The sequence below is a fragment of the Cinclus cinclus genome, chromosome 3, assembly GCF_963662255.1.
Source record: "Cinclus cinclus chromosome 3, bCinCin1.1, whole genome shotgun sequence".
In the NCBI taxonomy this organism is placed as follows: domain Eukaryota; kingdom Metazoa; phylum Chordata; class Aves; order Passeriformes; family Cinclidae; genus Cinclus; species Cinclus cinclus.
Genome location: NC_085048.1, coordinates 83,822,921 through 83,895,009, shown reverse-complemented (window position 1 = coordinate 83,895,009; position 72,089 = coordinate 83,822,921). Strand labels below are relative to the sequence as shown.

Genomic DNA, 72,089 nt, shown 5'->3' with positions numbered 1-72,089 from the left:
CCCAGCTCCAAAGTATAGAGCACTGGGGTCTGGGTGTTGAGCCCCTATGGAGAGAGACACATGTCAGCAAGGGGGCTCAAAATTATTATTCCTGCATACACAGTATCTGCACAGCCTGGGGATCCAGTTCTGGCTGAAAAGAGCTATAAATGTGAGGTATTATTAGCACATGGCTTTGTAGTAAGCCACCCTCAGGCCATATTAAGGTTTTTGATGTTTCTTGGTTGCACTCTAATGGGATTTTAACATGATTTCAGAAAAGGAAAGAAGAAAAATAAAGAACTTCCAACCTCTTTTTGAATTTTAAATAAAAATGAAATAAACCACTTGTATTTTGATTTTCATTTCTGTATGGAGCTGAAGATTTGTTTAGATGCAGGCTGAGCATCTTGATTATTCTCTTTTAAAAGTGATCTTGATATTTAAAAAATGTAAATGAAAATAAAAGATCTGGTGACCTTTTTTTTGAGGTCTTCAGAGAGCTGAGAGGAGCCTTCCCTGTCTTCCCATGTTGCAGGAATGCCTTCTACTAGGGAACATAATATCAGGCTGAGCTAAAAATGCCCCAAGGGCCATATTGATGAGGGGAAGCTCACTCTCCACGGCCTTTTTAACATTCAGCTATGGAATAACTTGTTTGTTTCCTCTGTGTTGGAAATGTCAACAAATGTCACCCAAGTTCTTTGCTTTCCTTTCTTATCTTTTGACATATTATTTGATATGTCTGTGAGTGTAGAGTATATTAATAAAGGAGCTTTACTCTCCAGTGTACTAAAACAGTGAATGCAAGGCTGCACTGAAGAAAGGTTTCTTCTATTAATTTTGCCATTAGGAAAAAAATAATGTTCTTCAAAAGACTTACTGGAGAGTGAGATCAAAAAAATACCTGTTAGCTTAAAGTGGTCTATACTTCTTCTAGCACGTGGTCTGTATTCATTACTCAAGGATTTTTTCTGAGACAAATTTTGAGTGCTTTGTCCAGATCATTTAAATATTCTTTTTAGCAATGTGACTCCCATTGATTTCCTGGGAGACTTTTCACAAACAAGAATTCTGAGTTCAAAATTTCAGAAGTCCTTAGCAGTCCTTCATAACTTTATAAAAAGTTTGGATTATTTAGTTACCCAAAAGTAAGATTCCCAAAGGGTCTCAATGATACCCAAAGTCTGCAGGTGCTATTTTCCTTTTTTTTTTGAAATATGCCAGAAGCTCCTAAACCACTAAGATTCTTTGAAATTGTAGCCTTTGCCTTTAATGAGACTCCTGATATTTGGGTTGAATTAGCCTTTGAAAACAGTAATTTATTATACATTATAGGACTAGGTACATAATATAATTAGACTAGGTAAAATATGACATTTAACATTTATAAGGCACTTTGTGTGCAAGTATAATTATTTAATTAGGGCAGTGCTGAGAGGTCCCCAAAGCAATTTGGTATATAATTTGCTTATATTATGTGAATGCAATGAAAGAAACAATTTAGGCCCAAACTTCTTTCAAATATGTTGACAGGAACATAAAACAATGAGGACTGAAAGTCTTTGATTTCATTGTAAGGAAAGAGAACTCACATGGAAAATATTAAGAGAGTTTCCAGAGGACAAATACCAGTTTTCTGTGACAAAGCTGTGAATTTAATTGCCTGTGCACAACAAGATCATCTTCCCTTTTCATCTTCAGCTGTTTCATGCACACTAAATTCTGATGATTTATATACTTCTGCAACGTGTTAAACAATTCCTTTTCATCTTTAACAGTCAGATGTTTCAACTATTTGTAGACAGTTAGTCATTGCTATATATATTTCATTTTTTGTATTGTTTTTTTTTCTCCAATCTGTCCTCCTTAAAAAAAATAAAATAGTTCTATTAAAGCATCCATGGATCCATCTGTGAAATTAAGACCCTGTAAAGCATTTAAAGACTATATAACAATGATATGCTGCCTCCTTAGGGAAATGTGTTCTGACTGCAGTTTACAGCAGCCAGGGAGGAACAAGATGGCAAGGTTGGAGCTCTAGGCATGCAGTTGTGCCACTGTCAGTAATATCCAGTCTCCTGCCTTTCATCCCATTTCCAGCCATGGAAATTTCCGTGAAAACTTTACAAAAAGCAAGGCTATGAAAGGCCAAATACATACCTCATCACTCCAGGACTCCTAATATCAGTTATCAGGAATATCCTGAAATAGAAATTCTTAAAGTTATATAATCTTAAACAATTACTATTACAAGAAGGTGAAAACCTCAAAAGAAAAATAACAAGTCTTATATAATTCTTCCATGTTTTATTAATTTGCAACCAATTTAACCAATCTATTCAAGCCCCATATTTAAATTTCTCCTTCCTTTTGCACTACAGGAATGAAATTTTTTTAAAATTATATATAATCAGGGGCTTCAGACAGAGGGGCTGGTCTTACCTTAATTCTGATGACCAAATTTTTCAAAACTAATGGAACCAATTTTTTACTAATTATTTCAAATGTGGAGTGATAAACATGGGTTAAATGCTGAAGGCTTCAACTGACTCCAGCACATCTGCAATTGAGGTATTACCAGGTTTAAGAAGTCCTAAGTTCTTGGCATTTCCAACCCCCCATGTTTACTTCATCCAACCTCTTAGATAATTTCTGTACAAAGAGGTTGAACAGCAGCCTGTAAAATTAGCCCTGTCATTAAAGAATATTCTCCTCATGCTGGCAATTTCTTGAAGAAATTATAACTTCCTACAAGGACCCAGTTCAAACATAGTGGTTTGGAAAAGCTGGGAAATAGTGAATTAGGTGCCTGAAAGGATAAGGGACCTGCTGCATTTTCTCCCAAGCTCTCTGTGCTTTGATTAATCATTTGCTTGCATTTTGATAAGCAGCTGCACTGTGTGAGTATATTCCAACCTTGAGATGTTCATATTATTTCAGGACATTGCATCATATGCAAAGCAGTTTCCCAGCTGCTTCCTGACTCATGCTGGTAAAGGAGTAACTCACACTTTTACTGGATTTTGAGGGTGGCAAAATCCTAGAAACTGAAGGCTTTTCATCAATAGACACTTTATCAGGAGAAATTAGGTTTCTTTCATGCTTCAACAATACCACAGTGGTTGTCAGGTTATGAACAGTTTGACAGAAGGATTATTTTGGCTCTATTTGGCACAGAGATACAAACATTCTGTGTTTGAGATGAAACATGCTGGAAATATTTTGGGCTTGTATGTCATTGCAGCGATGATGTACCAGTTTGACAGGTAACAATAAAACTTGCTTTGTTATCTGGCCCTCATATACTGGGGAGCAGTAAAGCAACTCAAAGGTATTCCTACAAGCTCCATCAAGGTATTCCTACAAGCTCCATCACTGATTTAGGGTGTGCCTTTCTGTTTGCAGGCTCTCCCTGTAGCTATACTCTTATCATCTTTCATTGCAGCGTCTCACCATATTCTTCAGCATGAGCTGTGGTCAAATGGAAGATATGATACTCGAGGGAAATATTTCCGTATTATGTTAGCTTTGATCTGTTTTCTGACCTTGTTTCTGCCATTTCTGTGTTCCGAGGTTCTTTACTTGATGGCAAACATGCATCTATATCTCTGGGGATGGAGCTTTACTTTAAAGGTTTGAATCCCTTAGATTGTATTCATAGCCATATTATATAAAACACTTTTCCTGGAAAGACATTAAAATACACAATTCCAGTTATCTCTAATCTTCACCTTGCACCAGAGAAAATTTGCATGTTCAAGTTCATTGCTGTAATGAAACACATGCACTGAACCATCGAGCCAGGAAATACAGAAAGTCAGGATGAGCCAGAAAGATGGAACTGGGACCCTTCCTTTGTTTAAGTGTCATAATTAATCTTATTTTATCTGTGTTCTCAATTTTTTTCCATAGAGTGATGAGCACAAATCTGCTTCCCTTCACCTACCCCATCCACCCCCTCTTTGCACCCCACTCCTCTGACAGTCATAGGAAAAAATGATGACTTCAGCTGCATTCACTATTTACATTAAGTGGGGGAAAAAAGAAACCAAAAGTAAAAAAATGTGATTTCAGTTGATTTAAGTGGGCAGTAGTGAAAGGGGGAGTCTAGGACCTTTGCTTCCCTAAGCAACATTCAGTTGCAATCATTCTCAGACATTTTAAAAAATAATTGATTTCTAGAAATGAGTTTACCATAATTTATCAACCAGTGCAATCTAACCCTGCTTGTGTATGGAATATTGATCCATGAATGTTGGTGGTTCTCAGCAATGCCTGGTACCTAAGCCAGGACTACAAAGTGTGATGAATGAGGGAAATCATTAGCTTGTGTTCTAGAGTGAGGTATTTGCTATAATAAGAGCTGGTTTGACAGAATCATATTTACTAGAAATTAATTTCCTTATGAAAAGAGTTCATTATTGTTGAATTCCCTAGTTACTTGTCTTGCATTATGTTCAAAGTTGCAAGAGATATGATGTACAGTACAAAGGCAGAAGCTGTTTTACCTCTGCATTGAGATCAAGAATGCCCTTTAGATAAGTAACATAAAAGTACACTATTTACACCTAGAATAGTTGAAAGACCTTGGGAGATCATTTGGTCCACCTGCCTGCTCAAAGCAGGGTCAGATAGGACAGGCTGGCCAGGACTGTGTTCAGGCAGGATTTACACATATCCTAGGATGGGAACTCCTTGACTTCTCTGGAAAACCCATTCTGGTATTTAACTGTCTTCATGGTATGGAATGTATTTTCTTGTGTTGCAGTGGAAATGACTGTATTTCAATTTTGTCTATTTTGTCTTGTCCTGAATACAACTGAGAAGATTCTGGCTCCATCTTCTTTATTCCCCCTCAGCAAGTATTTGTACATACTGGTAAGGTTCCCCCTGAGTCTTCTCAAAGCTGAACAGTCTATCTCAGTCTTCATTATAGGGTGGCTCCAGCCCCTTAACCATCTTTGTGGCACTTCTCTGAGCTCACTCCAGTATGGCCTTGTGTCTTTAGCCCTGGGAAGGTCATGGTTGGACCGACCCATCAGTCCAGAATTGTTTCACCAGTGCTGAATACAGAAGAAAAGCCTCCCTCAACTGCAGGCAACGCTTTGCCTGAAGGTTGTTCTTTGGCACAAAGGTGTGTTTCAGATGCAGGTTCAACGAGATATCCACCAGGATTCCCAGATAATTTTCACAAAGCTGTTTTCCACATGGCTGGCCCTTCATCAGCCCCACCAGAAGCTGGGGTTTTTGTTTGCACCTGCAGAGTCCTGGAGAAGATCCCGTTGATCTCTTTCTCCTAGTTTCTGGAGCTGTGCAGTGTGCTGACCTTGTCACAGCCACATCGTGTGGTGACACAGACCCTTTGTCAGCCTGCGGGCAAAGCCCCAGTCCCACCAAAATGTCCCAAATGTGCAGGGATGCAATCTCCCTCAGGAGCTTGGTCTGAAACGAGGTCTCTGATATATTAAGAATAGCTCCTCCAGGGGTGCCGGAGTCTCCCCAGGGGCTTCTGGAAACCGTTCCTTGCTATATGTCAGCATCACTGGAGAGCCCTCTGGGCACCTATTGCTGTGTCTGCTGCCTTCTGCTGCTATGTGCTTGTGGTGCACACCCGCACAAACATGGCTTGCAGCTGAATCAACTATGTGGATGTTGACAGGTACTTAACATTTCCTATTGTGATGTCTTTTTTCTAGTTCCCAATGTGTTATTATATCCTTAAATATAACATTATGTTTTGACTCTCAGTACTGTCTAATGGGCAACATAATTTTCCTCTTCAGTCACTGATGAAAATAAAGCACAGAGTGGGATAACATCTTCACAGAGATTACAGACTAAATACCAGGAGAGGACATCAAGCATCCTAACCCTTATCTCAGCGACTGCATTGCATTTCACTTTTATTTTCTCTGGATTAGTAACCCTTTGCTGTTACCAAGGAAATTAGAGACTCCTGGGCATCTGGCACACCCACAGTGCACCCTTACCACTGATGAATAGGAAAGGAAGCATGAGTATACTCCAGTGTATGTCAGAGATCCAAGGAAAAACAAGCTATTGAAAAGAGATGAAGTAAACAAGATTATCTGAATGAAATCAAGAAGTACTTTCAGAGGAGGTTAAACTGTTGTGTTTGTTTAGAGCTTTACAGCAAAATCAAAGATTTGATGGTTTTTTGGGCAAAGAAGTGTCAAACACTCACTGCTATCCTGGTAACGGGACCTGCAGAGGGACTGCCACAGATGTTGTATTCATCATCCTTATTTTTATTGCCAGGAGATACCACTGAGTACCTTTGTATAAGAAGAGCTGAGATACCCTTGTAATACAGCTTCCAATACATTGGACAGGGATATTTTGCCATTTTTTGGTGGTTTTATCAAGGAGTTTGTGACTCAGATGTTCATGTATTGAAATCCTTACTCACAATTCACTTGGGCAAACCTCCCACAGGTTATAAAAATGGAGACTTTGGACTCTAGTTCAGAAAAAGGAGGAATCAGATCAGTCTCCAGAATTCAGACACACAAAATGCCTTCCATGAGTCAATAAGCAGAAAACAGCATGAGTGGGAAAATGCCAAGCAGAAAGCTATTCCTGCAGGATGGACACTTCCCATTCTGAGCAGCTGTTACAAGGATGTATGTGTTTGCAGACCTTGGTGTGAGCAAACTCAGAAGCAGAAAAATGAGTTGAGTGTGTGTTGGGCAGATAAATTTAACCTGGGAAAGCAGTTTGGGTGTTCTAAAATATTTCTGAGACTGAAAGGTGCTGCTCTGTGAGTTGCTTGGTTGAGTTAAGAGATATGCTCCTTAGGTTATTTAAACATATGTTGGAAAATCACTGTGAATTGTGATAATCCAAGGCTTAATTTTTATTTGATCCTGAATTATTATTATTATCTGATTAATTTAATCTCTTCTTTTATTTCAACATCCATCTTCTGAAAAGAATTTCTGTGTTTTCTCACACCTCTTGATCATATGTATACAAGTAGCATAATGGAGAAGATGGAGATTTTCTCCTATATTTAAACTGAAAAACTCATTCAAAACAAAACTTTTCCACCTACATGAAAAGCAGCATCTCATGATGATCATGGTGAGGAACTAGGGACTGTCAAGATGACTCTGAATTTCAGCACCTCTCACTGTATAGGCCAGGACCTCACTCCAGGAGATCATCACCTTTTCTCTCACAGCAGCAGACATGTCATCAAAATGTCTGAGCTTCCTGCTTTGGAGAAGGAGCACTGTGGGCCTGAAGCAGCTCTGATTTTATCCAGAGGCTCAGTTTCCTTGGCAATTCTGTCAGGTTAAGTGTAACCTTTGTGCTGATCTTATTCAGGCTGGTAGCTTTTGGCAGCAAGCAAGGGTAAGGTGTTTGTGCTGGTCTGCTTAGATGCAATATCATCCTTGGGTACAACTGGACAAAGTAGATTGAGACACTTGTAGATCCTGTCAAGCACAGAGCTGTATTTAATTAGCTCAGTCTAATGCAGAGAGACCTTTGCCACTCCTCATGCCTGCTGGACACGGAGCTCAGTGGCTCAGTGCCATTACTGTGCTCTGCACCCTTCACAAGTAGAGTCAGAGGAAACTGCAGACCCTGTGGAAGCAATGAACAGCAGCAATCATCACTTTTTCCCACTTCTCCTTGCTAAAATATTGCAGTTATCCCTCCCTGGAAGGGAAATTTTATTTCAGTTTTCCATATTTTTTTGCTACTCTGCTGAGGAAAGCACATGTAGGGAGATATTCATGTATGTCAGACAGGTATTTTATAGACAAAGCTAGATTCCAGCCAGTCTGGGTACCATCAAGACAATGTGTTTTACTTTGTAATTGTTCTACAGGACTCTTGTTCTTTCTGGAAAACACTGATTTCACTTTCCACCTCAAAGCTTGAACCATCTTTCTGATTATTTCCTGAAGAGTAGATGGTAGGTGGAGAATTCAAGAAGGGAAAGTTCAATAATGCTGGACACTGTTTTCGTAACAGCCCAACAGAAAATAAATATGTAGACCTTTGGGATGTGTTGCAATTTACTGGAAAAGCCATCTATTCTTTGACTATTCTTATGAACAGTGAAGAAAGTGCATCTGCTCTAGTATGAGAATGCCTCTAATTATTTCCCCTTGATTTTGTGTTAATGCATCTAGACCTCAGGGCAGGGAAGAGTGTGTTGTATCTACTACAAATAAATCAGTGCAATTAACTGCTGATATATGCAAACTGACCTTAAGTGCTAATACATGGCTGCTTCTAATATCAGGAATCTAGCTTAGAACAGGCAGTAAAGGGATCTGGCCTTGGATCAATGAAGGAAATGTCTTGAACAAATTGGGACCACAGAGGTCAGTCTTCTAAAAAACATAATTAAATTGGGACTGAACTGGAAGCCTCACACATCAAAGAACTGCAGTGATCAAATGATTAAGGCATGAAGGGTTGTGGGATGCAGCAGAAAGCAAGAATGAAACAGCAAAAAGAGTGTAAGACAGCAGCTTTAAAGATGGCATTTGAGAAGCAGAAAGAGTTTAGAGGCACAAAAAAGGAAAACTAGTCAAAGACAGGCTAAGCAAAAAAAACCCAAAATATGTGAAACAAATACCAGGATATGTTAGTACACACTAGAAAGTAAAGAATATGTAAGGAAATGAGAAACAATAAAGCATACAGAAAGACAGTATTAGGAATGCAACAAGAAAATCCTTGGGTAATGGAGCCTGTTGTTGGCAATATAAATTTAAATGCAGCGTATAGCAGCTGGCTGCTCTTATCTGATAAGACTGTCATTCTGAGCATAGTTGGTGAGCAGAAACTGCAAAGTGAAGCAGAATATATATTTGAAATATTGGGGTCTTATATATTTTATTTTATCACGTTTTCCCTTCATTTTAATTTTAAGAGACTTGTTCTTTTTCTGCTGACTTAGTGCCAATGAAAGGTGTTGCACAGAGAGCCCTGGGGTTTGAAGACTTTTGTTTCCTCATAAATAAACATAGCAAGTGTAGCAGAAAATCAGCTTTCCTCATCTTGCTTTCCACTCACATTCCTGCAGACTAACCTGAAAGACTTTCCATCTTTCCTGGAACAAGGTCTCTGCAGACCAGATGGAGTTTGATGAGCAGCTCAACATGAGCTGGCACTGTGGACTTGCAGCACAGAAAGCCAACAATATCCTGGGCTGCATCCAAAGCAGCGTGGTCAGCAAGGCAGGAAAGTGGTTTTACCCCTTTCCTCTATTCTTGTGAGACAACAGCTAGAGTACTGCATACAGTTCTGTGCCCCCAGCTTAGGAAGGATGGAGAACTATTGGAGCAAGTGTAGAGAAGGGCCATGAAGTTGTTAAAAGCACTGGAGCACCTGACCGATGAAGAGAGGCTGAGAGAGTTGGGTCTATTCAGCCTGGAGAGGAAAGGGATGTGCTGAGATCTCACAGGAACCCACCAGTATCCGGAGGGAGCCTAAAGGGAAACCAGAGAGGGACTCTTCCTCAGGAGCTGTAGTAACAGGACAACATGGAATCGCTTCAAGCTGAAAGACAGTAGATTTAGATTGGATGCTAGGAAAAAGTTCTTTGTTGTGCAGGTGGTGAGATACTGGAAGAGGTTGCCCAGTAAACTTGTGGATGCCCCATACTAGGAGCTGTTCAACACCAGGTTTGTTGGTGGTTTGAGCAACCTGGTCTAGTGAAAGGTGTCCCTGAAGGGGGGCTCGAACTAGATGATGTTTATGATCCCTTCCAGCCAAAACCATTCTATGATTCAATCAAACAGCACACTTATGGAATCATAAAATTGTTTAGATTGGAAAAGGCCTTTAAGATCACTGAGTCCAACCAGTAAAACGTGTCTCTAAGTGACACATCTTTTAAACACCTTCAGGGATGGTGTCTTAACTACTTTCTGGGACAACATGTTCCAGCGCTTGATAAACCTTTTGGTGAAGAGATTTTTCTTATATTAAATCTAAACCTGTTCTAGTACAACTTGAGGCTATTTCCTTTTGTTCTACTGCTTGATACCTGAGAGATGAGATCAACTCTTACCCACCCACAACCTCCTTTTAGGTAGTTGTAGAGAACAATAAGGTCCCCCCGATCATCCTTTTTTCCAGGTGAAATAACCCCATTTCTCTCAGCCACTCCTGATAAGACTTGTGCTCCAGACCCTTCACCAGCTCTGTTGCCTTTTGGAAAGGGCAAAAGCATTCAGTCTCTTTAACATGACTGAAATATCATGATGTACTCTTGTTATTTAAAAAGGAACAGATTAGGAATTCTTTTTATTTCCTTTACATTTGCTTTCCTGGTGCTGTTTCCTGGTGTACTTATTTGTACTGGTCAAGGTTTCTTCACAGTCAGGAAATTTTGAAACCTACTCCACTTTATATGAACTTCCTCCTGGTGACAGGTGAGCCTGTGGCTAAGCCATTGGAGAAGAAGAACCTGAGATGTCAGAAAAGGACTTAAAGTGTGTTTCACGGGCTTCTGTTCTGCAGGCACTTGGGGCAGCAAATGGGGCACTGGGGACAAAGTCACTTCAGCCATACACAGACACACACTACCTCTGCCTTCTGCTGAATGTCAGTCTTGGGGTGGTGAAGAGCTAATGGCTGAGCAAGAGAAAAGGCTGTACAAGATGTCTCTTATCTGCCATCTCTCTTCCTGTGCTATAAGTCTTCTCCATAAACTGTTCTTACATGCACACACCTTTCCAGATACCTCATAAACAACTGATTAGCAGAAGTCAGTACTTATAATTATCTTACAGAGGAGAAAGAGAAGTTAATTTAAACTCATCTAAGGTTACATACATAGCAAGACATGATGAAGTTATCCAGGAGTTAATGTTAATGTTAAAGCCAGATTTCTTCCCCAGAGACACAATCACGACATCTCTCCTTTCAATGCAATTATGTAAACACCATCCATGACACTAGATCTGTGTTAAAAAATTTTACAGTGATAGGCCGTACAAGTGGAAACACCAATGTGCAAAGAGAAGGCATGAGAGTTGGGTTTTCCATGAGGAATCTGGTGAATTATCTTGGGTAAAACATTTGAAGCAGACTGTGCCTCTTCTTACTCGTCTCTTTAAACCTCATAGAAGTTGTCTCTTTTTTAAAGTGCATTAGGCTTCTGGTGTGAAAGAACTGGTATTTCCAAAAGTCCTCCTTTCTCTTTCCCATCAATTTACATCTGTTTGGAAATAGGTAACTGTCACCAGATGCAACAAAGTCTACAAATTTGAAAATCTTCTCTTCTCATGGTAGAAGTAATAGGAATGGTAAGTCCTCCAGAGAAACAGTAAATTATCCTCCTGCATGTCAATTAAAAAGGGAGAAGTGCTAGAAAGAGAAATTTAATGGACAGATCTAGTTCCATCCAAAGTGAAAAGCAAGAAAATATGGCAGAAGGTTTACCAAGCTGCTGAAAGAGTCCAGGGACTGTAGAGGCCATGTGTTGGCATAGCAGGGTTCTCATGTTTCCTTCTCAGAACTCTGCTAATTTCTCACTGAACCATGTGCGAACAAGGGACAAGCCACTGGGGTTGTATTCCTGTAACAGGGGACCTCTGCCACCAAATGCCCATGTTAACATCCTTAGGAAACTTGGGGCATTTCGCAAAAGTGATTGTTTTGTTTTTTAAATGTGGACTTAAATTTGCCTTGCTTATGTTTCAAAGGATTTCCAGATCTTTGCATATCACTTTGTGTGTCCAATTACGTTTATGAGAAGAAAATCAGAAAAATATCTTTAGTTTTGTATGCTTTGGATTTGCTACTAGGGCCTCTTTGCAAATAGATTATACATGAAAGAAAAACTGCAGTCTGAACTCCAAGAACACTTCCTATGGAATATTGCAGACTTTGTCTCTAAGGCTGAATGAAGGGTCAATAAAAGAAAAATTGAAAAAAAAATTAAAAAGGAACAATCCCAGATAAAGAAGAGAATCCCAGTTCTAATTATTCTGCTCTTCCTTTGATGTGGAAGGAAATAAGAATGCATAAGGACTTGTATGAGAATTAAAGTAAGCTAAAGAGTTACCTGAGGATTTTCTGTAATGGCTCAGAGGCAAGGGGAACTTGGATTCAGACCATGAGAAGAGGCCTTCAGTTGTGTTTGCAGAAAGCAGTAGGGTCTGTTGATGGACATTTATGTTTCATGCCACAGGCAATATCTCTGAAAGACTTGCTCCTTAGCACCTTTGCAGCTTCTGTGTGTGTCCAAAAGGAGTAAGAAACAGAATAACTGGTAACTTCTCTACTGTGCTGATAAAGCAAACTGTAGGATTGCTGTAAAGAACAAGATAAATAAATGAACTGTATGGCTAAAAATAGCAGAGGGGCCAACTTAGCTGACTCATGAGCTTGTAAATCAAATCTGATAGAGACTGACACACAGCATTAAAATAAGATAAATGTTGACAGGCGTTAAATGAACAACCAGAAATGAATGGACCTTCAAATGGTCTGTGGGAGAGAAAAAACAGACCAGCCCAAGCCATTTATAATTAGTGCTCAAGCCATTTACAATTAGTGGCGTTGAAAATGCTGCTCCTTGTGTCCTGTGTACCTGTCAGGGGAAATCACCATCCTGCACAGATGTGACTGCACTGGAAAGCTCTAGGAAACTGCCCAGGTAGACCTGCAGCTGCTGCAACACACCTCAGTGTGTCTGTGTACCAAGCATACACACTTGGATTTTCTAAATGGCCTCTTTGTCTTCAATTTGTTTTTGCATGCTTACAAGTAACTGCTTGCACATTTAAATTTTGTGCATTACTGAAAACCATCCAGGTGCTAAACACTGTTTTGTGCCAACAAATCAGGGAGCTAAAGCCTGTGTTTTCCAGTCAGTGAAGGTAGAATGGTACAACTGTTTTCACAGATAAAATCACACTAGTCAACAAAATCTGGCTATGATTATTAAGGTTATAATGTACCATTCACAAGTTCTGGATAGAGCTGTATATTTTTTCTTCTATTTTGTCAGAAGTTTTACCCACTGGCAAGTATCAGCCCATGTGACAAAACTTGTTTTTAAGACTGTTCATGAGTCAACTTTAAGAAAGTTGATGAAGCATTAAAGAAGTAAGAAGTAGATGAAGCATTAAAAATATCTGTTTCTAGTGTTTCTGAGACGTAATAGTTTCATTTGGAAATAATGTGTTTTGTGTACGTATTTTTCCAGAGTACAATATTTAATGACTGAGTAGATCAAGGATGCCTATTGGATGTATGCTACAGGACTGGATGAATCTAGTTACTACAGTCAGCACTCAGCAATTAAAAATTGAACAGTAAGCTTCATGACAGATACAAGTGAGACTGATCTTTGCATTGCAGGTAGGCATCATTCTAGAGTAAAAATTTCCATCTTCTGCAGCACAAGAAATTTAGGCTAATTTCCAAGAGGAATTTTAGGGCCATGTTTCTTTTGCTCTGTTCTCTGTGTGTGTTTGAAGGCTTTTCAGCCCCAGCTTCAAGTGGCATGATGTCAGATCAGACAAGTTCCAGAGATAAGGAAGTTGTGGCACCTGTACCCTTTGGATGGAAACTAGAAGGAAGTCCATCTTCCAAAGGATGTGTGTCCCCAGTTGACCCAGTCCTGGTATTATAGCATGACCGTGTAAGAACATCTTAACAGCAGAGTGGATTGATTGTTGTCTAAAAAGGCTGAATGCGGGTTAAAGCCTTTTCAGTAGCCAAGATGTTGATAATGTCTGTCTTCCATGTGGATACTTTGATTCCAGACATGAGGTGGACACAACAGTGCATAATTTCCTTCACAGAAGTCTAACAAATCTAACCAAGTGTCTCTCGTCTGCTTTCATGAAACTTACTATATTCTGCATTCTTGAAAAGTGTGAGTAGTAAATAGTTCTGAGGCTTCTGCACTTCAGATTTTATCTGAAGTGATGAAAATGTCCCAAATGTATTGTAGGGAAGTGCCAGACAGGCAGATGCTCGGAAGTACACAAAATGTGTTCACTAAGTTTTATTTTCTTACAAAATGAGTCTCAAAATCTTGACTAATTTTGCACATTTCTTAAAACCAAATGGCTTATAACAGTAACTTCATTTCAGCAAAGTGCTAGTAATAGTGAATAGTGATCTAACAGACTTACACCTGGTTTTCTCTGTACTTAAGAGCTCTTGCTACATTTCTTAGGAACTAGGATGTTAGTGCATTGTAGATCTAAGTGCTCCAGGGTCACTAAGGCTACTAGACACACACACTGCCCAGCCAGCAGGGACATCTTTGGCAGAGAAACTAAAAAACATAAAATGTTTCTCCTGGATCAATACCACTGTGAAAAATGAAAATCCTTATTTACATACATATTTATCACAATCCTTATGTACATATCATATTTATTCTGAGAAGAAAGTAACTCTATCCCAACTGAAACCAGGACAGTAAGCACACACACATTAGTGCTCAAAATGTCCTTTCCATATACACTGCAAGAAAGTGACCCTAGGAAGGAATGTGTACTATGCTTTTCAAGAGCTCACCTAAGAAGCATTTGCTAGTAGTTTAAATATATCAAGCAGAAACAAATTTTTTTACTTACTCTGAAATTTTGCTGATAAGGTTTGGGGTTACTATTGTCTTTTAAGTGTGATATGTTAAAACTTCATCAAAGAGTTCCAGGGGGTTTTTTGGCCTAAGTAACCTGAAATGTGAAGAGGTGACTAATTGCAGAGATTAAGTGTGTCGGAACACTAGCATATGGATTTGATCTTTTAAGATGTATGGGAAGTACTGTTTTAATGAAATAAATTAGATACTTTAGTAAACTAGGAGAGATGAAAACTACTTTGATAATTTAGGCTTTCAATAGATGCATTACTTCCATCTTGGGAGTAATAAGAAATTGGGTAATGTTAGTATTTAAAAACAGAAATAACATGACTGGTGTCAGGAAAGTATCAGGAAAGCATTATGAAAAGTGAAGAAAAGCTTTCCAAGAGTGCCTACATAGAGAGACAGGTTTTGCCCATGAAAGACAATGAGACTGGTATCTTCCTGTGTGGGAAAGCCCTGCCTAAGAAAATATTTGGGTATTTCCTTGGGATACGTTGAATACATTAAATCAGCATTCACAGAGTGAGCCCTCTTGGAAACCAGCTTTTATGCATTATCCTTATGTCTGTTCTGGGTCTGGTTACAACCAGCTTTTTAAAGACTGCAACCTTAACAAAAAATATTCTTACATTTAGGACCATCCTATGAGGCAGTTTTACTTGGACACATCCACCCCTTTAGCTTGGCTCTTCCTAAATACTGGGAAGCTAAAACTGCTTCCAGGGCTAGGGAGGACAGAGCAAATAGGAGGGACTCCCAGCTGCTTGGAAATGTGAAAACTTGAGAACAGCACTCAAAAGAATCAAACCACATAAATAAACCTCATGGTGGTAAGGGGGTGAAAAATATTTTTAGTTGCAACCTTGCTATGGATGCAATAGTCAAGAAAATAAATTTATACAAAGTGCAGTGAATTTCTTACACTTTACCCAGAGTTCCCTTTTTTCTGTTACTGTGGAAACAATATCAGTCACATTAATATGAGTGGGGTTTAGTATAGACAGCTACAAACACCTGGAGAAATGTGTGCTTGTAAATGTCCCCGCTTTATGATGTGTAAAACGTAAGGTGGCTGGAGAAAACAAGCACTTCACATGCTAGAGGTATTAATTTTTTTCAATGAAACCAGCTCCTTAAAAGGCCTAGCCAAAACCTCCATTGCATTGTCTATGTGCACCTTATGAAGATCTGCTTTACCCCCTAAGAATGCTGGAGCCTAGGCAAGCAAAACAAAGACAAAAGCTCAACTAAAGCAGTGTTGGTTATCCTAAATTTGAGCCTGTAATTTTCTAGATGCAAATTGACTTCAGACACCCTGGAGAGTTTCACAGGTGCTCGCAGAGCCAGCAGTGACCTAACACCCAGCCTGTGTTTCCATGGATGTGCTACTTTGCATCCAGATGCAAAGATATTTAATTTCCTTGTGGGCATTGCAATTGCTTGGTGAGTGAAGCATAAATTACTTGCATGGATCAGGGAGAACACAAATCCTACCTTTCCACAGGTTTTTGGCAATGCAAGGGATTAAGGACTGTGTCCTGACACAGTCCCATCCTCATTTATGCCTTGTTGATTAAACTGCTTATGAAAATACATTTGAAGCTTCACCCATCACTGCAATCCTTCAAGCTCTGCATTGAGGGTGGATTTCCTGGTCACATAAGTTCACTTAAAACAGAAATAAGAGAAGATAAAGAACAAGGAAAAAGGCAGCTCTCAGGAAAGAAAACACAGTTCCTCCACAGCACCTATAATACTGAAGGGAGCTATCTTAGCCCACCTGTACAATCCCTGGAGCCTGGGTCCCAGGGCACTTGGAAACTGTAGAATCAGAGCCACTATCCATTCACCTCTCATTTTTAAAATTTTCTCTCTCTCTCTCTTTTTCCTAGCCTTTATGCTGCATATTAATTGTCTGACAGTTACCTTCTGCTTGGCACGGTGGTAGGCAAAGGTTATTGGAATTTAAATGCAAAGTTCAATGAATATAGAATTAAAAAATGCCTTGGAGACATTGCTGAAATGAGATGCCAAATCCCAGAATTTGTATCTTTATGAGGAAAATTTGAATACAAAACACCAAGGTTTATGGCTCTTGCACATATTAATTCATACCAATCCATGTTCTAAGAGGACTAAAGGGGCTATTTTTCATCTTGGGCTGAGACAGGAACCCTTCCAGATTTACTGACTTGCTGTGAGAAACATGCTTTATCAGGCTGATAGATATTTTTAAAATGTAAATCAGAATGGTGAGCTTATCACAAGACTGCCATTAGCAGCTTATAAAATTCTTGGTGTTGCAGTTAACAAGAGATTTTGTGAGCAAGGTGAGCATACCGGTCAGCAAAAACAGTACCTGAAGTTGACAGTTTATTTTCTGTCTTACAAGAAAATTACCAGAAGTGAAATCAAAACAGTTTTTATTATGCATCCATCTCCTTGGCAACTAGCAATTATGATAACTTTGTGGGATAGTCTAGATTTTAAAGGATATTATTATAATTGTGCAGGCTCAAGAATTGCAGTGTTACCTGTAATCATCCCTGGAAGTGCTCAAGTGCAGGTTGTATGGGGCTCTGAGCAGCCTGGTCTAGTGAAAGGTGTCCCTTGGCAGAAGGTTTGGAACTAGATGATCTATGAGGTCCCTTCCAACCCAAACCATTCTATGATTCTATTAGTCTATGAATTCTTACCTCATCTTTGGCCCAAGTGCTTGGTCTGTTTGGAGAGAGAAAGGGAAATAATTTACCCTATGGAAGTCCTAGATTTTATCCTTAAGGAGTCCTGCAATTTCTGTAGTCTTCAACGCCCTATAGGAAGTCCTTTGGGTTTATACCCTCTTTGTTGCATTGTGAACTGCTCACTTCAGTATTACATTGTAGAGAAACCCAGGGCTCAGAAGCACGAAATAAAAATGCTAGCAAATTATCACAAAGGCAAGAAATTCCCTCTGTAATCAAACAATATTTACATCAGTACTTCCGAGTGCATGCAGTAGCTGGAATGACAGTGGCTGTTGCCAATTTGCCCTCTTGCTGGCAAAAGCACATGCTGCACTCTCTGTGACTTTCATGCACACGTGCAAGCGCACACAGGCAGATGATGCGCTTACGAGCCATCCACAGATGGTTTCCCCATCAGGGTTTGCTTTGCCATTTAGGCCTCCTGCTTCACATCCTGCTATTGGTGCTTCAGTCCCTATTTTATGTAATTAACTTCTGTTCCTCCCCCCATTTTTACTTTTTTTTCCCATGAATGCTCTTTACTCTGACGCTCAGAGTCAACCATCTCCCCGAAGCACTGTGATATTTACCAGCATCCGGAAAAAATGTGGTTAGAGAATTGAGACACTTAAAGGAGACACGGCTGTTGTAAGTGTGCATTCACATTTTTGAATAGATATTCAGAGGGTGGGAATGTAGATGAGGAAGAAGCTATGAAAGGGCTTATTACTAATTAACTGTATCTATTTCTCCCCCTTTTAAACTGCTTTTTGTTTATCATTTCAGCTGGTAGGGTAACACACTAAATTAAAGCTGCATAATATATTTATAATTAAGATTGAAAAAGCCAATTGCCTCTTACTAAACTACCAATTGATAACATTGTAAGGGATATTTATAGCTTTTTGGTATGTACGCCACAGATTTGCATCAATAACACTTGCTTATCTCCAAACATTTTATTCAGTAGCCCTTTATTTACTATTGAAGGTAAGATTATGCTTCTCAAGCCATCCTTTCTAAAAGTGTCTCGCTTTCATCTTGTTTGTGAAGCTCAGCAAACACAGATGCTTCAGTCGTTTCCTCTGCTATGAAATAGTAATAACAGTATATAATTACCATCATCACGCCATGGAGAAAACCTTGCCGTAAAGAACACACTCTACATAGTTCAACACTCATAGAATCTTACATTTCTACAGTTCCTGCTTTCTGACTCATCTTGCATATCCTAGAGAGGAGATGCCAAGCCACCTTACCCAAGGCATGAATTGGAAACTTTTGGGCAGAGCCCCAAACATGGCCCCTTAGTTTTCATTCCTTTCGCAAGAAGGTAGAACAAGACCTGTATAAAGCATTCTTTAAAAATTGCTGAAGAGATAGTTTTTGTTTTGTGTTTGGTGTGTTGTACTGGGGGGGTAATAACTCAAAACACCTGACAAAAAAACTGCCGTGTATGAGAACCTGCATAATTGAGAAGGGATATGGCATATGCCAAACACTGCTGCAAGTTTATATGGTGATTGAAGGTTAAAGAGAGGCAAAATGGCCACGTCCAAAATGAGAACCTGAATTGTGTCTGTAGCTAGTGCAACAGGAGAGGGTCTTGGAGACTGGAGCACACCATCCTAGCAAAAAAGCCTGGGAGAGCCCTTACAAAAATATAGTTGTCTACCTGCCTCTTTCCTCAGAAGGAGAATGAGGGCTAAAAATGAATCTTCAGCCCTGCTGGATAGCAGGGTCTGGGAAAGGGAGAAACAGAAAGAAAGCAAGTTTTCCTACGTCCTGTATGTGTGGGAAGAATGTCAGCAAGCCTGTGTAAGTAAATATTCCCAAACCTGAAGCAGGGCTTCAACTTCTCCCAGCTACAATTGTCTCTCCAAGCCAGCCCAGTCATGAGTTCTGTTTATTCTTCAGACACATCCTTGCAGTTTAAGCTGGAAAAGTGTGTGAGAGATTAGAAAAAAGAGAAATGATGGTGCAAAGAGGAATTGACAGGGTGCAATAGAAGGCCATGAAGACAGGCAAGAGCTTCACTGTCACTACAACAATAGGGGTTGCAGTGAGAGAGCATGTAGTTGTCAAAAATCTTGCCAGGGGCCTAAGGCAGCACAGTCTGTTCCTGGTTCCCTCCTCTTTGGAGCTAGATGCTGTCACCCTTTCCATGGTTTGGTTAAGCACAGGGTGAAACCAGGTGGCAATTACACAAGTCATTTCTGCTTCTAATGCTGCCTATCATTAATTTTATTATGAGTGGGCAAGTGACTTGCCCCGGAACTGGCCAGATAATTACATGGTCATTATTAACCACATTACTGAAGGGTAAAAATGTAGTTATTTTTATCCATAAAGTCAGCTGCTTCAACCCTAAAACTAATTGCACGTTATTATGCAGCAGAAAGTAATTATTATAGATAGTGATTCTAACTTCTACTCCCAAAGAAGCAGACACTATTTCAAATGAATCCTTTCAGGATTTTAAATAACCCTTGCAATCTGTAGTGAAAGGGAAAGAAAGAAAGAAAGAAAGAAAGAAAGAAAGAAAGAAAGAAAGAAAGAAAGAAAGAAAGAGAAAGAAAGAAAGAAAGAAAGAAAGAAAGAAAGAAAGAAAGAAAGAGAAAGAAAGAAAGAAAGAAAGAAAGAAAGAAAGAAAGAAAGAAAGAAAGAAAGAAAGAAAGAAAGAAAGAAAGAAAGAAAGAAAGAAAGAAAGAAAGAAAGAAAGAAAGAAAGAAAGATATTTTATCATGTTTTTATGACATATAACTGTCCCATCCTGGAGGGTTGATGCCTTTAGGTATGACTCCTGTGAGGAGGCATCACATAATCTCTCTGGAGGTAGATGTTAGGCAAAACATAAGAAGAAAGTTATCATAATTATTATATCATAATTGCTGATGTTCCTTTTCACTCTTCATACCTTTCAGGTACTGTCGCGTGATTTACAATGGAAAAATTGCTCTGCAGCATCCTGGTGTTTGGAATGGCTGTCACAGTCAACGCTTGTCCCAAATATTGTGTCTGTCAGAACCTGTCTGAGTCACTGGGGACTTTGTGTCCCTCCAAGGGTCTCCTTTTTGTACCACTGGACATAGATCGAAGGACTGTTGAACTCCGTCTTGGGGGCAACTTTATTATCAATATCAGCCGACAAGATTTTGCCAATATGTCTGGACTTGTTGATCTTACTTTGTCCAGAAACACCATTAGTTACATACAGCCCTACTCTTTCACCGACTTGGAGAGCCTTCGGTCTTTGCATCTGGACAGCAACAGGTTGCCTGAGATTGAAGAGGATACTTTAAGAGGTTTAATTAACCTTCAGCATTTGATTTTAAACAACAACCAGCTAAGCAGCATTTCTGATGAAGCCTTTGAGGATTTTTTACTGACCTTGGAAGACTTAGACCTTTCCTACAATAACCTCCGAAGCATCCCCTGGGAATCTATAAGAAAGATGATAAACTTGCACCAGCTCAGTTTAGATCACAACCTAATAGATTATATAACAGAGGGGACATTTGCAGATCTTCAGAAATTGGCCAGATTGGATCTAACATCCAACAGGCTTCAGAAGCTCCCCCCTGACCCTATATTTGCCAGATCACAAGTAATTCCATTGGTTGTTACCCCGTTTTCGCCACCTCTGTCCCTCAGCTTTGGGGGAAATCCACTGCATTGCAACTGTGAGCTACTGTGGTTAAGGCGGCTTGACAGAGATGATGATATGGAAACTTGTGCTTCTCCTCCAAGTCTAAAGGGAAGGTACTTCTGGTACGTACGGGAAGAGGAATTTGTTTGTGAGCCTCCTCTTATTACACAACATACTCACAAGCTGCTGGTTTTAGAAGGGCAAACTGCCACGCTGAAGTGCAAAGCCATTGGGGATCCCACTCCCATCATTCACTGGGTGGCCCCTGATGACCGCCTCATCGGAAACTCCTCGAGGACAGCCGTCTACGACAACGGCACCTTAGATATACACATCACCACCTCCAAAGACTATGGAACTTTCACATGCATAGCAGCCAATGCTGCAGGAGAGTCCACCGCAACAATTGAACTCTCAATTGTTCAGCTTCCCCATCTCAGCAATGGCACAGGCAAAGCAGCTCCACCGAAATCCAGGCTCTCGGACATCACCAGCTCCACCAAGTCCAATCGCGGTGAAACAAAAGGCCCACCAGAAAGGGCTGTCCTGGTGTCAGACGTGACCACTACCTCAGCTTTGGTCAAGTGGACAGTCAGCAAGTCAGCCCCTCGGGTAAAAATGTATCAGCTGCAGTATAACTGCTCAGATGATGAAGTCCTGATCTACAGGTAATTGCATTTTTGTTTGGTCTTCTGATGATGGCAGGGGGTGGAAATGAACATAAGAAGTCTTTTACGTTGACTTTTCAATTTGACTTTGAATTGAGGTAGCACTCTGACCAGTAGCATTAACAGTATCTGATAAATATGCATTCTATTTGTCAGTTTGCCTGTTGGTCTGTTCATTGCTTTTCTGTCCAAGTCACACTTTGCAAATCTCTGTAGTACTCATTTTCCAACAGCTGTTTTCAGTAAAATTTTCAGTTTGGGAAAAAATAGTACTGCAGTTGGTAGCCTCCTTAGTAGGCTTAACAAAGAAAGGAAAACTTGAAGACTAGAAGTCAGAAATTTCCCTTTCCACCTCCTGTAGGTGGGATTGAAACAGACTACTTAGAGAGGAAGCAACGTGGGAGGAAATTTGTGCTGTCTACCCATAACACAGGCTCTAATTATTCTGTGATTCAAGATTTGGGGTTGCTAACAAGACATTTTTCACCTATATGAAAAAGCTTGTTTCTTATTTCATTAACATCTGTTTTACACAACTGTAATGGCTGACAACTTTGGAGCATTTAATTTTTTATACCATATTAAATGAAAGAAAAGGTAGATATAATTTCAAAAGACAGCCCAGTTCATTATGATCCTCCTGTTATACAACTCCTCCAATTTTAAATGATGTAAAGCAGGAATCACTCTTGCAGTAAAGTAACAATAAATTTTTAGGGACTAAAAATGTGTAGGAACGGTACAGAAAAGCAGTACTACTGTTTTTTTCTTGTGTATTGAAAGAATGATTGACATATTCATAGTAGTGATGAATCCCAAGAAGCCACCTTGTCCTTCCTTTTTATTGCAACGATTTTTCTGAACTGAACTGTGTCTGTGGTTGTATTTGATCTACCAGCAGAAGTCGGAATCTCATGGAAAAGTAGAACCAAACATATAAGCTTTTATAGCTTTATGAGCATCCTGAAGCAGTGGAGAAAAATTGAATCTGGTAGAGCTATAATGGGATTTGGGGTTTGAAACTAATTTGAGAATAAACTGTGGCCAAAACATAGTCAAAGCCATTGATTTTCATGGTAGGTCTGGTGTTATTACCTGGTGGCTACTCTGTTCTACTGCCTGCAGGGAGAGCTGAGGCACTCATCAAGTCATGGTACTCAGCCTCTGGATCCCACAAAAAGCCTTGTTATTTGCTTATTTACCACAGGGTGGTTTTCTTTAGGAGAGGTAGTAAACATTCATGTGATATTTTCCCCTCACCCTTCTCTTGCAATGAAATCAATGAAATTTTAAATCTTCTCCAGAACAGAATGTTTAGTTGAGATGGACAAAATTTTGTGCCAACAATACCTTTATCTGAGTCAGCAGTAGAACAGAAAGAATAAAGTGATCAATTTTGCTACTCCAAATTCAGTCACTGTCAAAAAGCAGGAATATTGTCCAGCAAGTCCAAAAAGCATTTTTTAAAGCCCATTTATTCAAATACTGAATTAATCAGAGGAAATTCAGTTATGTCCATCTCCATTCCTCAATTGTAAAAATATATTGTAATAAATCAATTAGAAAGTGAAAATTGTTTATTTTGCTCTGGCTACTGTACAGTGGAACCAGTGTATTTAGGAATTGCAACTATGTGGAGTTAAGCAGAATGAAAGGATGAGATAAATTTAAGTAATGCTATAGTATTAGGAATAGAATGAAAGAAAACATACCAGTGCCATCTTTTCCTCCCAAGGCAATACTTTTGACAAAAACTCTGCAGTAATTAAGATCTTAAGCACAGTGTAAGGTTGAAAAACACTTTGAAAGATGTATAAGTCATATGTTCATTGTAAAATGAATTTGGCCCAGTGAACAGGAATATCCCTGCAACCAGAAAGAGAAGTTTTCAGGGGTTGTCAGACATGGAGGTGTCAATTTTCTAGGGAGGAGGATGGTCAGGGTGAAAAAAAAAATAAACCATGCAGAAGGACTGACATGCAGCCTAGGAGCTGGATGGGTGAGAATTGAGTGCCAGGGGCAGAAATGAAGAGACATGCCATCTTGCCAGCCTGGTCTGGAAGAAAATGTTGATGTCAAGATTTTAGACAACTCCTAAATTTTTATCATGTCCCCACTTCCACCTCCCAGTGAGGCTTTCTTTGCTGCTTTATTTGGTTGTGGCTCAGTTTTTCAGAAGCTCAGTGAGGACAGTGCTATTTTGAAAAATCTCCCATCAGGCCTTTTCTGAAGATTCACTGATGATGCATAACTCTTCATTCACAGCTCTAAAAAGTACTTCACCAAAGAAAACATTTTTTTTCCTCTACATTTTTCACCAGGGGAAAATGAAGCATGGAAAGATGAAGTGATTGTCCAGCATCTGAATGTTAATCAATGGTACTCATAATATCAAAACCAGTTCTTACAACTTCTAGTCAGGGAACCACTCAGTCCCTTAGAGTTAATTAACTAAAGCTGTTTTGCTTTAATTGGTCAGATGCATATCACTGCAATGAGTGTGTGGAAAAACCTAAGGGAAAAGGATTTCTACAGTGCTCTGCTCTATAAAATGCTGTGTATGTGCTAAATGGGACGTGATACTGCTTAGCTGCTAAAATGATGGGCACTTAATATACACTAAGACAGTCAGTATTCCAGGACTGAGACACATCAGCTGTGCTCAGCTTTTAGGAATCCTTCACTAGCAAGAAATGTATGCACAAAAGAACAGAAATCTGCTTCTCTCTCTGCTAAGAATTTTTCATGAGAATCGTCCTCATTGTGAAAGAGTGAAAGCAGAAGTTCTCCTCTCCCCATTGATGTCAACATCTCTCCTGATCATTACCCAAGACACCAGTCCCATTTCCCCTTCAACGCCAGCTTTGATTTTCCACTGGCAGGATGGTGCAAAAGGAGACTACAGTAGGATGCAATGGCTCCATAAAAATTCAAGTTTTGGGAGATTCTGGCAAATGCTGTCTGCTGAACCTTCCATTTGCACTGAGCTGAAATGGTACCAGAATCTGAAGTTTGGATATACCAATGGCATTATAATGAAGATTAGCAGGACAAGCACTGTTTGTCTGGTTTCCTATCTGACCTCCCCTTGTATTTACTATCTCAGGGCCTTTGCTAAAGCTCATAGCAGGTTTTTATCTCTTTCAATGCACTCAGAGAGCATGTTTGTGATTCTGATCTAATGAGTAGGTCCTGGATCTGCACTCTGTGGGTTTTAATGCAGCAGTCTTTCCAGTCTTTCATCTTTTCTGTGATATCAACACCAGTGCCAGTAAATGTGTATTGTACTCATTGCTTTTAGCCGAGACCAGAAGCTCGTTACAAAATGCAGAACAGAAAAACACTCCTTATTTGAAGGAAAAACATGCAGAAGGAGTAACCAATGTCCAACAGAGAAAGGGATGGAAGAAGACCAAGGTCTACAAAGAAATGTCTGTCCTTGGACTCAGGGTTAAAGGAGTGAACACTGGGAAACCTCCTCTGTCATAAAATTCTTGCCTACTCCTCTCAGTCTGGACTTCAAAGTGTTTTAGATGTGTAAAAGCATCAGACTTAAGATCAGTGCAACTTATGCTCTGGTAGATTTAATTAATTTTGAATAAGGAATTGAAATGAAATATAAATATCTAGAAATCTTTGAGCCTCAGTTTCCCATTGGTAACTGGGTGACAGCACCACCTTACTTCACAGGGATAAACATACTAGAAAATATTCTGGAACCAGTAGCCCACATAAATAAATGGGGAGACTTGTTTTGAAGTCATTGTGTGGTCTGCAGCAACAGGGGTAATCATGAATAAGATGCAGGATTACATAACTGCAACACTTGACTTCAAGTAAGGCATCTGGGGAGAGACACTGGTTTTTTCATGCATACAGCACCCTACATGATGGGGGACCAAGTCTCAGTTTTGGCCGGCAGGCATTGATGCAATATATACATTCACTACTTTTTTAAAAATGAATAAATCTGCAAGTTTTTTGTAGAACTTCCCAGGTCATACTGAGCCTTCTGGCTGTATTTTGAATTAAAGCAAAGGGGCAGCCATTGAAAATAGTGCATCTGAAGTGTGACACTGCCATTAGATTTATGCGAGATTTAGGTCTGTTTTATTTTGTGGTATTTCATACTGAAAGTAATGAAAACCGCTGTACTAATTAAGAATTACTGTACTGCAATAGTGTTCCTAACTTATGAATTCAGTGCTGGGGGGGGGGGGGGGGGAGGGGGAAAGAAGTATTTTATATGTTTCTGAAAGCTTATTTTTAAAATATATATTTTATGTAGCAGGCAGTCTAAGCATTCAAATATGAATAAATGACTCCACATCTCCAGTTTATTTAAACAGTGGTGCCATGGATTTGATTACTTAAACATTATAATAATGATTTACGTTTACACACCTCCTTTTACTGCAAGTGCTTTACAGGGTGGCTGAACAGACATCCCCACTATCCTGTCACCTCTCAGTTAAATATTGGCTGCAGTTTAGCAATCAGATGATTGTTCAGTTCCTTTTCATGAGCAAAAAATAGCTTCAGCATTTACACTTGTGGATACTTTAACCTAGGGAGGAAGTAATTAAGTGAGCTTGAATTTCCCACAGCATGGTGGTATAAATATACCCATGCACTCTTCTAGTCAAGTGTGTGTCAATAAGAAAGTGCTTCATGACTGAGGTGCTGCAAACTTCAGGAATATCGAATTCACCTAAGGATGTTCTCTCAAGCAACAGTGCCACACCGAGCATCAGAGAGGATGCCATTGTCTAAAGCTTCTTGCAAGGAAAGTCTATTGTGCTTTCCCTTCCAGCTAAAGACTGAAAACAGGGGAAGCCCTGTCCTGTTGGTGGTAGGGCAAATTGTCCCAACAGCCTGATGCTGTAGCAAAGTGTATTTTTGTAATTCTGTCTCTGAGGAAAGTTAGAAATACAGCGTACTGGTTAGCCGTGGAAAAGACAGAGGATTCATTTATTCTGAAAGACACAAACATCTGTCCTTGTGATTTGGTCACTGGGTTCAGACAAATAAAGACTCACAGATAAATGCCTGACTCACTTCTACCCAGTTTTCAGTTCCACCCATCTCCAGCCTCTGTAGGCACTGACCTGCCTCCATGGCTCACCCCTGGAGCAAAATTCCTGACTCAGCCTCAGCACATGAGCTGAGTTGTGCCAGTTGCATACACACATTTCTTGATTTGGCCACAACAGCACATTAAGACATTAATCAGCATGTATTAATCTTTTATAACTGACAGGTAGAGAGCTCCACTTTATAAAAATAAAAACACGAAGTCATAGTCCAAGGGAAAGTAAAATTTATATAAGCAGTGCAGAGGGAAGTATGGCTTGGACATTTGGTATTTCAGATAATTTGAAAGTAGTTTGCAGCAGGAGTATATTGGCTTCAGGAGTAACCTCAGCAAATGCAAGTTTGCTGCAAAACATCACTCATAATGAAGAAGCTGTTTTACAGACACTTGTATTCTGGGACTGTGGGGTTTTATTGTGTCTGCTGAAAACATTTTCATCAAGTTTTTACTTTTATTTTCTTTCTTTTGCTGGGGTAAGTACAGGGACAGTGTTTTTTGGGGAGTTGTTTATTGCTCAGTTTTTTGTTTGTGCTTGTTTTTTTTTCCCCCACCACCCTCCCTTGCAATATGAGAAATCTTTAAAGAACAAAAAAGAAAATATTGTGAAAATGAGAAAAAATACATGTATTACCAGAAAATGAAGTGAAAAATAGAAATATAAAAATATTAAATATATATATTAAAATTAATACATGCAAAAAAAAGTAGGTGTTCATCTCAGAAATGTCTCTAAAGTCATCCTAGATTGTTGTGACAAACTATAATCCACTTGGTGCTTGTACAGAAACTGATGCGGAATCCATTGGTCGGAGTAGCTCAGGAGAGTTCAGGATGAGCAGAACCCAACATATGCATGCTGCCCAGACCATTTTTTTGTTTGAAAGGCAAAATATTAAATGGCCCCTTATCCCTAGGTGTCATATGCCCCTGACACGGGCATGTGAGATGTATGTGAGGGCTCATGAGAAAGTGCTTGCACTGCTGCTGACTGTGCTGCAGTGCCCCAGCAGAACAGGGCAGGGTGGGACAGTACCTGTTGGAGGCATTCCCGTTTCCTTCAAAGCTTAGCTCCTGCTAAATAACATTTATTGAGGCCTGTGGAGAAGTCCTGTGCAACATCTCTACCCAAGCTCAGCCTCAGGAGTTGAATATGAAGGCAAATCACCTGATTCTCATCTCACTCCACATGTAGGGATGTTGACAAGGTGGAAAGGAAATCAGAATCACTTTAGACAGCACTCTCAAGCATATGATGTGATCCTTAGGGTAGTGCTGTGCATGGCCAGGACTTGGACTTTAATGATCTTTGTGGGACCCTTCCAACTCAGAATATTCTGTAATTCTGTGATTCAGCATAAGACATCAGTACCCTGTTCTATTTCTGCCACCAGTTATTGATTCAGCTCAATTAGGCTGAGCATTTTCACTCGAGGGGAATGCAAGATGAGCTAGTTCTTGCCCATAATATCTGCACATCCCCTCTCTCAGATGCTCTGAACCTAAGTGCCAATAACTGTCCCCCTTTTATTGTAACAAAAAGTTATACATCTGATGCCAAAATGAACTATTGAAATAAGATTTTTATTTAGCTTCAGGTGATTCAACAATTTGATCTCTAAATGAAAATCTTTAACGTATCCATAATTTGTATATGTAATGCACATCTAACCACCCAAGAGGCTCTACTTGATCTCTGCATTTTCACTTCAGCGCCTGCAGCAAGTACCCAGTACTCCTTTTCTCTCTACTGCTCATCCATTGAACTCTAGCTGGTGTCAGAGATCCACTCTTCCTCATTTTGGGTCACATCTGCTGATATCTGGTCCTTTTAGGAGGAATGGAAAAGGTATCAGCAGCCACAGAGTGTGACAACTGCTCCTAGTATTTCAAAATCTGTAGCCAAGAATTTCCTCCCTCCCCTCACTTAACCCTCCATTTCAACTGGAGCACCACCAATTCTAAGAAATCTCCTTCAAGTGTGTTGAACCAACAGTAAAAGTAATGGCTGAAAAATAACTTCTTGAAGGAGAGGATGATTTATTTTTATCTACAGGTGTTTTGCAATAGAGATACAAATTAAAAAATGCTTAAAATATATTGTGCTCTAAAACACTATATTACTAAAAATTGCCTTGCCAATTTAAGATCATTCTGCTTAACTGAGCTCCCACTTACTCACGTGCAGGTTCCAGGCTGTAGGCAGGTGAAAGAGGGTGCCTTGACAGCTCCTACCTCCCCAGCTTTCTGGCACCCCACCCCATACAGTTTCCATCTGAAGTCATTAGAAAGCCTTTTTGCCTGTTTCAAAGCTGATGTGTTTTTAGACTCTTGGTGTAAGAGGGTCTTGGAAGAGGGAACCTGCTCCTCCTGCAGTAGGTTCCTACTTTTCCTTGTCTTTGCTGTGCTGAACAGTTGAGCTCTGACTGTGAATATTGTTTTGAGGGCTGTGCAAACAATTATATTTGTTTGGTTATGTAGGACTATTTTATCTATCAAATACATGAGACATGACAAAGAGGATGGCAGGGAAAGAATAAGTCAAAATTGCAAACACAGCCAGAACATAGTGCTTTATTTCACTGGCATAACTGCAGACTTACCTATCTAATTGCTTGCTCTGAATTTCCTATTATACCCTTTCTCTTTCACACCAGGCTTTCTGGTTGTAGGCTCAGGCTATTTTCTGAAGAAAATACACATTTTGTTCAATGACAGAACTGATTAACCCTGACACATAATAGCAATGATACAGCTTGTTTTCCTAGAGAAATGACTTAAAAATATAGAACTGGAAATGACAAAGCACGGGAAGAATAATAAAAAAGAAAATAAAGAGAATAATACACTGGACTAAATAAATTACATTGTAAAGTCTTGATTAGCTTTAGCCCTTACAAGTCTGGTTATTTTTTGAGTTGCTTATAAAAGGCAGGTTTTCTGAGCAAAGCATTTGCACCCAGTGAGAAGTCTCTTTTCAGATGATACAGTGCAAGCCAAATGCAACACTTGCTTCTTATTTAAACCTATTTGGGGGCTTCAGTTGTGATGTTGATAGTGAGTAGTCTTTGTGTTAATGCTTTGGTTAGGGAAAGATGAAAGAAGAGGATTCAGAAAAGCTGAGAAACTTAAAATTTGAGGCAGAAATCAAGTTCATGCTCTGTGTAATTTTTTGAGTGCTGTACTTGTAGATTTTCAATGAAGGCTTGTACTACAAGGAAGTCACTTATCTTTTCTTTGCTCCTAAAAGGGCACAGGAGAAATGTAGCTCAAATTTTCAGTAGTAAAGAAATAAAATATGAGATAATGGATGCCTTTGAAAACAAGACATGGGTTATTTCATTGTATACTACCCTTTCCTCCAAATGTGTCTTGTTTTGCAATCTAATATGAGAACAGTACAGACATTTACCCTGTAATCCATAATAATCTGTAATAGGGCCAAGCAAAATGGTAATCCAGCCCTAGCTGAGGACAGCAAGCTAGTACTTCTATCTAAAGAAACCTCAAAACTATAACGCTGCTGGAACCCAGAAGCCTGGGAGTTTTGAACTTTCTGTGCTTTCTGACACTGACCCCCAAAACAATGCTTTTGACTTGAAGCCTGAAGAAGGAGCATCTTTGCAGGACCCAAACCCACAGAATACAGACAATTGATAAAAGACGAGCAGAGAATTAGTCCCATGCCATTGAGAATTTTATCTGTTTGATATGAAAAGTTCTGATTTTCATAGCAGAGAAAAGCAGCCTGGCCAACAGGCTGATCTGCCCTATTGTCACAGCCCTACTGACCTCTCAGAGTCACAGCATGATCATATTAGGTCCTAGAACATTTGTAAAGAATCCAATAAAGTGGCTCTGTCCAGAAAGGAAACAGGATTTGGCCTTTGGCAGAGGGCACTGTAGAGTTGAAAAGAAACACCTGTGCGCCACAACAGCAGAGATGGATGCACTTGTGCTGGACAAGAAAGAGAGGTTTTGGTCTGGCATCCTTGGGTGAGAAAGAGTCCATCCACTCCATAGCTACAGCCATGCTTTAGAGTGGATGAAAATTCCCTGGAGACAGCCAGGTAAGGCTATGCCCTAAGCCTCTTTTGTTCAGCTGCTCCTGGTTTACAGATTAGTTTATTTGCAGAGATGAACAGTTTGAGACAGCCAGCACTAGGTGTGAATTCATGCTGTATTTGCCCATCTGTCGTCCCTCCCCTTCCTCTTCCATCACTTTGAATTTGTCTAAGCATTGTAATATATTTATTGTCTCATAATTTACTTCATTTTGACTAGAAAACAAATAAAAGTGCTATTTGCTCGACCCAATACTTTTTTTTATCAGTTTATTTAATCATCTTCGATTGTAGAATTGGATCTTATGCAGATATCCCAAACCGCGCTCTGAATTTTTCTCAGAGTGGAGATTGCACAGGCAATAGCTGCCCAACAGACATATGGGCAGCTGACAGCATCAAGACACCCCACCAGCAGCTCAGTCGTCTGGCAGATTGCCTCGGCGAGTCAGGCTTGATGAATCAGTCGCTCTGCTGGCGCTGGGAGGGTGGGGGACGCCTCTGCTCCAGAAGGCTGGTGCAGAATGAGGAAGATGCACAGCCCCCACGCTCCCTGAACTACAGGCTTGCGATGGCCGGCAGTGTCCAAATGAACTTGAATCTGGCTAATTTGGGTGCGTAGGGGCTGGGTTACTCTGGGGTGAGGATGTGTCACAAGTTTGATGCCTGCTCTTCTCTCTGCTGCAGTGTGGAGTTTCACAGCCTGGAAGTGCCACAGGGAGGAATTTAACAGCGCTGCCAAGGTTGGGCAGTGAGAGAGGTGAAAAGGAAAAAAAAAATGCATTGGAACTGTCCTGTCTCTGTGCCTCTTCCCTTCTAGCTGTGCAAGGGGTCCAAATGTTCTTATAAGCTGAACAGGCAATGAAGCCAAGAGGACCCCTGCATCTTTCCTCCACCCCTGGGTCCTTGTAGCCTCTCCTGGTTGCTGTCTCAGCCAGTGCTGGGGCAGCCCCTGAGCAGGCAGAAGAAGGAATAGCCACCTTCAGAGCCTGGCTCCTCCAGCCCAGGGCTCATAGAGCCCAGGTTGGTTGCTGTCACAGGCTGCTGGCTGAAGAGAGGGGCAGAGACAGTTCTGTCTTCTCTGTGTGGTGTCAGACAAATCTCCTGCATTCTCAGTGGCACTAGAAATGCTGCAATCTCTTTGCTAGAAAAAAAAGCAGTGCAGAAGTACATCTGTCTCATGAATCATTTACTTAGGGGTATGACCCCCATTGAGCACCCAAGGCTGTATGTATGTCTAGTAGTTTAAATTGTTTGAGTTTCTTTTTTGCTCTGGGGACACTAGCAACTTCCATGCGGGGAAGAGCTCTTTGCGAGGGGAAAGATGAAATGAACACTGGGAACAGGATTCCCACTTGTGAAGAGTATTAACAAAAGCCTGAGGGACTGCAGCAATCCCATTCCAGACCACAGTATTCCACCTTTACAACAACAAAAGTACAACAACTCCACCTAGTACAACAACAGGCCGGTGTGGGGTGAAGACCTTGTGCTGTACAAACTCTGCCAAGTGAAAGCATGTGAAGCTTTTTGCTGTTTGTTTTTTCAGGAGGCAAGGTTTTTTCTCATTAAAACATAATGGTTTTTTTGGTTCACCTTTCCTCTTTTATCCATATTTGGGTTCTTTCATGGTAGAGAATTTTATTGGCTGTGGTTTAATTAACTAATTACGCCAGAGCTGGAGAACTTTTCAGACTAAATCCTTTATTTCGTTGTTCTTAAACAGCTTCCATTCTGATGAAGCTCCTGACAGTTTGCTGGTCCTGGTACCTCCCCAATTAAGGGCTGGGTTAAAGTGCTTGCTGAGATTCACACCCATTAGAAGGTGAAACCATGTATGTTTGCACTAGGTTAAAACCTGTTTTCTACCCTCTTTATGTGATTTCAGTCCAGAAACTTTGTGGTTTTAAGGCAGCAAAGGGAGCCCAAGAAAAGCAATAGAAACTTACAGGAGTCCTTCCTACTTAAAGTCCCTGAGGACTCAATCCGTGTTTTCCTGGCTCCTGTCATTTTCCTCTCCTCTGCTTAACCCCAGTTAAGCTTGCTGATGACAGGGAAGCATGTAAAGGTGTTGTAGGCTGTTTTTCAAATCAGGTCACATTTACTAGTTCCCAAGCAAAAGATGTTATCTTGGGGAGGTTCTGAAGATAGTACTTCAGTTTAGCCAAAGCAAAACTTAATCTGGCACATAATGGGACAGAACCACAATGTAATTCACTGTTCTTGACTTCGAACAAGGGGCAGATTTAAAAACCGATTTTAAAAACCCAGATCAATGGTAATTGGTATTACAGTCATTGCAGCAATGTGCAACATCTGCCTAGCACATCCTCTAAACACCTGCCTCAGCAATGGCTATGAAGAAACAAACCACGTATCAACTCAGTTTTATTTTCTAGCCCTGTTTAAAATGGAACAAACACTGGAATATCTCTCCCATGGGAAATTCCAATATTGCAACATCTGTTTTGGTAGACTGAAAATTCTCCATAACAGTTGTTTTGTTTGCTTATTTAAATAAAACCAAAAACAACCAAACCAAAACAAAACAAAAAAAAATCATATGGAAATGTGGGAGTGTTGCTATCAATCTGTTTGTGGATGTTACAGCTTTGGGAATGACAGTCCCATTTCCACCATACATCATGCCTCTTGAGGAGTCATTCTTCTCCTGGGGAGTAAAACTCCCTAAATTCATCACATTCACTTTGCCCTCTGACAGTAGCAATAGATACTGCACTTGTCCCACCCCAGCTTCACCCTCCCTGCTACAGGTGAAACAAAAAGCACTTAGACGAAACACAAAGGCTCTCTTATGTATTCTCAGAAGTTTTGCCCAATTGTGAGTGTGTGATGTTTTGCATTTTTGCTGGCAGTGACAGCACAGCTCAGCAGGTGACATGCATTGCTGTTTATCTGCAGTGCTGTCTCTTACACCTTGTTTTAATGACAGTTCAAAAAGGCAGAGAGATTCACAACATTTAGCTAAAGGCAGAGGAATGAAGATGGAAGAGAAAATCTAAAAAAGGGTGGCATGAGCACATGGAAAGGTACATGAAGGCAGAGGGATCAACTAGGGGAAAAAAAATCTTTATCTTTATTCCCCCTTTTCATTCCCAAATAAGAATTACTTGTAATTTTGCTTAATGTATTCCTTCTTTTCCTTTTGTTTCCCTCTGGATTTTTCTACAAATCAAGAGCTTAGTAGTGTTAAGTCACAACAGACCTCTTATCAGGACTGGATACTCTTTTCCCAATTGTGATTTAATTTAGGGCCAGACTGAAATTTCTTTGCTTTCATCTTCTATTCAGAATTATCAAGCTTGTAGGTCTGTGAGACTTTTTACTAACTAGTGAACTATGAGATCTATGACTGTTGATTTTTCTGTCATAGATTTTCTTTTTAAATATTTCTGCTAGATAAATCATTTGAGCCTATGTTTTATGATTTGACTGCCTGTTGATCTTTCTGCTGTTTCTTCTCACCCCACTATTTTTAGATGCCTCTTTTGATAATCAATATTTTACTGAGCACAGATAGATGAATATATACTTAGGACACAGTTTCATGAGCCAATATAGGATGCTTCTTATACATATGTCTATCACAAACACAATGGTAATTACAGTTGAGATATTCAGAAGGGGAACAACCTTCTATGAGGACTTGGAGATTAGAAATTTAATGCTGTTTCCAGTGATGGGTTAACACATTTCCCCAAAAATCCACTATATTCTATACTCCACCACAGAGGTAAAATGAGGTGCTTTCTTCTGCCATACAGCAAGCCAGGATTGGAAGCAGAACAGACTTTTCTGTGGGTTTCAGTCCTATTTTTCATCCTCAGAAACTATGGAAATTTAACTGCTGTTCAATCAGATCTGGATGAGCACCAAAACTTTGCAGAGACTTACTACTCAATGAAATATTCAAGGTTTTCTTAATTGTACCTATCTATAGGTAGAACAACTCAGAAATTTGTAGATCTAATTCCCCCAAAATGAAAAGTAAAATTATGGAAGTGTATGAAAAATATGTAGGAAATAATATTCTATTCCATTAATACTTTAAAGATTTTCACTGAAAAACAAGCTTCTTAAATTCTGTTTTTGAAAATGGATATCTGAACAGGCTAACTGTTTTTCTTGGACCTATGAATACTCTTATTAAAAAAAAAATGCAAACAAAGCAACTTAATTCTTTTTTTAATAAATTGCAGCTTCTGAGAACTACAAGATACTTTTCTGTTATGAATCCAGAAAAACTCTGTTAAACTTCACAGTAGAAAATTGCAGTGTGTAGCAGAGAGATAGCATTTTGGCAATCTCACATGCCTTCTGTTTTGTTTACAAAAAGGTTGACTGTAGTTGTCAGCCTACACAGACTGCCTGGCTCCCCTGGAGAGCTCTCTGTAACCCCAAGTTCCAGTACTTAGTTCAGACAATGGCTGCAGAGGCAGCTCAAGGAGGATTGCCTTTTCTCCTCCTGACAGCTCCCATGCCCAGCTGGAATGGGAGGAGAGCCACTCTCACTTTTCTGGGGGCCACATCTCAGTTGGATTCACCAGGGCAGGCTCCTCACCTTGCCAGAATAGGGGCAAGACTCTCTCTACATAGGGATTTGGAGCTCTGAGCAGCCAGGAAGGCTGAGCTTTTGTGGCTGAACCATTTCTAGGCAATCCACTAGCCTAAACATAGTCCAGCTCTCTTTGATGCATGATTTTTTTTTCTACAGAGCTACCAGAAATAAAAATTTTTGTGGCTAAAATCAGCAACTATATCTCCAAGTGACTGATACACTACTCCCACAGGCAGCCCTTTTGGAAGCTGGTTCGTGATGTTATTATACTGCTGGTTTTGGGATAAGTTGTGTGCTTTAGAATGCACTTCTCAGCACAACTTCAAATGAAACATCTGCCACAGACACAGATAGAGTGGACAATAAGTGATTGCCTTTCTGACATTTTCTTTCTGCAAAGTGAGCAACAGCGAGCAGAGTTTAGAAGTGACAATAATCAGTCTTAAACTACTTCTCTTGTACCTCCTATCAGTGATTTGGTTTCCCCACTCTTGTGATACATGCACATGTTAATCCAAAAATGATACTCTGACTTGTGAAGAACCTCCTAGAGAGCTGATGATTTTTGTTGGCTTGGAAGGACTCTCGAGTTTATCTGTACCCAGGATGCTCCATCATCCTCAAATTCTCAGGCGTTGAGTAGCTATGAACCTGAGGGGAGTGCAATCCAACTGTTAATCATTGGTAACAATGGGATATTCTCCATGGGCATCATATCCCATTGTCAGTAGATCAGAGAACTGCTGCTGACCTTAAATGGAGAAAATAAAGGATAAAGGTCACCTTTGTTTCATCTATACAACAAAAGTTTTGAAAATGGCTTGTCCTGAAAGCATTAAAGATGTGCAGCACAAAACCCCTTGGGAAGGACGGTTCTGGCTTCCCTGACAAGTGTGGTAGTAGAATAATCACTTTAGAACTGAGTAGTAATGCAGAAACTAATGTGCTAAGCTGAAAAGGTGCTGGTTTTACATTCTTCTGTGTTCATGTGGTCCTGTGACCTCCAGAAAGAGCTGCTAAATTTTAGGGGACTTTTTCACTTTTAATAATGATGATAACACACAGAAGTACCTCACAGTCACAGACATGTTTTAAGTGGAAGAGACTGGATACAAAGAAAACCTATCTTTGGACAATCTAGAACTGGCTTTAAGTACCTTTTATACATGAAATATCATGGTCTTCCTCTTTCCATGTTGTCTTTATATCCCCTTCAATTTCAACCAGTTATCCTAGGTATTTTCCCATAATTGAAGTCTTTATAGTTGTCTTCGTGTTTATCATGGTCTTGGACGTGTTGTCTGTGACCGCCTGGGCTTTCTCAAGTCTATCCTTCAACCATTTTATAGAAATGATTTTATAAAAAGCCAATGACTGTTTAGCCAATCATCTTGGACAGTAACAGATCATTCATCACCCATGTGATTATTTTTTATATTCTGAATCTCCACAACACCTCGCCTCCTCTCTGCAAGTATAGAAGTTCATACCATCCTCTGATTCTTCCAAAAGTAAATTTCAGAACTTTAATAATTCTCAACAGCTTTAAATAGACTATGTCTCCATTCTGCCTCCAAGTCTGTTCACTGCTTGTTTTTTTCTTTGTATGCAGATGCGTAAACCGCTCTTTATCCTTCTCATGCTGAGGTGAGGACCTATACATTCAAAGTGGAAATGAGTTGTAATATTTTGATGTTGTGGCATGAACCAGAAGACAGAAGTAGAGTCAACAACTTTTCATCCCCTGAGAAATCCTTAAGTCCCTGTGTCCATTGCTGTGGATCAGTGGAAGAATCCCTGGATAAAGTCCCCAGCCTGTGCTGGGTTCTGCTGAACAGAAGGTCAGACTAGAGGACCATGGCCACCCATACTGCTCTTACCATTTGGGTGCCACCCCTTACAAAGCCAAGAATTTAAAGGCAGTCAAGCTGTCAATCAAAGTCTTCTGGTGAAGTCAGCAGGTTCAATAAAACTGAACATCTCTGTGTAAGCTGGTGCTGTAATTGTATGCATCAAGGTTTCAATTGCCTTACCTTTTGTGATTGAACACTCATTACTTTAACTGGCAGTCACATCACAGCTGTCATATGAATCTTCTTAGGCTGTATCAAACAAAGGCCTCATCTTCCTTGAGAGCTAAGCAGAGCCTTTATAACTGACATGGCAGCAGCTGTCAAGCTTTCAGTCAGTACTTGTCTCCTTCCTGAATGTTACTGAGAGTAAGGCTGAGGGAAACAACAGGTACTGACCATTTCAGGGACTGCTGGCTGTCTAGAAGTCTGTTAGGAAAGACCCTACCAAACCTTAAGCAGTGTCCACAAGTGCAGAAAGCAAATGGAAGGATCAGTGTCTTTCTCTATCCTTGTTTATTCTCTTGGTAAGTTATTAAGCTATGATCCACGAAGTGTCTCCTATCCTGTTCCACTGCAATCTTGTGAATTGATTTTATCTCAGCAAGATACAGCTTGAAAAAAGCACTTGTACTTGAGTAAACTAAGAGGATATTATGACACTTCACATTGGGCTGCATCTGAGATGGAAAAATATGAAAATGCATACTTCTTTCTTGCTCCACTGTAGGCATGTTTTTTCACTAGCCAGTCCCTTGGATTGTTGCATCCAAGGATATTTTGAGCACTGCACTGCACCTGTCTGGCTTTCAGGCTGCCTTGTGTTCTGTGATTTGTTGTGGAAGAGGTTTGGTCTAGATGTGTCTTTTGGGGTGTATATGTGTCTGGGCTGGTCAGTGGTCCCTACAGTCATTCAGCAGTGTTGCCCTCTTTGCTGCTTCTCCTGCTGGTTTTGATATGTCTGTGTGAAGGCTTCAAACATTGCAAAGCAGACAGGACTGCAGGTGAGAAATTGCAAGAGCGGTTTTCTTTTAAGAAATAATCACAGGCTCAGTGCAGTGGTACAGATTAGGTCCAGTTTAGTGAGCTCAAGCTCAGCCTTAAAATGATTGCTGGTCATCACTGAAGGAGTTATTAAGACACAGTGTGCTTGTGGCTGGGTCAGCAGTCTCAGTACCAGAGAGGTCACTAGGGCCCCTAGGACACCTATATAGACCTATACGGCTATACTCTGATTTAAACCAAGATGAAAATGCTGACGCCTTTGCATTTCTCTGCATTTTATTTTATGGTCATATTGACCCATATACTTAAAATTCATCTTTATCTGAACCATCCTGCATCCATGGCAAAATTTTCTTCCTCTCATCTTTAGATGACATCAAACTTGCAATTTCTGCTTAGGAAAGGGGGTTGTGTTTCATCCAGGTTTCCTGGCTAGGTCTGCTTTTTTAATGACTTTGCAGACATCTGTATGGGCAATCACAACAGCCAAGCTTTAAATTTATTTTAACCAGAACAATTGGAGGAGCCGTCTCCACCTGTATAGGATTTTCTCATAGACAAAAATGGAGCCAGGTGTTCCTTCAACTCACGGTAGCTGTCTCTTGAGTTATAGAATGCATTTACATTAGAGAGTATTCTAGTTGAATACTTCTGTATATTGGTTAAAACTTTCTGAAATCCTCAAAGTGTTTGACTGACACTAGTGGATGTTCACAGAAAAATGACCCTTTGCTGTCATCACATGGATCACTCTGAAGATGTCCACAGCTTCTTGAGGGAGACAGGCTTTGTAATCTCACAGAGAAGATTGCTTGGATAAAATATTATGCTAAAAATTTTTCTCAAACTGAGAGCAGTGTAGAAATTTGTAACTTTGAAAATCTGTCTCTTCATATGATTGCAGGTTGCTGTCTTCAGACACAAACAATTCTACAATGTCACAAAGAAATTATAAACTCAGAAAGGAGGAAAACTTCTGTATGTTTGCTTTTGAATCTTTTAAAACTTGTCCCTGAAAGTAGAGCAGATCCAAGTTTGCTGAGCAATATGTAAAAGGCCAGTTGTACTGGGAGTGGGCTTTCCTCTCTCGAGGAATCATGAAAGTGTTGGAAAGCAGTAGACAGAGAAATGCTGAACATGAGCAGTTTGAGAAAGAAAAAGAGAAGCTATCATCTCTTAAATTCTCCGTTGGGGACGGTGTGATAAGTGATGCATACAGATACACTCCTACAAGATAACCCTTTTTTTAGGCTCTTACCATATGTTCAGGAGCAGCAGTTGCATTAGTCTTCGTGCTGGAGGGAGGGTGGAATGATTCATTCCACAGCAAGGTAAAAAAAAAAAAAGAAATCCACGTACCAATGGCATCAGAAATATGACTATGAAAGTTCTGGTACTCTTTAGAGAATAAGGAGACCAGTATTTGCCAACAAACCCAGAGAGTACATGAGGAAGAAAGATCTGTGGCAGGCTACCATATATTTACACTATGGAGTGAGAAATTATGCAATTTATAGAAACTTTTCTGTTCATTCACCTTTTCTGTGGCACTGCAAAATGTTGCCAGCATGGTCATTAAAGACCTACTCATTTTCTGAAACAGGGTCATGAATTTTAGTCATGACACAATAAATTAATTTCTACTGCTGAAGTATTGAAACTAATTAAGCATTCTTCAATATTTCATTGACATTTAATCACTATGAGTCAGAGTTTTATCTTCATTAGGTGCATAGCCACATGAATTTCGGTTATTTAGACTAATTTTTGACTTGTAACTTATAGTCAAGTCATTGTGGAAGAGAAAAACACATGCATTGTAAGGAGCCATTTGGCTCTGTCTGGAGTTTCTCTTGTCTGAGGTAAGTTAATTTTAGTCTGCCTATGAGGCATATTCGATAGTAAATTCTAAGAGTATATTTCTAAGAGTAAAAGCCAATAGCTCATAGTTTTCTGCAGTGACACAGTTATCTCCACTTCATCTCTGAATGCAGCCCTTTCCAACCACCAAGTAATGATTTTTGGCACTGTCACAATGTTTTTTGGCACAGTCACAGTAGGGTAAATATCAGTAACATCAATATCAAATATGAATAAAAGGTTCACACTGGAACGTGTGAGGATGGTACAAATACACACCTGCAAAGACAGAGTGAATGTGGCAGGGAAATGGCTGCACTCTAAATATCGGGTTTGAAAGCAATCTTAGTGACTGAAAAGCCCTTGAGGCACTTGGACACAGAATTTTTTACATCTCTACTATCTCTTGAGAGAGGCGCAGGGATGAAACAAGGGTGTGTTCTGCTTGAGGTGTCTCCAGTCACTGGAAACAAAGGCAGTTCTCAAGCAGATTTTCAGGACCAAAGACAGCTCTTATGGGACCGTTCCCATTTTGTTTCTTTTGCTACATATATGAGGGAAATGTGGGGATTCCTTTGACAGGCAATTGAGTACAGGTTACATCCTCCCATATTGTGCAGTCAGAGCTGCTGTTCAGCAGGTTTGAAGCTTCATTTCTTCTGTGGGTGGCCATCCTTCATCATTTTGGTGAGACAGAGAAATAAGAAAGGAAATTGAACTTCTAAAAGAAAAGTTAAAATTCTACAAAGCTGGCTGACTTCCCCAGCAAGAAAGTAGGAAAAGCCATCTCATCAGTCAAGATGCTCATCTGGCCCTTATTCTATCTTCATGTCAAAGACAGACATTGTGCCTTGCTGCAGTCCTGCCACAGACTTGATTCCTCCTATCCTAATTCTATGCCATGGGATTGGCACTGTCTGGGTGTGCCCTAGGAAGGGACCTGAAACAACATTTAGAGGGGTGAACTCAGAGCCCAGCAGCTGTGTATCAAGTGGTTCAGAGGCAAGTTTAGGACACCGTCTAACCCAGCCTACTGCAGACAATCCAAAATCAGCAGTTCTCTTAATGAAGCACAACTTTACTGTACTTTGTAAGGGAGTAAAATTTCCTTATTCCCTTGTTCATACACTCCGAGCTGCACTCTGGTACTTCTAAGGCAGCCATTTATTGATAAAAGAAGGGAAAATGCTTTCCTGAGTGTAACATAATTTGTTCTTTAGTCACTGCACATCTAAAAAATCTCCCAGCCCATACAGTGGTTATAGAGGATTATGTTTAAGTTTCCTCTTTAGGTTTCCATTGCATATTAGAGAAGTTTAGTCAAATGCTGATTACTATATTGATAATACTCATAACAAATATATGTATGGGAAAATAGAGTCCTATAACTAATATACCCTAGAATGCAGTGCTGGCTGTGGTCTCCAAAGAAGCCTGAAATCTTATATTTCTATGTAGTGATTTTAAAAATATTTATTGTGCTTCTTTTCTAGGAATGAGTCTGATTTTTTTGACTTCTCAGTCTTTTTGAAGGGATCACACTGAGGCTTTGATGCTGCTTGGTGTAATGAATCAATGTTCAGTTCAATCTTTTTGTTCCTAAATATCAACAAACATTTGGCAAATTTCTACTGCTGCTTATTTTGACAGGATGAGGACAACATTCCCTTTTCTGATAGCAGAGGTGACTAATGATTCTGTATTCTTCAAGTAGGCAAAAGTTGTGCACTTAGTACCAATGTGCATTTGATTTACATTTTATTCAACACTGCTTTTTAGCTCTCAGGGTAATTTTTGCCTGTTCTACTTATTTAAGCTATCTGGAGTTACAGCAGGAAAGCTCAGAGAAGATTTTACAGAGTGAAAATTTTGAGTTTTTTCAGTCTTTACCCTTGAAGCTCTCCAAAGCAGAGCAATCTGTCAGTCTCTTCCTTCATTACTCTTTGAAAGTTTTTAAAGCAAAGATAAAGAAAAATCCATTCTTTCATTTTCCTTTCAACACTATAGAGTGATTCCACAGAATTTATAGTTTATCAGTAAAATTATTCATAAGCTGCTTTTCATTGTCTGTATTGACCTCATATGGATGCCTATAACAAGTCAAAACTTTTGTTCTCCTGGTAAACAATGAAATATCCATGCCTGCAAAAACCTCCAGGAATGATAACTAGCAATTAGTCATGGTAAAGGAATAATAAACCTAGCAGATCTGGATGTAGCTGCATCAACGACTCGATGCCATACCTACCATTTGTTGTACTGGGGATTTTGGGCAAACAAATTAACTTCCTGTTCACCTGCTCACTGTCTGAGTCTGTTTGATCTTAAAACTATTTTCAGTAATTTAAACCATAGGTGGGTAAATTTCAGGAGCCAGGCAAAACTTTAATCAATTGGTGAAGTTGAAACTTTATAAGAAATTCTGCTCTCTTCTTAATGTTACAGCATCAAGCCTAAAGAGAACAACTGAGATTCTCTTACATAAAAGGCAGATACCAAATTTGAGCAGTCCTATATTTATAAACTCATTTAATATACAACTTTGTTAAAGAGTAGGATTTCTTTCCTTTTCTGCTGCTTAAAAATCTTCTGCATACTTTCTGTGACTGAGAACTAATTTGAGGATGGTCAAATATATATTTGTAAAACATATAATTGATACCTGGAAGAGAGAAAAATCCAATAAACACTGCTCAAGCTTTCCTCTTTCTAATGAGTTCACTAATGGAATGCATAGCCTGGATTCTGGATGGCTGATATTTGCTAGGCTGCTAGTAATATGCTTCCAGGCTCCTAATTGTGGAGAGTTTGTACAATGTAAATAAATAGTAGACTATTTTTATTAATTTTGTTCATGTACCAGAAATCTGTGGCGCTTATCTAAGATCTATATTGGAGAAATATATTGCTAAACCATAAAACATATTTCTAGACAATAAAATCATGTTACTGTTTGAAGCTATAAGTGACTTCTCATTTTCTTTCTCCCAGGGTCATTGTAAACTAAAATTTGCTTTCTTGCTTGGTGGGTTTTACTTTCCTCTTCAGTAATGGACTTGTCACTCTTCACACAATACACTTTCAGTCCAGGCTTTGAAAGAAGCAGGGTGTCTCTGGTTGGTGAGCAAAGCTTTCGTCTAATCTTGGTATCACAAACTCAAAGGATGTAACTGTGTTCTATCTTTTCATAGAGCATTCCAGAATTCAACATCCTCACATCTTTCTAGGCTATCCAGTACTTCTAGCCTTCCTTTTCCTTTACTTTATGTGCAATATCCAGAAAATGACAAAATGTCAAACCTATGCTTTAGGAAATGCTTTCATTACATAACTATATTACTTTTTGGTTTTGTTTTCCACTTTTTTCTCCCCTTAGGAAACAATATTTTCTGACCATCAGTGATTTTTGCATCCCTTGTTCTCATGCTGCATATGAAAAAAAATCCTGAATGTTATGCAAAAAGTCACCTTGAGTCATTCTGGTTTTCTTGACCTTGTGCACACTCCATGGAAATTTTTGTTCCAAATTATCTTCTCTCTCTTCTAGGTCAGAATCCAGAAGCTTGATGATTTATTTGCTTATATGTTTTTCAAAAAGTTTCCTCAGTTTACAAGAAGCAAAAAATTCATCTGTATTCCTTTTACTTAGTAAAAGGTACTCCACTGTTTGCTAATTGGATAGACAGTTTGCCAGAGAGGTTCTCCAAACATAAGTAAAAAAACGTCTGTGTCTTTGGTGAGCTGATAGATATTCTTTTAGCTCATTTTTCAAGAATGGTTAAATGCAGGTCTCCCTTTCTCACTCCTGGGAATTAAATTGCTTTTTTTTAACCAGCATGATAAGAGAGACGCCTGAGATTCTGGTAGATAACCATTCCTTATCTCTTGAGACTATCCACAAGAAGTTCAATCGCTGAGGCGGGGAAAAACTTGAACGATATGTGTTTAAACTTTTTAATAATGCATAAACTATGTCTTAAATTAATGCTGAGACACTCTTCTGTACAAACTGATATATCCCTGTATATACAGTTTCTATGGGTAGTGATGCCCATTTAATTTAATTTAATTTAACTTCATTTTATTTCATTACCAGATTCTTTCTTTTGGCTGGAATAATTAGAATAGTCTTGTCAGCTGTTATCTGACTCCACACTTCTCTCACCAGTGCACAAAGATTTTTTTGACAGAAGAACTTGAAACAGCATGCTGGAGCTTGCTTTGGCCAGCCAATTACAAAATATGGGCAAATATAACTTCAGGCAGTCCCTGGAGTTTTTTGTCATTCTGGCATGACCTTCTGGACATAAAATTATCCTGTGTGGTAGGACACCAAGTTTGTACAGGGCATGTGAACTTCAACCTGGCGTAAGTGCTCTGAGCTGCAAGCATGGACAAAATTGCTAGTTAGTCACTGAGGATCCTGTTAACCTCAGCTCACATGAGCTCTCACAGAAAAAGGGGATGAACATCTGTTAACCACTATAGGATCCCTTCATTATAATTTACACATATTTCACTGCCTGGAAATAAGTGGAAAACCCCGCTTGTAACTCTCAAGAAAGGACAGCATATGCCTGAATCTGACAGCTGTGTTCTGCCAGGAAAATAGCAGATTCCCTTTTCCAAAGTAACTTCATTTGAGCTTCTAAATGTGCTCGTTACTTCTAATGTTAGTCCCTTCTGGTAATATCTGCTGGTATGGAAGGATGACATTTTCTGATGCAACTGTCCAACAAAGCAAAAAAGAATTTAGAATTACTTGAGTCAGAGAGAATAACCATGACCCTTCAGCCAAGTGTATGAGCCATTTGTCTATAAAAACCTGGGAAAAGTATGTCCCAGGTCCCAAATTCTGCTTAATGACTTGACCACCCCTTTCATGGAAAACTTTTACCTCTCCCCATCTTTAGAAATGGGTTGGTTGTAATATGTTGCTCCCACTGTCAGTTGCTAACTTTTCAGACTTGTTGAGCAATCTAAAATATACTGGCTGGCTCTTTGAAACATTGCTGTGAATTATGATAGATTTCCAACTCTACATTTAGTTGTAGATACCAAGAGAATTCATTAGTGTGCCTCTGCATTGTTTCCATAAATACTTCAGCTTCACGTTTAGTAACAGAAATATTGTGTGGGCTTTCAATTACTCTGCTAATGAGCTTAAATATGTTTTAGTTGGATTTGAATTAGTATGAGGATTTTTTTTTTTTTGAGGCAGTTAGTATAATGAGGTGAAAGGTGTTCTGTGTGTTACTGAATAGCTTGGGTGGGACTGGATTAATCTTTAGTGCTGACAAGGCTTCCTAGAGTGTATCTGCTTTCCCTCTAAAGACAAAATTGAAAGCTCAGGGCACCAAATGTCTGCTGCTGTTGTGTCCACATGGAAGAAATTATGGTGCAGATCAGGGAGACTGAAAGTCTAATTTTGTGTTGTCATACCAACATGAACCAAAATGAGATTATCCCAGAGCAGAAGCTTGCACCTGGACAGCTGAAATGAGCGCCTTCATTGATTCAAGGAATCAGATGTTTCTGGTGATCTTCATCCAAGTACCTCACCCAAGTGCCTGACTGCAGCTCCCTGTGGTTTGCAAGAATCTTGCTGAGAATTATAAAGAGAGTTTTCCTTTAGAGAAATGGCAATGGAGGGGAGCAGAATACCTTGTACCATGGTTCCTCTTTCTCAGCCTTATGAAATAATGTCCCCTAGAGGCCTACACTTTCCTCTCTCACATGACAAATTCCTTCAAAGTACCCCCAGGGGACATTATTCAGCAGCCTATTAACATATATATATAGTCTATGAGCCAATAGTTTAAAGTTTGGGATGTTTGGGTGTTTTTTCTTTTCTTTGTTTGTTGTTTTTTTTTGCCTTCCCTTATAGCACAAGGCATATATTTGGTATCAGTATCTCTCTGGCTCACCCTCTTCTGACAGACATATCAATTGCTTTTTTTCTCTACCTTCTCTTCCCCATTTCCAACACCACTTTCCAAAAAAAAGCAGGAAAGAACATAAGCAAATGAGGAAATAATAATGAAATTATATGTAGTATGTGTTTTATTTGACAAGACAGATTCTCTGAAGGGCAGCTGGATGAATGAGTGATGAGAAGATAAGTTTCAGAAAAGCAAGAAGGGATTTGTGTTTAATAATAAATGTTCCATCTGAAGGCAAAATTATGATTGCATATCATAAAACCCCCAAAACTAATAAAATAAAAATGCAAGAAATTATTCATGCTAGATTGATTTAGAGTTTACTGAAAAAGTCTGGCTACCTCCTGGTAGTATCTGACATTTCTTTATGTTGATATGACTGACAGAGGAATTATACCCTGTTGTTAACACTAACAAACATCTCTTTTCTCAGGACACCAGAAGTAAAGCTGTAATTTTTTCAAGATGCAGGTCACAATACATGTCTGTCTTTCCCAGATTCTAAATTTTAAAACCTTGAATAAGGTGTCAAAAGAGCAATCTCACACAGAAATATGCAATATACTTGGTACTTTTTACCCTTTTTTTTAATTCCTGAGGCCTTAGGATGATCTGAAGACACATATTCAAGGATTTCTTTTGAAGTGTGATGGGTCAGAAATGAATCTCAATTGTTAGCTTACTTAATTTTTAATAGCGTTTTAGATTCTATTTTCATTCTATCATGACAGAAACTGGGGCTTTCCAGGATAAAAATACAAGAAAAAATTATACTAGTATATCCCATAAAACTTTCAAGCAATTCACTAAAGTTGGCAGCCAAGAAGAATGCTAAGTGTGCAGCCCAAATTTGTCAACTGCATGCTCTTGCTCCCAGGCAATACATCATGTGTGACATTTTCACTTCAATTTAGATCCTTCAAGTCCTCCTCTGTTCTCTTTCTGCCCTTTTCTCCAGATTTCTTAATCTCTGTCCACCATCTGAGGTGTTTCCACTCTCGATTCTCTTCATTATCTTTACAATTGTCTTGGTTTGCTGAAAGATCTTCATATTTGTACATGATTTTTAGTCAATCTTTCTCCAGTATGCCCCCACTGATACTTTCCCTCTCCCCTTTCTCTACCATCCTACTTCTATGTTACTGAGATTGAAGGTGGACACTCGACCTGAAATGTAGGACTCTCTCAGATCCTTCTACAACACTCAATGGCAAATTACCTGGAATATTTTATTTATTTTTTTCCTCCAGAAAATCATATGAAACTGGACTGAGAAGGAAAATCAAATATCTTAAAACAGGGACAAACTTATTAATTAAAACAAGATAATTTTTGGCATGAGATTTTCCCTGAAAAATGAAAATTGGTCAGATGTGTTCTGGATTGATTTCCAGTTCTGAAAGTAATACTTTTCACTTAAGTGAAAGCAATTTTATCCAAGAGGAAGTTTAGGAGTGTACAGTGAGACTGATATTTTCACAGGAAGGCTTTACCATACAGAAAGGATAGTGTTCTAACTAACTGGAATATAATTTTACAAAACAATCGCTATTTCACCCTTGCACCCCTCTTTCTCTTTCTTTTCCCTGCTTCATTACAAATTACAGTGCATAATGACACCATCAGTTAGCAATTACTCCAAAATTAGTGTATAGTCTACAACAGCTACAAAATTCACACCCAAGGGTTTAACCTTTTTTACCTTTTTTTTCTCACCTTTTCTTGATACAGGATTTAATAAAAATTAGTATGACTCTATTTTGAAGTCTTAGCACTTATTTCAGAAGGAGAAATTGTATACAGGTATACAGTATATAGACCCAGATAATAAAACAAAAATTGTGAATAGGTAGTATATAGTCCTGTGTAATATGGGGGGGGGGGGGGGGGGGAAGAAAAAAAAATGATAAGAAAAGCAACATAGTCTAGCATATTACTATAAAACTGAGTCTTGGAAGTTGCAAGTACCTTCCCAAAGGAATTCCCTTGAGAGGTCCCTGCAAATTCTGTGATTAAAGCAGTTTTAGGCTAAAACTAGATGGTATCATATTGCTCTTTTGATGGAGAAAAGGAAGAGAATTGCTTAGCCAATTAACCTAATCTCAGTTTTGTCTAATTTGTCTGTTCTGCATAACCACAGTATTAACCAGCAGTTCAGTCCTGCCAATCCCCAGTGCCACATAGAAGAAAAGAACCGTTTGTATATTACAGTGTAATCACAATATCTACTAATTTCCTCCGATACACTACAGGCTTCTTTTGAAAGGAGATTGCTGGCATTATCCCCATTTTATAAATGAGGGGACTTAACAGTACAGCAAAATGATTTCTCAGGAACTGAGAGTTACTGATAAAGTGGAGCCTGATATCAGTGAAGCTGATAAAGGAAGAATAAAACTCAGTTATCCTGAATTCTCAGCACAGTTCACTCTCTGCAAGCTTCAATGCTCACTTACATCTGGGATTATGAAAGAAGTCTGCAGCAAACCGTTTTCCCCTGCATTTCTAACTAATTTATTTTCTAATTTTCTTAATATCACCATGCGCCAAAGTGAATAATTACAAAATTGCTTGCTTTCTGTATTTTGTGTCCACAAAAACATAACAAGGACATTTTAGTGGTGATACACAATAAGATTCACTTCAAATAAGAGTTCTAGCACTCTCCTTCCCTTTTTTAAAAAAGTGTCTCATGGACTCATTTTGGTGCTTTCACAAAATGAGACACAAATATCCATGGATTGAAGGGACCACACTGTTTGAAAAAACCCTGCACACCTTCACAGCTTCATAGTTCGTCATCACACATTAACTCTCCAAGGAGCCTCTGTCTACTGTTGCTCTATTTCAGACACTTATGCCCCAGTCCTGGCCATAAGGTCTCTTCCTCTTCCACTAACTAAAGCTATTGTCCCAAAGCATCAGAGAAGGGGGCTTTTTCTTGTAAATTAAGACGGTCAGCTGTAAGACCCCTATCCTTATTTCATTCCTTATAGAAGCAGGATTTTCAGAGAGGTCAGAACCTTGTTAATATATGAATAGTTTTCTCTGGGATATTTTGACTTTCAAATAGGATTCAGAAGCTAGATTAAGAATCAGATAAGAAAACCCCTGGCAGGAATGTAGAGATTTGCCTGCTCCTCCAACTCCAAAGAGAATAAGCCAAAGGAGAAGGGCAGAAATTACTGTGTCTTATGTGTCTGGACAGTGAAATTTACGTAAGATTTTCAAATTTCATCTTGACCTAGCTGGAAGTAAATTTACACTTTCCCCATTGACATATTTGTGTGTTTATTTGCCTTCCCAGTCCTCACTGCTCCAGGACTCCTCAAACTGGACCTTTCATAACCTATAATCTATAAGCAAGGCTTTTGTTAGTTGATCTCCTGCACTTATTCAACGGTCACTGGTTTTCTTTGTTTTTTTTTTTTTTTGTTTTGTTCTTTTATTTTTTTTTCTGAAAGAAAGGTAGTATCAAATTTAGACTGTTATTCCTCTTTTGTGATAAGAAACATCTCTGCGAGCCCACCCCGCCCTGAAGAGCAGGTGGACAATATCAAGCTTGTTTCTTCAAGATACCAGGTCTGTTAAGTATGTTTGTTATCTGAGGGCTGACAGGTGAACACCAGGATCTTCTGAGTTCCAAAACCTAACCTCTTTAAAGAGCTGTTTTTTATTTCTAATGCACCAGATCCTTGCTATCTGAAACCAGCTTTGTTCAGGTGATGAGTGGACTGAACAAAGCCTTTCAAGATCTCTGCCTAGACCCAATTTTATTGGTCCATCTTAGGTTTATAGCAGCTCTGTGCTATTGAGTCCCAGAGTTAAAGGCATGATCCATGATTAATGGCACTGCATGCAAAGAGCAGCCATGAAGAGACACTCCCTCTTAGGCAGCAAAGCAAAGACTGAAGTGGCATCTTGTACCCACCTATGTTGGGGACAATCAAAGAAAGAGTCACCAATATCCCAGAATAAAAATGTGTCTGCACTGGTTTTAGATGTGGGGAACGTTAAGAGATGTCATCCATCAGCAGTGTGTTTGGGGAGGGTAGACCAAAGCATGGAGCAATGCCAAAATACTCTTAAAATTGGGCAAGTTTAAAAGAACAAGATTGACTTCCCTGTAAGATAAAAAAACTAAGTCTGAAATTAATTACTTAACTCCTAGTGTTCTGAAATTGTTGTTTATTCCTATGCCTAGCTTAGTTTATTTATGCTTATGCTTAGTTCCTTAGTAGAATAATTTGAATATTTTACAAGTGAATTTAAAGTTTATTTACAGAAACATCCAAAATTGTTCATTTTAGATGTATATGGAGAGTTGTTTGCTTTTTCCTTAGTTGGGATTACAACTGTAATCTTTCAAAAACACATTATTAGTCCCAATATTATCACAAATGTAGCTTCCAGGATTCATTGAATTTAGACATGACTCCGTTTATTTTAAGGCTAAGGTGAGGTTTTTATTATAGCACATTTCAACACAGTTAACCTGTCCAAGCTTTAGGACTAGGTATAGCCTCACTTCTGTACATTCAAAAATGGATTGGCTATACTTTTCTCACTGCTATTCACTACCTGCCAGTCCTTGAAATATTCTAGAAACTTACATTTCCTTGGAAGCTTGGGTGTAATTGTGTTTGAAGAAAGTGAGTTGTAAATTATTTGGGCTATCAGTGTTCACTGAAATTGGGCATTACTATGTGAGGCTGAACAGCTGTATTGTTATTTTTGTATGTTCCTGTGCTTTTTAAAGAGAGCCACATCCTGCCCTGAGGCCAGACTAAAGGGTTGTGTGAGTGGTGAGGAAGCATCAGTGCAAAGATGACCAGACAAGCACAAGCTATAAAGTGTGTAAACCCAGGAGCTTGCTGCTTGCTCAGACACACTGTTCTCTTGTCTCTGTGCTTCACCAGAGAACCACTCTAACAGAGGATGTTTAGTCCTGTTTTCCCAAGAGTTATGACCCAAGTCCAAGACCCAGTTTGTAGGGCTGACAAGTCTTTCTGCTAACAGTGCAGCTTGTTTGCAATGAGGTTTTACAGTGAAATAACTTCTAAATGACTTAACAACTGCAGAATTATTTTAAGCTTTGGTCTGGGAGTGGTGGTGAAAAGTGGAGTATATCACTGCAGAAGGAGATAGGAAGCAATTGGTGAAACTATTCAAGGGTTTAAAATCAAATTTTTGACGATCAATAGTTTTCTGTTTTTCTGTTTATCATCCTTGGTGTGTGCATATATATTTGAACAATTCAACAAAATGCAGTCTGCTGTGAGCAGAGCTGCTTTGTTCACAGAGCCACAGGGAGAGCAGAACAATTAGAAATAGCTTGAGACCAAATATTTCAACTTTTGGAAACCATTTTAGCAACAGTATCTGGAGTGTTTCACTAGGGCTGCTTTATGACCTCTCGGCTCATTTTGAATAACTCATCTGTATCTATGTCAAACAGCTCCATTAGGATGATAAATGTGCCTAGAATTTCAAATAAAATATTGAGTAAACCTGCCAGACGGTGTTTATATTCCAAGTGTCTCTCACTGATATTTCTTTTCCTTACAGAGATTTTGTTTTACTCTGTTTGTTTGCTTTTTAAAAAGGAGCCACATCCTTGCCCGTGGCCAGACTGAAGGGTTGAGTAAGTGGCGTGAATGCATAAATGCAAAGATGATCAGAAAATCATCTTTGCAGTGCCTCGACGTTGCTGCTTCTCTGTGCAGGTCTGTTCCCTCCCACTGCACAAGAGTTGCTCTGCAGAGCTGCAGTTTGTGCTAGCTGTGGCAATGATTTGAGCCCAAGGAAGCCTGGTGCTCCCACAAGGAGTCTGCCTTGTTCCTGTGCCCAGGACTTACCATTCCAAACAGTCACACCAGCTCACTGTGTGCTCTGAGTGCCTGTAGGACTCCCTTGTTGCTGGTGCAAAAGAGCTGCAGATCTAAGTCATAACTGGCTGTTTTAATTTCAGCTTTTTTTCTCTCACCCAAGACTGTAATGTAGCAGTAATGAGAAACATGCATGGGGTATCTCTTTGGTGTTATTCATGGCTACCCACCAGGCACCAAATCTGGTATTCTTCACTGTGTTCCATTAATGCGCTGCAATTTTCACCAGTTTGAAATGGGGGTAGACCATGTCCATTCCCATCTGCTAATTTTGTATGCCAGTGATGCTCTAATATTGCATGAGTTCAAATGACTGCTTAAGTTTTGTGGCAGCAAAGAATAATGTTCCTAAATGTCCCAAGTTGGAGCACAGATATTCAGCCTATATATTTGGATTTTGGAAATGGATTTATACATGAGTAGAATTTTTTTTTATTTTAAAGAAACCATTTTATTTCCATACCTATATCTTCCCACCTCTCCTCACACTTCCACAGGCCATACTGCTAATGCCAGCATTTCTTTTTCACTCACAGGGGGGGAAAGTGGTTGCAGTGATAAATTTCTGGCAAAGATGATGATGATAACTGCATTTTTAGGAGATATTTCCCACACTGGGGAGTAGGAGGATGGGGAAAGTAAGTAGGAGGGTGGAGAAAAAGACAGAAATGGTTACCTGCCTTTCATTCTCAGTTAACAAGAAAACTAAGTGTAGACTCATGCCTTCACAAGGTAAGTAACCTGCTGATGTTAGACAGTAAATGTTCAGGCACCTGTGAAGTGATGTGACAACTGCCATGCTGAGACTCAGCAAGCACAAGGGTCATTTGCATACTCAGAAAGAACTGCTCTTGGTATGCTTTCATTCTGAATTATTTGTTCAGGTTTGAATATATTTCAGATTAGGGCAGATGCAAGTGAGGATAAAAAGAATCCACAGTTTAGTTTGGTCTGCTTTTTCTTATTCCCTTTATTGTACGGTTGAGAGCTGGCTGTCAAAACTTGCGTGTTACTGAATGCTGGGATGTTGAACCCTCAGCTCTGAATTTTATGGCTCCTGTCTGCCAGTACTCATACAGTTAACATCAGGTTGTTCTAATCTCTCTCCTCTCTTTTACCTTTGCATCAAGAGTAACCAATTCTTTTTTTCTTTTTCTTTTTTTTTTTTTTCCCCAAGGATGATACCAGCTACAAACAAGGCCTTTGTTGTAACCAACCTTGTTTCTGGAACAGGCTATGACCTCTGTGTCCTGGCAATGTGGGATGACACAGCCACAACACTTACTGCCACCAATATTGTGGGATGCGCCCAGTTCTTCACCAAAGAAGACTACCCTCAGTGCCAGTCAATTCACAGTCAGTTCCTGGGTGGGACCATGATTCTGATCATTGGAGGCATCATTGTGGCAACTCTGTTGGTATTCATTGTAATTCTCATGGTCCGCTATAAGGTCTGCAACAATTCCCAGGGGAAGATGTCTAACGTCAGCAACGTCTACTCACAGACGAACGGAGCACAGCCAGTCCAGAACGGAGTCTTGCCCCAGGTCAATCCCAAAGTGGTGGTGAGAAATGAACTTATGGAGTTTAACTGTCAATCTGCACGGAGCAGCATCTCCTCTTCCTCCAGCTCTGCAAATAGCCGTGACTGTGACAACTACAGCCTCCAAAGTGAACAGGGCACATTGTCCAGTAAATGGAGGCCTCCTTCCCGGTCAAAACACAATATTGACCGGCTAATGGGAGCTTTTGCCTCCCTGGAACTGAAATGTCAGAAAAAGGAGGAAATGACAGACTCCAGAACTTCCACGGTGGCTCGCCACTCGGACAAAGAGCCACTGCTGGGCCAGACAGAGTCCAAATTCCGCAGCTTCCTCATGTTGCCTCTGGAGGGCAAAACTAAACGTAGCCATTCTTTTGACATGGGGGACTTTGCCACATCTCAGTGTTGCACCTACCCAAAAAAGATAACAAACATTTGGACAAAGAGGAGCCTCTCGGTCAATGGCATGCTTTTGCAGTATGACGACAATGACCTAACAGGGGCAAAAGGGACTTTCGGAAGCTCAGAGTGGGTAATGGAAAGCACGGTGTAAATATCAGTGTCTCCCCCTTCTCTTCTCCCCTCATGTGTTACAAAGCGTGGTTTGTTTCTGGGCCATGCAATTGGAAAGAGAGGGGAGGAAACGTTTGCTGTTGTATTGGCCAAAAAGATAGGCAAGCAAGTAAGTTGCAGGAATAGCAAAAGAGGAAGAGGGTCATGAAATGTGAATAGGCACATATGGTACCATTCCTGTCTGGCCCCAGCTAAACCATGCGTGAATGTTTCAAGGAATTTGCTAGTTGTATTTAGCATTGCTTTCCAAAAGTTACTCAGACTCTTGGTGAACCTTCACACAAGATTAAACAAGGAGGATGAAAAGGGTTTTAACAGCAGAAATTCAGAAATTTATTTATTTTTTTTTTTTAAACCACAGAAATACACTTCTCTGGATATGACTGGTACAAGGATATATCTGATTGTCGTTGCAAGGGATTTTCTCAAAAGTGCAGGCAGGGCCCCCACAGGGGCAGATCAGAGTAAATTGTTCAGAATAATCTCATGGTCTTAACTGTGACATCTGGGCAAACAATATCTGTTGTTGAATGGGCTTTTGGTTGGTATTTAATTATTTCTGTTCTGATTTGATTTGTTACTGCTTTTCAGTTGCTTTTTTCCCACAACACAAGGTATGTTTCTATGCATATTTTTGTTTTGCTTTCAGCCTCATCAAATCCCCCAGATGGAAAGGAGGATATGTACAAAAGTCAAATATCTGATGTACTGTATAACCCAATTCTAATACCATCCATTTTTGTCCTAGGAAGAATTAAATCTAGGGATTAAAAAAAAAAAAAATCATCCTCTTTCTTCCATCTCCTTCATAACCTCTTGTCAATGCTCAAGGCAGATTGCAACAGATATCGATATCTGTAGGGATATTGCTATCAAAGATGGGGAAAATAGTTATCAGGATACTCTAATAAAGGATAAAGAAAGGGAAAACAGAAGTAGCTCCTGGGAATTCTCCACATTATGAATAGGAGTGGCTTCTGGTAGAGGTCATGCTCTCACTCTGCTAGAATTGCAACCTACTGTGGCAAAAGCTCCTTGTCTGTACAGTCACCATGACATGTCTTGACTGTATCAGTAACATCAGGAGAATTAAGTTTTTGTATATTTCAGGGGATTGGTTTTGTTCCAAATTAACCACAGAAGCTGAGTAAAATTTGGGTATCTCAGAGCAGGGGGTGTCCCATGCATCCCCTGCATTACGTATAGTACTTCCCCAGTCTGTTGCACTCCTACTCCCCTGTCTCTCATCCTCAGGAAGATACTTAGAACAGGAGCTCTTCAGGGTTTGTAAAGGGATTCTCAAATTGGGTCTTGGTGAGCATTGCTGTGGTTGTAGAAATACATGTGACACATCCAGCAGAATTTATTTTCCTTACCAATTTTACTGTGATTTCTAGCATTCTGCTGGCTACTGCAGCTGTCCTGTCATTTATTTATTTATTTGTTTGTTTGATCAGCTGTTGGGAACCATTCTGAAATTGCACATTGTTACTATGATTTTGTAAAAGAGGTAGAGAAAGTGTGCAAGAGACAGAGGAAGCAACACATGAAAAAACTCTATGTATATTTTTTTTAAAAGGTTCAGAGATATATTGTGACATGGCTGTGTACTTGATCTTGTATTCGTCATGTTTCCTACTTGGAGTTTAGCTAATGACATCCCTGTGATCAGAATATTTTTCCTTTATTTTCTTTCTTTTTTTTTTTTTTTTTTTTGCTACAAAATGTACAGTAAAAAAACATCCTTGGGGAAAAAAATACCTGCTTTTCATTTATTTGTTATTCGGTGGTCTGCTTTAAAACCTAAGAAGTAATTATTTTTAAAATTATCTTTAAAATTCAGAAATTAGCTTTTTCTTTCCCACAAACTGTCTTTGACTTCAGGATTTTAGGTATAAAGCAGGAATCAAGAAATATACACTGTTTTGAAATGCATGAGAAAAGATGTTGTAAAAGGCATTTCACCTCTTTTTCTGTTGTTACATTGATACAGGTCTATACTATGAGAGTACTCTAAACCCTGACCTAAAATCTGAAGACAGAAGAGGTAGCATTTTCAGACTTAGGACCTGACTTTCTGTAGGCTTTTGCTCAGATTGTTGCTCCCCAACAGCATTAATAGATTCAGGAGACATCCAGTCAAACTTTGCTTGGAAGATTTTTCAAACTCTGTTTTTCTCATGCTTTCTGAGATGAATGACACCTCCAGTGCCAGAATCTGCATAATCCAACTGTCCAGATGGCAGTTCATATTAACCATTAATGGCATGTACATTTATGTTGCACTGAAATCTCTTGAAGACATTCATGTAGAGAGTTAGTAATTACCTTTTCCTTGTTCCACTGTGGTGCAGTTGGACTTTTTTATTATGTTGCTACTTTGCTCTGAACATGACATCTGGGTTGTTTTTAATTTAGACATTGAGTTCATCTTCAATATTAGTAGCATATGCAGCCATGAATTTTCAAAGTATATCACATACTGTTTTCTCTCTTAAAGAGGAATACTCTTTCACATTCTCATAGAAAATTAAATTAAGTAAGCCAACAGATGCATTTTTAAAATAATGCATAGTTGCCAAAGAGCCAAGGTAATAAATTCCACACTCTAGCAGCTGCATTTATTACTGTTAATCATAATATTAATTCATTTAGCTTTAATGAATGAGGCTCAATCCACATCAGTTGATTTGCAAATACTGAACAAAATGAAATAGGTGCCAAGCCACTACCTTTGGCACTCACAGCACTGGGAGGAAGAGGATTCAGAGACTCAGAGGTGAGGCAGGGAGCCTCATGTTGAGTTAGCAAGTGGCCAGCCCCCAGCGAGGGTTGGAACTACTTATGGGTTGTGACCATCCCTCAGGTGTCACCAGTCACTGCCCTACTTCCACTACCAACAAAGCAGGCCTTTGGAATTATCCTGTGGCTTCCTCTTCATCCCTCTGAGAGCTGCTGAAGGCAGCTCTGTAGTTTGGGTTACATTCTGAACCCATGCCCTAATTGCTAATTAAGGCCCCAGGGTCCCCCCCACACAATCTGACTGATCTCTACTTTGCCTCTGTTTTCCTGTGTGTACTTCACTCAGCACCTCTGGATTTGATTATTCTGTAGTGCTGCTGTGTGGTAGGGTTTTGTTCTTGCCTCTCTTCTGAGCACAACTGCACATCAGTAGTTCCTGAAATGGTACATAGATGCTCACTTACTTGGTGCAATAAATATTTTCACTCATCACTGAGGAGCTGAGCTAGCTCCAGTGGCCTATTCCTCTCATCTCAGAAGAGAAAAGAAGAGAGAACTTCTATGCTGAGAAATTTATATGGTGTCTCACAAGTTAATATGGGGTACCCTGATGTGCAGCTACACCAGCCATGTCTTAGGGGCAAAGCTCAGGTAGTGCAGATAGTAAGGAAAACAACAGAGAGCAACAGGAACCTTCAGAAAAGAGGTCTGAGAAATTAAGGGTGCTAGAGATTTTAAAGTGAAGCCTATGGGAATAATTAAAGACATATGCATATGTAACTCCTGTAAGTTAATTTTTTTATGTGTTTTATAATAGTGGAGCTATTTTTTTTCCTAAAAGTATAAACCATTGGCTTGAAAGAAGAAGATATGATTCCACTGTTAAATTCCACACAGTTATTCCTGCTAAAAATCCAACCCAAATCCCCAAAAATCATCCTATCATCCTGGAGAATATTAAACAAGATGACAAAATGGAAATTTCTGAAAGTAGTGATTATGTGGATTTCATCTGATGTCTGCTAAGATCCAAATTTTTGTATGAAATGAAAATAAAAGTGTGTGTGTGTGTGTGTGTGTGCCTGTGTATGCACATATGCATAGCAAAGCAGATCAGACTATTTCCTTACATTTATATCCTTACAGATTTCATGAATTGGATTATATTTTTTGTTTCAAACATTCTTTCTGAGTTTGCCACCTCTAGAAAACAGCAAAGATTCCCACTTTCCTTAGAGGAAGATAACCCATTTGATATGTCTCCAAACACACTCTGTACTTTGTTGTAATTGGGATTATTTCACTTGTAAAGCAATGCATAACAAAGAAATAAGAGGTGTCTCCACCCAGCATGATGTCATATTGAAAAGATGGTAGATTTTCCTTTGTTAAGATTATATTCCAAATCATGGGACTGATCTGCTCTGTCAAGAGAAGGAAATAATATTCCTAATGCCTGCTTGTTTCATTTCTCACTCTTCACCCAGCAAAGGGCTTCAAAGACAGATGACCAAAGACAGTCCTTGGAGGTTTCTGAATGAGTGCAATAAATGCAGCAACTTTAATACAGCAAATTTAAGCACATTCTAACCTGGAGGGCAATGAATAATTCCACCTGATAGCTAAGAAAACATTTTAGTCTTGGAACAGCTTGAATGTCACATCTGCTTGCAATGTTTTGCACCCATTAACCTGCAGGTAACCCGCAGTACACCATATGGTGCTCAGAGCACACCCTTACACCCCTTGCAGCTTATTTCTCTGGAACCTTTTCTCAGTGGCTCTGTGTCCAGTGTTTGTCATTGGGAATTCTGGATGTGCAATAATATTCTAGATGTGGAATTATCAAGAAACTGTATCAATTTCTTGCATCTTTCACCTTTAAATTCTCCTAAACATGATGATTAGATCCCTCTGAAAGCATTAAATTAGGGTTGGTTTTAGGCTGTGGGCCAGATGAAAACCAAATCAGAGTGCCTTGAAACTCCTGCTTTCAATATAGGAATTTTATGTTCTGCAGTATGTTTTCCTTGTCCTAATTAACTATTCCTTAATCCCCAAAGGTACAGCATTCTTTAGCATCAGCTGTCAAAAGGCCCCACTACACGAAACAGTGCCAGATGCTCCTTCCTGGTATTACACTTGCAACAGATGGCAAATGTCAGACATATAAATACACATCCAGATACAGATATATCAGCAAGTGCAGGCATTTGTATTCATACATCTATGTTCCCATGCTCATGTGTACATGTTGCACTCTTCATCTGTATGGTTTATGATGTACAGGTTTCATAGCTTAGCAATAAAGGAACATTCAGAGTTTTCATTATAACTAATGGAAGAAAGGGAGGAAAAGAACAGAAACCTCTTGTTTATAAGAAGTAGATTAGTTGATAAGCTGCATCTCATCCCAACTGGGAGACATCAGCGCTTCAAATGAACTTAAATTGCTGGTGAAAGGATTCATTCATTTCCTACGACCACAGCGAAGGCTCAGCTCCTCTGTTAGGGCATTTATTCAGTGGCTGCTCCCACCACATGCTGCAGATAAGTCTCCTGTCAATGAGGATTTGTGTTCTGCAGGGAACAGCAGCCATAGGGAGCTGCTTTCTGCATTCACCCCTGTTTGGGCTTTTAAAAGTGCTCTGAAGACCTTGTGCTTTAGTTAGTTACTGTGTTTCTTGGGAGAGGGCAGCATCACATGTTGTTCTCAGTCACACGAAGTGCCCAAACACAAGGCCAGAGAAACTGGTAGGAAAGAGAAACATTGAAAGTCAATGGTCTGTATGAGAAGAAAATAATTCCTAACTTTTAAAACCATAAATCTTAGTATGCAATAAGAGAGAAAAATGCTCCATTGGTTACCTGCACAGTTAGAGAGGGGAGCATCAGCTTATGGTTAAAGTTTGCCCAGAATATTTTTCCTGCAATGAGATATTGAATGGATATCTCTGATGACACTTTTCAAGTTCTTTCTGTGGGACTAGTCTGTTTTAAAAGTATTAATACTCCTGTCCTCTTCCCTTCAATGAATAATGCAGTGCAGACTAGTTTAATGCAGGTCTGTTAAACACCACTTGTACATTTTATGAGTCAAATCACAAGATAGGGGTCTGAACAGGAGAAAGAGACTGTTGTTTCAGGGAAAATGTTCCTTTTTGACAATGTTGTTGGTTCAAAGGCATGAAATGCAGGATCTGAAAAGACACTGGCATAGTGAAATACCTACTTTATACCCTGAGCCTTGATGAGAATTAAGGTTAAACCCAAAGAGTGGATGTGTTAATCTTTCTTCCTTTGAACATGACTCAGAGATAGGAAACTTCAAATAATTAGGCTCATAAAGGTGATGTTCTGTAGGCAGACTAATGATGCTACTCAGACAGACGTGATCCAAGTGTTGCTGCATCAGGGAGTTGTGTGCTGAACACTGGTGGGACTGCCTTACACAAAGGCTGCTGAAGCAGGATCCCCAGGAGAGGATCACTGCACAGCTGAGGTCACAGCTGGGACAGGAGGCATGGAGATGTAGGAATATGTTAGACGCAGCTATTCCCTGTCTAATAAGTCATTCTATCCTAGTATTTCAGAGAAAGTGCCTTTCAAAGCCTGATGGGCAACACATCCTTATCCCCTATTCCATGAAGAAGCAAAGAATTCTTTCCAAAATTCACATCCTGAAAAATAAAGCACAGCAAAATTAAAATCAGGACAAAGGGAAAAAATGCTGAATGCTTCCTCTTCTTTTAGAGCTCCTGCCTTTGAATCTATCAAGCCTGACTTTAAAGCAAGATAGTTCTTGTCATCTGAGACTGGGTTACCTGAGGCACTTGGAAATGGACAGGTGAGTATTTGCAGAGATGATTGGAATATTCCTCATTTGCAAGAAGGATAGAGTGCACCTTCCATGTGCTTCACTGTCAGTAAATGCAGACCAAAGTGCATGGCAACAGAAACAGTGACAACATTAAAACACATAGCAACTTTATAAAATATTGAACTTTGGGCAATAATGCAAACAAAAACCAACTCCAAAAAACCAAACAAATGAACAAAAACTCCATCACCTCAAATAGTGACTTCCTTACATAGTTTTGAGAAAAAAAGACCATATATTCGTTGCTTTCAAATACACCTCTGGATGTCCTCATAATAAAAAAAAAACCTCTTAAAAAAAAGACTAATCATATAAGAGATCATTGCATACTACCAGGTTGTATAATACTATCTGGAGATGAGATAAGAAACGCTCAATATAGGACAAATTTGATCCAAAGAAATTGGTGTTCCTGAATTTCAGGCCAGTAGGAAATATTGTCTTTTTTTCCTTGCTTAATACAAGGCCACAAATGAAGTCTTTCTACTGAAGAAACCTCAGCGGGCCTGTGGACCTTTAAAATCAAGTTGTGAGGCCAATTCCAAGCTCAGCAGGTGCACGAAAATGCAAACAGGCCTGAGGCCATTAGTACAAATGCTTTTAACAGTTGCCAGAGAGCCTCAGCTTGCTGTATGGCCGGGCTGCTACACAAACACATCCAAAATCATCCAAAATCCCTGCACAGACCCAAATGATCGAAATGTAGCTGCTCATGATAAGCTGAGTGTTGACTAACGGGTAGCACAGGTTAGAAGTCATGGATGTAGAAGAGAGCAATGCAGTTTTGGCTGCAACTTCTGGGCTACAGCTTTCTGTGCCTGCTGGGTGCCCAAATCAGATCCTTACTGCTGGCCTGGGCCACCAGAGTCTGAGGGGTGAAGCCACCTGTGTTGTATTTCTTGTACAGAAACCACCAAGCACAATCTTGAATCAGGTTAAGGAATATTTATCTCCTTGGGGAATTTAGGTTATAGAGCCCGACAGAACCTCAGTGCAGAAGGGAAACCCCCACTTCTGCCATTTAGATCAACCTGTAAGAATTTGAGTTTATTTGAGATGGAAGGAGCTTATATCTCTAGCCTGGACTTCCAGGACTCATCACCTTCCCCCCCTCTACTTATAGCCCTCCAGCACCCTTTGCCATCCCCTCATGAGATTTCATTCCTTCTCTGTTTCCTTTCTTCACTGATTTATTGTTCCATTTCAGGCAGGAGGCTATATTTCATCTGCCCTACCCACCAGCCCAGTCAGTGCCATGAAGTAGGCACAGATGGCAGGACAATGAACATGGCTGATGTGCTTTCTGGCCATGCTCCTTTCGCAGTTACTCTGAGAAAGTAGAAATTCTGCAACTTTGCAGCTGACTGCACTGACTGATGGTTACAATTACAGTTTGAATTATTCAGTGTAACAAGACAACCAAATGAACTGACATCCTTCATCACTCACAAACTGAGGACCCAAATTTCTGGAGGTGTATCTGTCATCATCCTTCAGTGTTCTCTCAATGGGTGCATGAGCTCAGTTCAATGCTGGGGACCTTGCTGTACTTTCACTCCTAATTAGTAATTTGGGTGTGGCCATTTCAAGATCATTTCTCCAGAAGAATCATAGAGTAAACAATTGACTATAAATAAACTTACTAAACAGACCTCCTAGGTTTACCAATGTTCCTATAATGGTAACCTAGCAGGATACAAAGCATAGACATCAAGACTATCAAACTGGTGACCCAGTTTTTAAAGAGCTGAAAATATTACTATGTCAGGTGTGTTAGATTTGTTATTGTCACAATGTTTAAATTACATCTGGCATTAATATGGATGATATCAGGTGAAGAACTTCAGAATTAATCTGTAGGACAGGTGACCTGGATCTCATTTTAGTGAGAAGAAGATTTCTTACCCTTCAGGTGCCTTATCCTCTCCTGAATGTTTTTGAGTATCTACTTTATATGTTTAGTAAATTAGTTACTGCAATTTTTTATTTTATGTAGTTATATAACTTAATTCCCATACATGTAGAATGTACTGTGGCATGTTCCCATTATCTGTATTATTTGTGGCGTATATGGATGGGCCACACTGTTGTTCAGAATTAAATCCTGTACAGACACCACATACTTTTCAAAATCCACCAAAATAAATATCCAGTCTTTCAAGAATTTATACCCTTAGTCCTAACCAAAATAGGATAATAAGACCTAAATGTGAAATAACTGTGACAGAAATATCTACATATGCTTTCTGACCAAAACTTCAACCCCAGATATTCTGAATGGAGGTAGATCTGAATTCTTCTAGTCTTAAATGCCCTCACAGCCCCCAGCATAACCTAACCAGTGCTAGAAATTTGTGTAAATTATGGCAGTTCTACAGGTCTAAATTTTTGTCTTCTTTTCTGCCATCTCCATGTCTCAAAGAAGGATTTATTTATCAGTCCTTCCCAAAAGAGCTAGGGGATATTTTCCCACAGTGATAATAATTTCCCATTTTGTCCCCTGTTATTTTTTACCTGATACAAAGCAGCTGATGAAGGAATGATGCTCTCTTTCCTACCTCTGTTGGTGACAACCCAGACAGACTCAAAATGTGTGTGGTATTGGTGTGGTTTGCTCTCCCCATGTTATTTCCAACACTTAAATATCATTGTCAATTACTTTTCATGCACATGACTGCATGAGGAATGGTCTTTCTACCACTGCCTGTGTCAGGGTATGGAACTCCCACATGAGTACAAGTATTCTCTATTAATTATTAGTTGTTTGTCATGTCCTCTTCACCACTTGGCCATAGAAAAAGTTATTTTGGCACAGGAAGGGACTTGAAGTAATAACATTAGTTTTACCACAAATTGCTGTATAGAGAATGTGACAGCTGAAATTAACAATATAATCACAAATCCTAGAATAAAACTTCCTTCTGCAAAAATATGTGCAAATGAGACAAAGATTTGCTAGCACTAGGGTAAATCAGAAGCAATTCAAAAATGAAAACACAACAGAAACAAAACAAAATTCATTAGATTATTTATCTGGAAATGTAACTCTAATGGCTTTAGTGGTGAGTTAATATGGAAATGATCATATCTGGAACTGTGCTGCATCTACTCCATATACACCCAGAGCAAGAAAATTAGCTGAGAAGCTGATGTGGGGTTGTAGTGTGTGGTTTGCAACCAAAGTGTGCACGATTTCTGAAAGGGTTGTGAAATTCCTGAAGGAGAAATGCAATTACCAGAACTGGGATTAACTAATATTAGTTAATCAAATTTGAATCCTAATTTGAAAGGCATTTCCTTAATGTCCTTTATGGAAGGGAAAAGGAAGTAATATATTCAAATGAGTTTTGAAATAAATAAATTATTTTTAAAAGGGCTAAGAGTGGATTTGCGATCCAGACCTAATACTCAGTTTGCTCCTAGTATCCAGATTATAGGAGATTATCACAGATCAAACCCCTTTAACAGAAAAGAGCCTTTTAAATCCACCTCAGCATTGCCCTTATTAAGAATGAAGGAGAGAGGCTTCTTCCACTGGGAGGAAAGAAGCCTTAATTCATGGCTTGTCAGAAGAAAGGCACTTGCTTCAGCACTGAACGAGGTTAGTTATGGCCCTAATTTACACAGCAGCCTGTCTTCCTGGAGGAAGGGACGACACCTTTAAGTAATAATGAACAAGTGTGCATTGACAGAATAATAATCACAGATTGAAAAGGTTACAGCAGCGAAGGTGGTAAAGCTAAGTGCCTGCTTTAATTCCACTGGGTGCCATAATATCAGGACTCGGGAGCTGCACTTACAATGTAAAATAACATTAGTGTGGCAATTAGGACTTAATGGTTTGTGGAGAGAAGCCTGCAAGACTTTATAAAAACATCTAAATTAGTCTGTATTCAAGTTTTACTTCCACTTTTTATTTTTTTTCCTGGCTGTATTGCCCTCTTCCTCAAAGGCAGAGTTCTTTAAAAACATGGAGAAGAAATGCTAGAGGAATTGGGGACACTCCTCAGTTTGTATATATAGGTATAATCTAAATTTCAATTATTCAAACTGAAAAATTCTTTCAATTTATTCAAATTAAAGAATCTAGCCTAGGGTGCCTCGGAATAAAATTGCTGACCTATAGCAAACATTCATTTGCGCCAGTAAGCAAAGAAAAAAAAGCCCTAATCACTACATGTATTGACCTGGTCTCCTATTCACTAAATTTTGACCTATCTTAGGGTGCAAACATCCTACAGCACTTAGAGAAATATTACTCCAATGGGAGCTTTTTGAGTGAATTCATAATCCACACATTTTTCTAGGACTTTCTGCTTGTCTCAGAAGGAAGAAGTTACCCAGATTTGCAGGAGAAAATCTACAATTTTTAAAATTCTGAATTCTTGGGGGGTCCCTGTCACCACTATAATAGGGTGCCAATGACCTGGCAGTGCTGAGCTTGCAGAAAACCTTGGAGAGCATGTGGAAACTTCTCCATGTATTGGGGCTAAGAAGCAGGCAAAAACAGAGCTTGTTTTTTTGCAGTCCACTACATGGCACAAGATTGTAAACTTTTGTGAAAATGTGTTTCTTCTATAGTTTCCATATATGACTTCCATTCAGCAAATCAGTCAATGGTTGACTTATTGTGTAAATCTCAGGCACTAAAAGGACACAGTGCCATTGTCTCCATTCCTGTCTGACAATTGCACAGTTCTGAAGCTGTTTGAAAACTGGATTTACACACAGTTCTCTGATCGCTGGTGGCAACGGCTGATTTCCTCAAATTTACACTAAGAACCGACAGAAATGAAGCATGCCCTTGCCTCTTCATTGATCTCTCTTCCCTTTTCTTTCACACACATACAAATTTTCTGTTTCAGTTTATTGTGAGTCTTCTCTCTGGTAGATATGTTTATATGACTATTTTCTGTCTGAAACTGAAAGCTCAGATGCCACATAGGTCTGCATTGATCCAGGTACTGACAGTGCAATTATTCTGTCACTTACAGGGAAGATTTCAAACTGCTCCCTTCCATTTAGGATATGCTTTTTGTAGGTTTGGTGTGAAAGAAATAAAGTATATGCAGGTTTTTGATTGCTGTCATTCACTAAGCCAATGAAAACATGCAGGCAATTTGGAAATGTCTGGAAATAAAAAATCAGTCCTGAAAAATTCTTTGCTGTGAAGTAAAGACACAGAAGCAGGTTTTCCAGTGAAGCTTGTACATTTATGCATCCAAGCACACATCTATATAGTAATTCTATCAGAATTCAGTAACTGACATGGAATTTTCCTTTTTCTCACCGAAGAAAAGTAAAATGGCCAAACTTAAGGAAAGGGATGGTGTCCAAGCAGAGAGGTTGGATGCAAAGACAGTGTAAAAGTAGCTGTCTCTAGTGCTGATCATGCAATTAACTCCTTACAAAAAATCAGGGACTCCATGCAACATACTTCATTCCCCCTGATGAATACCTTTTCTAAAGAGAAGAACTTCAGACACTGCCCCTTTAGGTGTGGTTTCCTTCTTTGTTTCTGTGATGATTGGATTCATAAAAAGCAGCAGGGATCAGGATTCAAGCTTTTCTGCAAGACCAGTGTGAATCAGATCAATATGAGACAGGAAAATGAGAATACAGCAAGAAGAGGTAGGATAAGCAAAGTTATCAACTCATGGGTGCAGAATTGGTTTACGTGATCTTCCCATGATTTACTTCCCTTCCACACCGTGGAGCAGAAGAGCAAAATTAAACTCAATAGCAATAAATGTATTGCTTCAGTGCTGGGTTTCTGAGCTTATCCCCACCTGGTGCATTGGAATTTGAATACTTAATTACTGAGTTTATCCTTTTGTCAGATACACCTTTTAATGTGATATCCTGCTCTTCTTTCTGCCTGCTGTGTGGGAAATGGGTATCTACTCATTCATATATACTGCCAGTGTGTTCTTTTAAGTAGATATTTCTGAAGCAGGAAGGATTTATGTATCAAATACCAAAGAATTGTAGTCCCAACTTTGATCTCTGAATCAAGGGAAGAAAAGCAGATTTGAACAACACGATCTCTTGCAAATTGCCTCCCTGAATATCGGTGGGGATTGAATCCTAGAATAGAGAAAGATGGATTTGCTGAGTGTCTGGGAATTTGAATGTGCTTTTTGTTAACACATTAGGCACAAACTCCCAGTGCCATTGCTGGGCCAGCAGTTGAACACAGTGAGATTTGGGTTACCCACAGGAAGTGGAATCCTGCAGAGGGGACAGAAGATGCAGTTAGTTTACCTGCTTCAGTCCACAGCATCCTCAGAGTAGTTATCTCATGAAGGAAAGTGAGCAAAGAGTCTGTCCGTTTTGAAAGACAGGTGTTTGCTAAGGAAAGCAGAAGCCTCCCTTTGGACTGAAAAATGTTATCCTTCCTTCCTACAGATTATTATGATTTTGAAATTAAGGGAGCTCTCAGGCAAAGATATGGGGTAGGAATAACAGTTCTTTACTAGTATCACTAACAAGACAAACAAGAACAACAACAGCTATGAAATTACCCACAAACAGAACAGTAACTCAGTCCCAGTGTTTTTTGGCTGCAGGCACCTTTTCCCTGAGCTGCAGTTCCTGGTGCTGGGGGCGGGCAGGTCCCGCAGAGCTGCAGGAGGGCTGGGGGTGATGGCAGCGCTGTCCCAGGGGGAGAGAGAGATGGAGAGAGAGCTCTCCGCTCACGGTGTGGTTTCTGATGCTCAGCAGAGTGCTGGATGATGTCAGGTTACAGTGAGAAGACAGCCGGGCAGGGTCTGACAGCAGTGAGGATGGTTCCTGATGCTGGGATGGCAGGGATGGGACACAGGCGGCGATCGTCCTTCTCGTCTGAACTCTGCGGGGGAAATGGGCCGAGGCCCAGCCTTCCGCTTCCTCTTCTGGCTGTTTGAATCTCGCGGGGGTTCCCCTCTTCCCTCCCCTCCCCTCCCCTCCCCTCCCCCTTGTCACCAGGGCCCAGTCAAGAGGTATCTTAGCATGACAATGGGGAAAATTCCACAGAGGGAAAAGGGAGAAAACCAACCCCCAACAGAGTCTGATGGCCCATGCCCAGCACTGGAGCATGCTGGTGACAGAGGGTATACATTTACAGCTTGTATGTAATGCAGCAGTGGCCTTTCACACACAAGTATGAAGATTTCTTTTTCAAGAATATAACTTGAAATAAAACATTTATTACCTGGTAAAGTGTCCCCTGTCCTTTGGATTAATAACCATGTTATCATGTAATATTTGTTTCTCCATACCACTTAATCCTGCCTATTTAGACCTACCTGAAAAGCTGGATCTAGTGTATGAATCAAGAATACTCGCTCCAAACAGGGGAGGGGACTCTCTAATCAAGCCTTGCTCATCCTTTTTAGAACTTGGCATTATGTTCATGCTTTTAGGGGAGAGGGCCTACAAAGATATCTAGGCCACCTAAAAAGAAATAATAATTGCAAAATCATCTAGATTGTTTGGTATGATTGCTTTTCAATCATCTAGATTATTGAGTCTGATTGCTTTTCAATCTCCAGATCCAGGAGATGACTTATGAAGTATTTATATAACACCTAAGACCTCTCATCACTTGTGTTTGTTTTCCTCCTGGCCTCATCTGCAATGTCTACAACATTAGAGGAATAGGAGACTCAAAACACTGTCTTGCATCCCCAGTCTTTGGCCACTGTTAGAATTCCTGTTCAATTGCAGCAAGAGATTTTTTTTTTCCCCCCCTCCAAGACAGATCATAAACACACTTAAATTTTCTGGAACTGCTCACCTTGCACTGATTAATGACCAAAACCAAAAACTACCCTGATTTCAGGCTCAAATCTTATACCTTTTGAATGTGATCACCCCATAAACCTGTAGCACTAGCAGATCACATGCAAAATCAAGTGCAAAACCACGTTTAAAAAAAAAAAAAGGAAATAGTTCTTCATAGGATAGAGAGACTACTTTAATTACAGCCAACAGACAATAACCTTGAAATTTTTAGCGTATTTTAATTTTATGAACCATTCAGATACTAGATTGATGGGGACAGAATAAGTACCTGGTCTGACTCCACTAAATTATTAGGCTAATTTTAGCTGAAAACATTTCAGTAAAAGAGTTATATATTTCATTTAGGTAAATAATAATTATAGGATCTGCAACTACTCATGCTGGCGTGAAATTTCTGAGGGCTGTCACTCTGTATGCTTCAAGGCACAAAGTGGATCCAAAGTCAGTGATTTTTATAATGACGTTGCTATATTTGGTGTCTTTCATAAAGGTCCTATACTTAAATTACTTTGACAGATTGTCAGCTTCCATTAAAAAAAAAAAGTTTTTAGCCCTACAGAATATGGCAAAAAGCCTCTTGAGTAAATTTGAAGATCAGAAGGTAATTCATGCCAAATTTATTATTTTAACACCGTATGATCTTGTGATTGGGTTGCAGTGAGCCTCGTCCATGACTTTTGAAAACTTAAGGCCATCCATCCTGTGTATCGGACTGGGTCAGAATGAAACCACATCCTTTCTCAATTCAGAATGAAGCCTGTTTACTTTGTCTTTTACAGCACCTGGCAGAGTTGACAACCAGCTCTAAGACAGTTAAACTGGAGATTTCAGGAGACCCACTAGAGAATTCAGCCCTTCTCAGGCCCTACTAGGGAAACCCATTGTCAGCTATTCCAAGGGTATGTTAACTCAACTCTTCAAGAGGAAAACCAACAAGTTGACTTCTCACTGCCAATTCCATGTGTCTCAGCTGAGCATCCTACATTGCACCTGCAGCTCCCTGTGTCCCTGAGGGCTCCAGCCCCTGCATGCGCTAAGCCACTAACCGGATAGCAGCCCTCCTCCACATCCTCCAGGTCACAGGATTTTAAGGGGCAGAATGAGTTTTGAGGTTAACTACCTTCTTCCAGAAGATTATAAATAATTAGGTAAGGCAGGCATGTGAAAAGATGCAGTGGACTCCTGCAGGGGGACACAGCATGGGAACCTCCGGCCCCTCTGGGTGGGTGGGGATTGCCAGGCTGAGCGGGAGCAAATGCTGGCATGGGGACAGTAGGGCTGGCACTGCAGGTAGCCACATGTACAGCTCCCTGAGCCATCTGCTCTGAATTAGACCGGATTAGAGACACAGCACAGACAAATCCCTTATTGCTGCTTGTGTGAGATAGATTTATCCCATGTGAAATATGGCTTAGAGGAAAGGGCTTCCTCTCTCACTTGCCAGGGAAAGGCAGTGAACAAGGAGTGCATCTACAGCCAGATAAAATAAACAGCACCCCTAAACAAGAGACAACATTTTGGCAGGCAGTTTTTGGTTTGTTTTTGTTGGTTTTTTTTTATAGGCCCAGCAAAATTAGAAGAAAAAAAAAGCCCAAAATTCAGGACAAGCACCAAAAACTCCATGCAGGATTCTCTGAAGGCAAGAAAAGACACAGGTAGGCAAAGAAGTCAGTTCGATTAGCACTGGATTCCTAATCATTTCACAGAGGAAAAGGGTACATAACAGGAATGGACAAATTTGAGGCAAAATGTCCTTAGGTACCATTTACATCACAGCTCCGAAGAAGACAAAATTCATTTCATTCTTGTCTTTCCTAGGTGGCTGTCTTGTCATGGAAAAAAACAAAATAAATGAAAAAGAGTTGCAAAGCAAGTCTGCTGTTAGTATTTCAGGAGTGTGCACGTTTTTATCCAGTTCATCATTATTTTGCTTATTTTCTGCATACATACTGCTCCTTGAGAGGCTGTCCTGAATCCAATTGTCATGACCCTCCATGGCTGTGGAGCCCTCAGGTTTGTGAGGCAGTAATTGTGCTTACTTATGCTTTTTCCACTTATATAATGGCCCTTTGGCAGAGTTAATATTTGCTTCTTTCTTTTTGAAACAGTTGCTGGTTCTGCCTTACAAATGCCCACTTTTCCTTGTGAATGAAGCACACTGGAAAACATAAGGGAACAATGGAGCAAAGATGCTGGTCACTAGTTCTGAGAAACTAAAAAAGAAACCAACAGTTCCAAAATAAGTCAAGCCCTCCACCTGCTTCCCTAAATCAAATACAGAGTAGGGTCCATTTTATCATGTTACTTACACCCACAGTTCAACTCTTTAAAAATGAAAGCTCTGCTTACCTTTATAATGCTTGGGAGCAAAGGAGGAGGAACAGTGAACCCAGTGTCATGCAAGAGACTGAAGCGAGGTTGGAATAAAAGCAAATAAAAAGGGAGAAAAGAAGCACTATAGTAAACACAGAGACTAAAGAATCTGAAAATGTCATTAGAAGAAGGAAAAATGCCTTCTCTTTCCAGATCCTGTGAAAAAATAGACCTACATCAGAGAATTTTACATCACTGTTATATCAGGAAAGTGGAAGTATTTACAGAGTTTCAAGCAAATTTTGAGACATGATACTGAACTCTTTTACAATAGTAAAAATTAGAATCAATTAGAACCAATGGAATTATCCCAGACCTGTGTGTGTTATATTGTCTAGGACTGAAAGATAGTTTTTTTGTCATTTCTAGTCAGAAATTACTGATTAATAAAATATATTTATTTGAATAGGCCATTTCTCATGAGGTGTATAGTTTTTCACACAATAGTTCAGGAAAATAAAGCAGAAATAGCAGAACTGTCACAACAGGACATTTCAGCTTCTTTTTCACAAATAAAAGGCATAATTTTCCATTGAAAGAGGCTTTTTTCTTCTATTATGAAATGAAAAAAATACAACTCAAAAATGCAAAATAAATTAAAGAAAGTTTTTCTTCTATATTCCAGTTGGAAATGAATGATTTTTACAGTATTACATTTTCATAGAACAAGAAATCTTTTTCCTATGAAGTATTAGTAAAGACATCCATATGACTAATCAATCTTACTTTTTTCAACACCATCATCTTTGACATAAATAAATACTGTACTTCCAAAAGCTCTAATTTTTTTTATGTCCCTTAAGACTATATCAGCCACGACAGTTTTGGCAGTGTGCTGTGCTATGTGGTTTGATTATGCTGCAAAATTTAATAGAAATTTCATATTTAGCATAAGTTTTGGTTGGTCAAAACATTGATTTGTTTTGAACAGCTCTGTATACAATATAATTAAACTAGTAACAAGTTGTGCAGGCAAATCCTTTAAGTATCACATTCAGATTTTATGGTCCTTTTGATAGGCATAATCTTCTATCTTACTTCTGAATGGGATTCAGGACAACAGCTTTCCCTGTACATTACTGCAATATGTTAACTATAGTATTCAATGAAATTTGGAGAAAATGTTGTTGTCAAATCCCAGACGAATTTTTAGACTAATCCTGGAAAAGATGATCAAAATATTCCTAGATTCTGTTTACACTTTACCACTTTACTTGTAAATAAAACTACAATTTTTTTTTTCAGAAAATTTTCCATGTTTTTGGGAAGAGGTGAATAATTTG

At 39.5% G+C, this 72,089-nt stretch overlaps 1 protein-coding gene across 1 annotated transcript; it reads left to right on the top strand.

The window, feature by feature from the left end:
* The first annotated feature begins 20,257 nt into the window (after positions 1 to 20,257).
* LRFN2 (leucine rich repeat and fibronectin type III domain containing 2) lies at positions 20,258 to 55,014 on the top strand. The gene is made up of 2 exons (XM_062489229.1): positions 20,258 to 21,630; positions 53,088 to 55,014. Exons 1-2 carry the CDS (start codon positions 20,258 to 20,260, stop codon positions 54,004 to 54,006), a joined length of 2,292 nt encoding a protein of 763 aa, XP_062345213.1. The 3' UTR covers positions 54,007 to 55,014.
* The last annotated feature ends 17,075 nt before the right edge of the window (positions 55,015 to 72,089 follow it).

Coding starts and splice junctions, on each gene's coding strand:
- LRFN2 (XM_062489229.1), top strand. CDS start 20,258: ATGGAAAAATTGCTCTGCAGCATCCTGGTGTTTGGAATGGCTGTCACA. Junction 21,631..53,087: donor GATGAAGTCCTGATCTACAG/GTAATTGCATTT, acceptor TTTTTCCCCAAG/GATGATACCAGCTACAAACA.